The sequence below is a fragment of the Agelaius phoeniceus genome, chromosome 25 (assembly GCF_051311805.1).
Source record: "Agelaius phoeniceus isolate bAgePho1 chromosome 25, bAgePho1.hap1, whole genome shotgun sequence".
Lineage (NCBI taxonomy): Eukaryota > Metazoa > Chordata > Aves > Passeriformes > Icteridae > Agelaius > Agelaius phoeniceus.
The window spans coordinates 1,840,069-1,896,641 of record NC_135289.1 but is presented as its reverse complement, the minus strand read 5'-3'; the positions used below and the strand labels follow the sequence as shown (position 1 = coordinate 1,896,641).

Sequence of the window (56,573 nt, the reverse complement as noted above, 5' to 3'; positions counted from 1 at the left end):
GCTCCCGCAAGCAGCGGCGAGGGAGGATGCTGTCACCCCAAGCCGTTGCCCTTCTCTTCTCCCTCCCATAAAACGCTGCCAACCCCGCGCCCCGCGGAGCTCGGCTCCTGCCTCGCCTGCTTTCCCCGTCTGTGCCCCCCCGCCGGGCCCCGCGGCTCCGAGGAGCCCGTCGTGCGGTGTCGATTCATTAATCCAGCGAAAACACAACCCCCTGGTAATGGCCATTGACACATTAACTGCTGCGATCCATCACGGTAATGACACGGCGGTGATTGCTCGGTCACCGGAGCGATTTGGGCACACCCTGGCGCTCACCTGCGGGCACGCGGGGCTGCCGCAGCTCCCAGCTCCTCCTGGGGGACCCATCCGCGGGGTCTGGCTCTGGGGCACCAAAGAACCGAGCACGGACCACAAACACGCAATCCCAGCCTCATTTTCCCTGAGGGGTGACTTGTGTTGCTCGTTTGTAACAGCGAAATCGCAGCCCTGGTGAGGGTCAGCCAGCGCCCAGACGGGCTGGTTGCCCTCGGAAAAGGCTCCTTTCCACCCAAATCCTGGTTAGGAGGGTGGAGAGGAGCCCGTTTTGCCGAAGCACTTGGGATTGCCCAGCTCCAGTGGTGGGATTTGAAAGAGCCCTGGCCTCCCCAGAGGTGCAGCCCCTGAAAAGCTGCCCTGCCACCTTCCTGCCACTGGAATATTCCCTTGGATCCAGGTGCTCACGGGATGCTGCCCAGAGCTGCAGAGCCACCAGGCTGTTACAGTGGTTTTGTTTACAGCAAGAACAAGAGAGGTGTTTGCTGTTACTCTGCTTTAGTGGGACAGAGGAGGGGGCACAGCCCCACAACCCCCCATGTGAGCATCCCCAGCCACGGCAGTGCTGATGCCAGGAGTTGAACACACAAAGGAAATCTGCACTGTGCTCAGTGGGGAGAGAACACAAAGACCAAGTCCCTGGAGGACAGGAGCCCCTGCCTGCCCCAAATCAGGGCTGAGGGGACTCCAGACACCACAGGATAAGCCAGGCACAAATCCCTTGCCAAAAGTAGCTTTTAGAGGCACCCTAAGGTCAAGGTCCCTGCTCTAAATCGGGTGAAGCCCTCAGCTCCTGGGGATTTCTAAGAAACAAGGAGAAACAAGGGCGCTCTGCTCACAGTCTGGGGTCATGAGGACTCCAGGCCACCCTGCTCTGACCTTCCCAGTCCCAAAGAATCCCTGGGGGAATGTGTGTGGGATAAATAAAGGTGTTTGGGATAAATTGTGGAGAATTTTGGCTGAAGCATCACCTGAGCTGCTCTGGCAGCTGCCTCATTCAGGAGTGCCTCACTGCTGCCCTGGCTCCAGCGGAAAATCATAACCCAACCCTCCCAAAGATTCAACCCCCTGAATCCCAGGGACTGCAGGATGCTCTTCCCACCACGGCTGAGCTGGCAGTGCCTCTCTTCTCCTCACGGCCTGCACGTCTCCCCTGCTCACAGCCCCTGCCAGCCAGGACCCAAAATACCAGCACAGCGCTCGTGTCACCACCGGGAACGTCAGGGCCCAATTAACATTTGGAAACCCAGCTGAGGCTGATGATTCCCCCGGCACAACAACGGGAAAGGCCACGGCGTGGGGCTGAGAGGGTGGCAGACACCCCGGTGATGGCAGGGGTGCAGTTTGCCCGTGGGGTTACCCCAAGAGCAGCTCTGCAAACCCCACAAAGGTCACTGCGAGGGCTCCTGCTCAGTGCCGGGGTCAGAGCCGATCAAACCCTCCAGGAGAGTTCGATGCCATCAGCAAATGGACACGGGGAAGTCCGCCAGGATCGATATCAGCTCTGCAGGCACAGAGCCAGAGGAGCTGAGCGAGTTCCTCGTCCCGAGGGCAGGGCTGGGGCCTGAGCCTGTCCCCAGCTCCATGCTCCTGTCCATCCAGGCTGCCCCAGCACCTCCAGGGCCCCAGGCAGCCTCTCCCTGAACTCCCAGGCTCACAGGAGGCTCTGGGAGCCCTGAGCCCACTCACCCATAGCTGTCCCCAGGCAGGCTCAGCTCTGGGCTCACAGCTCCAGCCTCCTGCTGCCCTGGCCCCTGGCCAGCCAGGAAGGTCACTGTGTCCACTGCTGAGGCCACCAAGCGCCATCCAGGAGACACAACTGCTTGCAATTTGATTTTTTTTTTTTTTTTTTTTCAATATAGGAAAACCTGAAACCGCATCTTATGGACTGGACATTCCGGCTCAGCTCTGCAAAAGGGCTTTGAATAATTTATGGCCAAGCCACCACCTCCTCCTTCCTCCTCATGGGTCACTCCTGTCAAAGAGATGGAGGCTCAGGAATCACACCCAGCCCTTTTCATCTGGGGGCTGCATTGCCAGTGCCTGCAATCGCCTGGGGTGTGAATTCCCTCCTGGATAGAAGGGTGCGGAAAATAAATCTTTAATTCAAAGTGAAATATTAATAGAACTGTAATTAGCTGTAATATCTACACAATTAAAAAGCAGAAGGCCCGGCAAGAGCTATTTTCGTGTGTATTTAAAGAAAAATAAGTTTGCAGGGTAAGGGGTGGGGGTGGCTGGGGATGCTTTTCCAGTGTCCCAATTGTCTGAGGGAGAAACGTGGCTGGGAGGAGCAGCAGCACAGGGACACAGGTCCTGCAGTGCTGGTGGAACAGGAAGAAATAAAAGGACGGGTCAGAGGAAAAGAAAAGAGCAGAGGAAGGATTTGAGGAGGAAAAGAAAGAAAGAAGAGCAGTGATGACACTTTCCTCAGGGATTTTGTAGCAAAGGGAAGATTTTCACTGACATCAGGCAGAGCCGAGCCATAGCAAGAGGACAGGGATGGGAAAAGTGTCTGTGGAAGTTCGCAGGGAATGAGGGGGGTGACCCTGGCTCAGCCCCCACATTTTCCAGCAGGAATTACATGAGCTGCTTGCAAAAAGCCATCAGCTCACCCTGAGCTGGGCGGTCACCGAAGGGACAAACAAAACTGCAAAACAAAACCAACAGAACAACTCAGCTCGGCCCCTCCAAAAACAACCAAATAATAGGCCAAGGAGGGAAAAAAATAAAAAAAAAGCAGCCTTGGATTTCTTTCCTGAAGAAAGAGACTCCCACACAGCCTCAGCACATGAAGGTGGGTAATAGATCTGGATCTTTCGGGAGCAGGAGCAGCAGCACTGCCTGTGCTCGCATGGGCTTGACATTCACACATCGGGTCCGTGCCTCTCTCAAGGAGTGGGGATAATGGAATGCCGAATGTCAGACCACTTAAATATATATAAAACTCATTATACGCCTCATGACTAACAGATCTTGATGGGAAAAGTTGCATTTTAAAGAAATGCGGGGAAAAAAAAAAAAAAGAAAAAAAAAAGAAAAAGAAAAAACCCATCCGGGCTTGCGGGGAGGAATCAGCAATGAACGAGGGATGATTCGGCTGCAGGCTGGCAGTGATGACAACTCCTCCTCCTCCTCCTCCTCGTGAGGAAGGCTCCTGTACCTGTGCCAGCTCCCTGGCAGCCTTTCACCTACTTTGGGGCTGTCAAGCTCCCACCAGAGGCTTTCCTGCAGCCCAGGGTCCTGCCAGGCACCCACAGCCCCCAGCTGATGTGGGACCCCCAGAGAAACCCCAGGTGGCACCAAGGAACCAGCCCTGCCTCTCAGAGGCCACCAAGGGGACGTTTCTGGGCTTCTGGGCTTTTCCCCCATGGCAGCAAGGAGGGGATGGAGTGCACTGGGGAGCTGCCATGGAGGCAATGCCTCTCTCCCCAAACCTCCTCTTGCTGCAGCCTCAGAGCCTCTTCTCGGGGGGTTATTCCTCTTTCTTGGGTGTATCCAGCCACAAAATCCCCCTCTGCACCTCCCTGCTGCCGTGACACGAGGACAAAGAGCCGGTGCCTGGCTATGAGAGCCCGAAGTCGGGCAGCAGCATCGCTCTTCTCCTCTGCAACAGTTCCACCTAATGGCGAGAGAGCGGCTGAGGAGAGCCAGCCCAGGGCAGACCCACACGGGGACACCCCCAGGAGCAGAGCAGAGGCCAGCACAGCTCAGCACAGCTCAGCACAGCTCAGCACAGCAATGGACCCTGCCGGCCTCAGCCCCCAGGAAAGAGAAGCTGCTGCTTTGCCCCTGCTCACTGACCCCGTGAGATGGTTCCAGCATCTCCAAAAACGGGGAGTTCTGTCAGCTCCGTGCCCTGGGCCATGTCCTGCCTCCCTCCTGCAGCTGCTGCTCCAGCTTGGGGAAGGAGCAGGGGATTTGGGAGCCTTGGAGCCCAGCCCTGCACCCCACTCAAAACACGAGGGCTCCTGCTGGATGTGCCCTCCAGTGTGACCCACTCAGTGCAACTGGTGAACTGCTCCCATCCCAGTTAGGAGCTGTTGCTTTATAGAAAAGGAGGGAAGGGCTCAGGCCCAGGGACGTGCTGAGTGGCCAGAGGTTATTTTGGGCAGTGATTACTCCAAATTTGGGGTTTAAACAACACAGAAACATGAAAAGCTGAGGCACAATGTTCTCCTGGAAATCCCTTGTCCTGCACCATCAGCAGCTTTTTGTGCTGATGCTTCAGAGAGAGCAGGACTTGCCCCCAAACCAGCATCAGGGTCCCAGTGGTGCCACCCTGCTCCTGTGAACCAACCTTCCTGTTGTGCCACCAGTTTTGTTTTTAAAGCCAGAGGTGTCCCCCTGTCCCCAGTGCAACATGCCAAAGGCACAACCCTGTCCCTCAAACCCAGCATTGGGAAAGGAAACAAGGACAGACAGCTCTGTCTGCATTTCCATGTCGGTGCAGGAGGGGTTTTTTAATCCACCCACAGGGATCATGAGCAGCTGGAAATGTTTTCTTTAAATCTCAAAAAAAAAAAAAAAATAGAGAATAGGGAAGGAGAGAGAACATTTGCTGGTAAAATTAACTGTGACGGCCAGGCAGCACACACTCCCTCTGCACCCACAGGACAATTAGAGGAAAATCTTTACACATTAACTAACACAGAAGGCAGGGATGGCATGGAAGACAATCCCCTTGTTTTTCCCAACCAGCTGTGCTGGAGCAAGGTTGCAGCAGCACCTGGGATGCAGGACATGGGCAGGGGACAGGGCAGAAGGGAGAGGAGAGCAGCAGCACCAGCTCTGGTGAGGGACTGGGACTGGAAATGGAAAGCCACGGGATGCTGGGTGGGCCCAGCACCAAACCCCAGCATCTCCAGCACACATCCAGGCCTAAGGAGATGGGCAAAGCAGGGATGGGCTCCACTCCTTGCTTGTCCCCTCCAGGTGTCCAGGGAAGCTGCTGTACCCCCCTCACACACCTCCAGACTGGCAGCTGAGCACCCATCCCACACCCAACCCGTGCCAAAACTGCCCCGTTCACTCTGCGCACACCAACCTGCTCTGCCGGAGGACAAACTGCCCCAAACGGGGATGGATTTGCACCAGAGGCTCCTCCAGCATGCCCTGATTGCTGCTGTGGTGGGGAGTGAGGGGCACACCTTGCCCAGGGAAAGGAACCTGAGGTAAAGCCCCACAGCCTCCAGCCCAGAGCCGACCCCGGCGAGCAGCACCCGAATTCTCCTCCCAACTTCTCCATAATTCATGCAACAACCTCCTGAAAGAAATATCCTCCTCGGACATAAAATATTCATGGCCTCATCCTTGCAGGGAAACTCTGTCTTCCTTGGAGTGCTACCAAGCAGCCGAGGCCAGCACGGATTTGCCTTTGCAGGAGTGATTATGTTGGCCATCGATCAGTGCCGCAGTGAGGGGCTGTGCTGGGAGGGGCCCCCAGCCAGTGCTGGGGTGACCCCCACGCCTCTTCCCGTGCCAGAAAGTGGCTTTTGGGAAAGTCACAAAAGGGTTTAGGATCCCACACTGTGCAGCAGCATCCCAAGAGGTTCCCCATCCTCGTGGCCGCATCTCTGCGCCAGCAAAGTCATCCCAGGAGGGAGCAGCTCCCCCAGCACCACCTGGATCCCATCCAGACCCATCCCAGTCACATCCACCACCCCTCACACACCACAGGCTCAGGCACCTGCCAGCAGCCACCCCCCCAAACCCCTCCAGTCCCCCCAGCTCCTTTCTGCTCCCAGTTTGGGTGCTGTCAGTCCATTCCGAGCTCCTTCCTATTCCCCTGCTTTTGCAGAGCTCAGCAGAGGCTCCAGCCCCACTTCACTGCACAATATTCAAACCCTTTATTATTATAATTGGGGTTTTTTTTTGCTTTTTCTCTCTCCCACAGCTCCCCAAGCCCCAGGCAAATGGCTGGGTTTACTGCCTAGGGTTAGGGTTCCACCTAGGGTTAGGGTTTTTTAAACCACAATGCCCAGAGCTCCAGGCACACTGCAGCTGCAAAAGGCATCCCAAGGGGAACACAAAACTGCCACAGCCTGCCTTCCTCCACAGCTTTTTCTTTGGAACCAGCCTTAGCCCTAGGCTGCTTTTTTTTGCCTAGGGTTAGGCTTAGGATTATGCTTAGGGTTAGGGTCAGAGTCAGGGTCCAGCTCAGGCTCATGGTCAAGGTTAAGGGTAAGGTTTAGGATTTTTAAAGGCTTGAATTGAGTGGAAAATCCTCCTTTTTCCGTCTTATCAGAAATCTTAAGTAAGGAAACCCCTCTTTTTCCAATATTTTTTGGGAATGAAGTATGTTTTTATTAGGGTTATCGTTAGGGTTTCGGGTTAGGGTCCCTTGGTCCCCCTAACCTCCACTGTGCACTCTCCACAGGGTAGGGGTGGATTTAGGGTGAGGTTAGGGGCAGCAGTGCCTTCCCGTGGAAGCCACACTCATTGCAGCCGTGCAGCAGAACGGACCCGGCACGGGCATCCCTGCGGCCCAGGGGATGGGGAGAAGGTGTCTGGAGCAATCATTGTCCTAAATACACACACACACACACACACACACACACACACACACACACGGCTGCGGTGGGGACTGGCCCCTCCAGCCCCCAGGTGTGGCACAGCCTGAGCAAGCAGCTCCTGTGCATCGGCCTCCCATCATCTCGTGCAGCAGGTGAAACACAGGTTCCACCTCCACAGCCCCCTCAGGACCCTCCCCTAAATCTCCAGGGCAGATCCCTGCTCCAGCCTCTTCCACGGGTGCTGGGGAGCAGGGACCCTCCAAGAAGCCACATCCTTCTCTTTAAGGGCGGCGTGGGTGCCAGGTGGGCTCGTTTGGGGGTGCTCTCTCCCGCCCCGCAGGGACTCTGGGACCGCTCGTCAGGGATGGGAACAGCGCTGTCCTCCCCCGGCTCCGAGTCACGGGAGCCGCCCCCCAGCCCGCAGCCGCCGTGTCGTGACGCTCCCCTCGGGGGGAGCCACGCGTGCGGCTCCGCTCCCACACACCCAGGAGCAGTTGCCAAGGGAGCCGTTCCCCGGGCCCGGAGCTGGCTGGGAAGGTGGGTGACAGCCTGGCAAAGTCCCACCTGGCTGCTCTCATGATGCATGGGGGCATCCATCCCATCAGGAACACCCTGCCCCTCAGTGAAGCCTTGAAGGTGGGGAAGGTGATTTTCCTGGGCAGGGGCCATGGGGATAAGCACAGCCTGCTCCCACCTCCGTGGGTTTGGGGGCACAGAGGGCTGGGGTGCTCAGCCCCATGGTGCCTTCCAGCCTCGCAGATCCCCCCTCCCAGCCCCTGAGCCCCTTGGTGTCCCCACAGCCCCCCTGCCAGCCTGTCCCTGCCATTTGAAAGATGAGCCCCTGGCAGAGCCGGGCCAGGCACCGAGTAACCGGAGCCGGGAGGGAAGCGGTGACCCCCGGCCCATCCCGTTATAGCCGGCCCTAATCCCGGCCCGGCTGGGTGTCACATTCCCCCGGGAACGGGAGAGCTGCAGGGACATGCCATGTGCCTGGGGGTCCCCTGACAGGGACAAACCCGCTGTCCCTGAGCTCTGGGGACAAAGAGAGCAGCACGTGGAGGGCTCAGCCCTGCAGCCGGGTCCCGAATGTCCTTCCCCAGGGGACCAAGCACCTCCCCGCGGGCACTGCAGGAGGAGGGACGGGAACGTGCCTCAGCCCTGCCCGGCCCCACTTTGCCCCCAGCCCATCCCGCATCGCCGGTGAGGGACGCTGGGGCTCCTCCGGGGCGGCGGGGGGAGGACGCGGAGCCCTCCCTCCATCCCGCTCCACAGCCGGAGCCTCTCCCCGTTAGGTGGCAGCAGGAAACCGCAGCGTTGGCTTTTCCGACCTAAATTATTCCATAATTCTGTGATTCTGGCGACGTGGGAGCGCGTCCCCCGCAGGAAAACCTGCCGGTTCCATCCGAGGACGCTCCATCCCGCCCTGCCGCCTCGGGTCATTCACTGGCCATTAGGGGTGACCCTCTGCCCGCCCTGACCCATGTCCTCCCAAAGCCCTTTGGTCAAACCCCCAGGCCATGGAGGGGACACGAGCAGGGCTGCTCTGGCTCCCGCTCCCTCCCTTTCACCAGCAGCCAGCTTGGCCCCATTCCCCGTCCCGTCAGCTCCGGCATCGCCTCCCGTTCCCATTCCCCTGCCTCTGTGTCAGCCCAGGGCTCCTGTGCCTCCGGAGCCGGGACTCTGCCAGCGGCTGAGTCACCCCGGTGACCAGCACCTGAGTCACCGGGATGAGGGAAGTCCCCCGGTCCTCGATGCTTTTCCAACCGGAGCTGAGTAAACGGGAAAGTGTCAAGGAATTTGGCCGGGGAAAGTGTTTTCTTGGAGCCCCTGGTGCGTCCCCTTTGCCACAGTGGACTCAGAGCTGGCCAGGGAGTGAGGGGCTCCTTCCCTATCATACAGAGAGATTCCAGGGCATGGAGGAGCTAAGGATGGCTGGGAAAATCAGGAAAAACGTCCCCTATCCTTATACTGCGTGTCCTCCAGCCCCCTGCAAGCGCTTTGCAGTGCATCCCCCACCCCTCTTTGGATGCTGCCAGCAGCCATGACCTCCCTTCGCCGCCCTGATCAGATTTGATGTGCAATAAAATACCTTTATTAAAAAAATACCAGGCGGCCAGACCCCACTGCGAGCCCGCCAGAGAGCCCTCGATTAATGACCCCGCGCATTCCCCTCCACCGCGTCCCCGTTAATGATTTACAGCGGCTCCTCTCCGGCCTCTCCCCTCCCTCCTCCCTGCCATCCGCATCCCCCAGGCCAGAGCAGAGGGGAAGGGGCTCCAGGGAGCGCCCGCAGGGATTTTCTCACCCCTGGCACATTCCCTGCATGGGGACACCAGAGGTGAGGGAGTTGCCGCCACCCCCGGCACGGCTCAGCCGCATCCTCCCCGCACAGGGGAGCGGCGCACGGCTCCATTCCTGTGCTGCCCTGATTCCTGCCACCTCCTTCGTGCCACGCGGGGCCCCGGCTGGGCTGGCAGCCTCCCCCCACCCACCTGAGCCCCACACGCTCGGTGCACAAGCGCTGGAGTGTGGGGGGAGCCGGGAGCGGGGCCAGCGCTGCCCCCCGCAGCAGCCCCAGGCTTTGTGCTCCCGGCACGCAGCCCCGAGGAGGTTTCATGTTACTGGGAAACTGGGATGGTGGGATGTTCCCGGGGCAGCCCCGCAGACAAAAGGCCATTGTGCAGCCGCGCAGCGATGGCTGCAGCCCCGGAGCATCCCGCGCTCCCTGCCAGAGCCAGCAGCCACCGCAGGCCCAGGAGGTGGCACAGCCGGTGGTGGAGGAGCACAGGGCACCCACCAGGGGCCTGAGCAGCTCCCCAAAACTCATGGGATGCTCCGGAATAGAGTGCCCAAGCCAGAGCACCCCACACATGGCCCCTTGCCCATCCCCATCCCACCAGCAGCAGCACCCAAAATGCATCCTCGCCACCCCAGGGGACAGGGGTGGCACTAAACCAGACCCTGCTGGCACCGAGTAGGGGTGACGGGCAGGGACATGTCCCCACAGGTCAGGACGTGCAGGTGAGGGGTGGCTGAGCCTGAGCCGCTTTCCAGCCCCACCGGCTGATCCTGCTCGCCCTGCGGCCGCCATGGATCAGCCTGTGCTGTCTCAGGATCATCAGGGTACAGGGAGTTATTTATGAGCATTTCCCTGTGCGGGGGCTGTGCTTTTTGCAGCCCCAAGCGCTCCGGATCTCAGGGCAGGGAGCACCTCCAGCTCCTTCTCCTGCTTCCACCAAAGCAACCAAATTCTCCTCTGAACCCCCAGCTCCCGCCGCGCCCCATTAACCGCTGTTCCAGAGGCTCTGCAGGTGACAAGGACACCCGCTCGTAATTAGCCAGGTGGCCTTTCTAATCACCCAACAACCTGAGCTGACTCAGAGGATCGGGTTTCCCCTTTCCCAGGGAAATTAGCAGGAATTAGGCGCCCAAATCCCAAAGGCAGCTTTGCGGGGCTCGGTGGCAGTGCCAGGACGCAGGGCAGGGCAGGATAAGATGTGTGCCACTCGGGGCCACCCTCTGGTCCCCCATGTCCCCCCTGGGTGCTTTTAGGGACACCTGATCAGCCCCTGCGGCTCTGAGGAGCCCAGGGCGCTGGGGGTGATTTCAGGCACCTTTTTTTACAGGGCACTTTCCAGAGGCGCAGCTTTTCGCAAGCCCTGGGCTCCCGTTTCACCATCAGCGCTCCTCCCGGGCCTGAAATACTGGCTAAAAAAACCGAGACAGGAACTAATTCACGTGTGCACGCCCCATTTGCAGCTCCTCGTGCACCCCACGGCGCTGGCCCGGGGCTGTGCCCTGCAAACCCCGGGCTCAAATCGGCGGTTTAAGCCTGTAAGTTATCAGGTGATTTAGGAATTTGTCCCCAGAATGGAGCTGCAGCAAAACGCTGCCCTGGTGAGAGCTTAATCTGCTCCAGGGGTGAGAAGGAGGAAGGAGCCATTTAATCAAATTAACAGGCCTGGTTTGGGGTGGGTCCTGGGCTGTTTGGCCGCATGGGGCTTCATCAATGGGGCCATCGGGGAAACAAAGCGGGGAGGGGAAACAAAGGCCACGTCCCTGTCCCTGTCCCTGTCCTCCCGCGCCATGGCCGGCGGGCCCTGCGAGCACCCGGACCGGGACATCCCCGTTCTCATCCCGGGGGGGCTCCCAGCGTGTTCGGGCCTCCGGGACACCCCCGTTCTCATCCCGGGGGGATTCTCAGCGTGTTCGTCCCGCCGGGGCTGCACGGCTCCGTGCGCTGCCACCCGACACGGCGCAGGCCGCTCTGCCGTGCCCCACGTTGGGCTCAGCTGCGGTGGGGGGATAATAAATCATTTGTTTCCCTGTTTCAAGCCATTTTCAGCTTCCTCTCCGGCTGCAGAACTCAACGGCGGGATGGGGGAGCTTGCCCAGCCCTGCTCCCAAACCCACTCGGCCGCGAGCTGTAAATCAGGAACCCAAGTGCAGAAACAAAAGTGAAAATGTTCGTCCCGGAGTGCAGCCCTGGGCCCGGCCCTGGGCTCTGCTCCAGCCCGGTTTTTTCGCTGTTTTGCCCTCCTTGCACGTGGCTGTGTGCCTGTACCTGCCTGCTAGGCCGTCTCCTCGCCTCTCTTAGCTCTGGGCCGCCCCTGCAGCTCTGTTTTTCTTTAAGGACCAAGTGGTCACCCCACGGGTGAAGCCAGTGTGGGGAGACTCCAGCGTGGGCTCAGGGAGTGGGGAGCTGCAAAACTTTGAGGGATTAAAGCAGAGCAGCCCCGGTCGTTTTCAGAACTCGGGCTGCTGCCATTCACGGGCAGTGCACAGTAAATAACGAGGGATATTAATAACAGTGAGCCTCTGCCAGCACACAAACCAAGTTCCTCATTGGGCTCACGGCAAAGGGGAAGCCCGAGCAGCAGCGTTGGGGTAAAAAGCACCCTGGCACATCCAAAGCAGGCAGGGGGTGCCTGCGGGTGGAGAAACGTTAATTTTAACCACAAAAAATGGGTACAAACAACCCCTGGCTGGAAACAAGGCCCTGGGACGGGGAGACCCGGCAGAGCTTGGATCAGGAGCTGCACAGGGTGCAGGCAGGGTGTGCTTGCTCTTCCTGCGGGTGTTTGGGAACAGGAACCCTCTTGCCAGGAGGGTTCTCTCCCATCTTTGTTTCATTTTTTAATTGTGAGAAAGGGACACTGCTCTGATTGTGTTTTAGGCAGGGGAATTTGTAGGGGATTTGAAAAATCCAAGTAACAGTTAGCAGAAACAAGTGCCCCAAGCTTGGCTGGGTTTGGTTTGTTTTTTCTTCACAAACATTCCCTGCCAGAGCAGTTTTGCACAGGCAGATATTGATTCTTTCACGTTTCATATTTTTAAGGGTCTCCTTTTTTTTAAAAATCTTTTAATAACTGAAACTTAATTTTCTGAAACTGAAACTTAAATGCAGCAGTCTGAAGTTCAGATCCTCACTTCAGAGTTCAACCCTTAGAGTCAGGATGGTCAAAAGCACCTAAATCAGTTTCCATGAGATTTGTGAGTGTTGTTTTCTTAGGAGTTTGCAGAAATTTCGCACAACGGGATGCTGAGTTCTGGATTTCCTGGTATCCCATCATGGAAAAGCACCACAAGACCCCAAATGCTCAACTTGTGTTACAAACTGCCCTGACACAGTGGGAACCTGGGTTTTGGGGTACCTCACTGGAGAGCTGATCTCAGCTGGCTCCAGACTCACCCAAACCCCTTCCAAAGAGACCAGAGGAATTCTGAATGAAGCTCTCCACTGCAAACAGAGCCCAGCAGCTGCCTAAAGCCCAGGAGAGCCTCAGGGGCACCACGAGCCCCCAAGCCCCACTGTGCACAGAGTAGAACCTGCTCCCACAGCAGCCTCCCCTTCCGGCAGTGCTGCTGCAGTAACACATTCAATTAATATCACACATTAAATTAGTATCACACATTAAATTAATATCACAGCACCATCCAGGCAGCCCTGGGGGGCCTAGGGAGGGAGCCCCCACTGCTGGTGCCTCCACACGGGGACCAGAAGCTTTTGTGGGGGTTGACCTGGTGAGGAGGCAGCAAACAGAAGGAGCATCGTGCTCTGGCCATTGGCACATGGTGATTGCCCCCACAGGGACACCAAACCCCCCACGCCAGCCCAAAATACAGAGAGGGGGGAGCCACGGGTGCTCCCATGGGGGATCACCCATAGCGGGGTCACCACCACCATCCCCGCGGTACGGCCCCAGCCGGGAGCACGAGGGTGTCTCGATGCTCTCCGGCCTCGCAGGGGCCGCTCCATCCGCCCGCGGGGACCCTGGGGCGGGCAGGGCCAGGGGCGCAGCCGCCGCCGCCGCAGCCCTTTGAACGGCCCTATCGCTCCCGGCCGCGCCGCCCCGCGCCGCCCCCGCCGTGATGCGGCCCCGGCTCCGCCTCCCCCGCTCCGCCGGCGCTGGGAGCTCCCTTCGCCTGTTTGCCCTTATTTAATTTCGAGTGTGATTTTGCTATTTTTAGCAGCTGGATCCCCTCCAGTAAGGCTAGGAGCTCGCTCCGGTTTTTTTTTTTCCCCCCTCTCCCCCCTTTCCCCCCCCCTCCTATTTTTTTTTCCCCCTCGTTCCCTGCAAATGATTTTGACCCAGCTTCCTTCCTCCTGGAGCAATTTTTTTTCCTCTCTCTCTCTCTTTATTATTTATATAAATACGCGGGGCCTGGCGGGGCCGGGGATGCGGGGCTGAGCCGCAGCCTCTCTCTTCTCCTTGCAGATCCGCAGTCGCCGCGGGCGGGGGGTCCCTTCGCTCCGCAACACAGACCCGCCGGGAAAAACAAAACCATCAAACCGGCCCCAAAACCCACGGCGAACGCCCGGCTCCGGGATCAAGCTGACTGTGAGTGCCACCTTCCTCTTCCTTTGCTGCGGGGGGCCGGGGCTCTGCTTCCCCTCGCCGCATGCGGGGCACGATCGGCCCCGGCGTGTCGGGCTTTGCAGGGACGCGGCTGCGTGTGCGGCTCGCCGTGCTTCGCTTTATTATCGCTATTAATTATTGTTAATAGCGGCGGGATGCACCTGGCGGGCCGCGGCCGAGCCGGGGGTGGTGGTGGGGGGGGGGGGGGGAACGGGCGGGGGTCGCACCGCCGAGCGACTTTGCTGCACTAACTCGGCTGCGGGGGATGCAAGCGGCCCGCACCGGGCCCGCACGGCCCCGGGACGGCCCCGGGACGGCCGGCACCGTGCAAGGTGCGCGGGGCCGCGGGCGCTGCGAGCGGGGCCCGGCGGCGAGGCCGGGGCGGCGGGAGGCGCGCGGGGCCGCGGCGAGGCCGAGGCCGGCGCTCGGGGAACGAGCACACGCGGGCGGCTCGGGGCGAAGTTGCGGTGCTGGGGCTCAGCCGCCCCCCCCCGGATGGTGCCCCCGCAGCCCGGCAGCCCCGCAGCCCGCCCGCAGCGCCGGCTCCACGAGGGGTTTTATTGCACCACCCCCCCCACCAGGACAGGGGCTTCACAAAGCCCTGATGGTGCCCTTCCTGCCTCTTTTCTTTCTCCTCCACCTCCCTCCTTCCTTTCCTTTATCACTTCCTTTTATTATGCATCCCAGGAAGGAAGGGGGGGACTTTGCTCAATGGCAGCCCCGGGGTGGGGTTCAGAGCAGCCCCACGGCGGGTCTGTGCTGAGGAGGAGCCCGCACATCCCTCCCGGCCCGCACCCCTGCCCAACAGGCTCTTCAACTTCTGCTCCACGATTCCTTCCCCTCCTCCTTCTCCATCCCTCTGCCAGGAGGTGCGGCTGGGATCCTTCTCCAGCTGCCATCAGGCTGGATTTTCTGGGCGTGAAGAGCTTTTATATATGTATATTTATATATATATATTTTTTTTTATTATTTTTTTTTTTTTAAAGATCTAAGGCCCCCGCCTATCTCCTCGCTTCTCCTGGGCCAGTTTGTTTAATCTAAGAGTAGGTGGCAGGAGCGGGGGATTTATGGGGTTATCAGCACAGAGCAGCATAAGCCAGCGCAGGCGGCTGGGAAGGCGAGAGCAGGCCCAAGAGCAGGCGGGAGCATCGCTCCGAGGGGACAGGTTGGCCCTTGTGCAACCCAGAGGTGGCTGCTGAGGACAGCCCGGCTCACGCCGTGGAGCAGAGGGAGCGATGAGGCTGGGGGAGGAGGGCCCGGCGGCTCAGTATCCATAGGGGTGGAGAGGGGAGGAGGTTTTTCCTCCCCCCAGCTCCCTCCATCGAGAGGCAGATGTGGCCCCTCCACCTCCGAACCGTGCAGAGATGTTCCCCCCGCCCCCGGCCGCGGGGAGCCCGGCAGCCCCTGCCCGCGTCCCCCCACTGATTCCTCCCTGCCTGGAAAGGTTTCTCCCTCAGCTGCTTCCTCTCCTCCATGGCAACCCAGCTGCTCCCTCCCTCCCTCCATGGCTCTGATGCGTGTGAGCAGGGCCGGAGCTGCTCCCGCCATGTGCCCGGCACAGTCCCACAAGGCTGGGAGCACGCCCGGGGCAGGTGCTGCCGAGCTGGGGGCATCACGGGGAGCTGGGGCTGCTCTCGGCAACAGGGCTTGGTTGGGAAGGTGCTGGCATGGCAGAGGAGCACCCCCCATTTCCAGCATCCTCCTTCCCAACCCCCTCTGCCAGAGCCCCCCGAGCCCCCTGAGCTCTGGAGCCCCTGCAGAGAGCTGGGAGGTGCTGGAGGGAAGGGGTGGGATGAGGAGGGATGGGGGGGTGGGATGAGGAAGGATGGGTGGGTGGGATGCACAGGGGTGGGTGGGAGGTGCACGTGCTTTCCCCAGCACCAACAACTTTGCAGCTGCTGCTTTTGGGGGGCGTGGGGGAAGACCCAGCGGCACCCCCGTGCCATGGAGGGTCCCCTTGGCATTCCCAGCTGGAGCTGCTGTGGGCTCTGGTTCCTCCTCCAGGGGAGGAGAGCCCAGCAGGGTGGGGGCCATGCTGGGCCCATCTGTTTCCAGCTGCGGGAGGGGGCACAGAGCAGCTCGAGGCTGCTCTGCCTCTGACAGAAATTGACTTAAAAAGAGACAAAATCGACAAAATCCCCGTCCCAGCCCGACCAGCAGCCGGCCCTTTGCTGGCCTAAATCTAAACCATACTTCTTTATTTTCCTAAGAGACTCCTTGAAGGGCTCTGGGATGCTGTGAGTAATATTTTCGGGGTGTTTACACTACAGCATGGTTTCTGTCTCCCAAAAAAAAAAAAAAAGACTCCGAGGGTGGTTTTTGTTGTTGTTGTTTTGCACTCATGAGTCACTTCCAGAGGGGAGCAGGAGCTGACGCCTGTTTTTTGAAAAGGCTCAGAGGTCTGAGAGTGGCTCCTCAGGCTGCATGTCCTGCCCACACCCTCCCCAGTGAGGCTCAGTGTCCCAGGGGGCTCACTCAGCACCCTCTGCCCCCACAGCCCCGCCATCCCAGCTGTTCCAACACCATCAAATCGGGACCAGTTCCTCAAAACTGAGCATTGTTGTCCCAGAGGTAGGAGGGTGCCTCCATCAGCACACACAGGCTGGGCACACAGCCTCGGAGCTGCCTCTGGGAAGCCTCACATGTCCCACCCTGGGCAGGTGTCCCCAGCATGGCCGTGGTCACCTCACCCGTGTGGGGTCACCACAAGCACCAGGGCTGTGGCAGCAATCCTGCTCCTTCCCACCCCGAGTCCATCCTGCCGCCTCCTGGGCTGGCAGCCGGGCACGGAGCCACCCCCACAGCTCTGGAAAAGCAGGTTTTCCCTGTGCCCCTGGGAAGCAGCGAGGTGGAGAGGGGAAGATGGAGCCTTTTCCTTGGTGGAATTGCTCCAAGAGCAAAGGGAGAGCTGCCCAGCCCTTGGGGACGTGCACAGGGGAGGTGACAACCCGGTGTCCTCAGGTCGAGTGCCTGTCCCTAACCCCAGCCAGGCAGCAGGAGCAGGGGTGCAGCAGTGCTGAGGCTGGGGAGCAGGGCTGTGGGACCTGACGCCCTCTCCAGGGCCCTGGCACCCCCTGGGGACACCCAAAGTCCCCAATGCCACCACTCACCCTGCCTCAACTCGCCAGTGCCAGCAGCACATCTGGGATTCCAGATTAAACCTGGAGCCACTCTCCTCTCCTCGAGGACAGGGCCCAGGCTCTGCAGGATGGGCAGGCCAAGCTGCTGCTCCCCAAACGCCTGAGGGGACCCCAGGAGATGGGTACTGGCCATGGGTGGCTGTGCCATGGGCTCGGGGCACAGCCAGGGCATTTTGCTGGCCAGCCCGTGCCAGGGGCACACAGGGGGCATCTCTGCTGCCCCAGGGTGAGGGCTGGGGGATGTCACAGCTGCCATGGGGGGCCAGAGCCGTGCCTGACTGACCTTCCTCCCTCCCACTCCTCCTCACCGTGCTGGGACAGACGATGAGTGAATCCAGCGCCAAATCCAGCCAGCCCCTGGCCTCCAAGGGGGAGAAAGACGTGGCGGAGAAGAGGGGCCGAGGACGGCCCAGGAAGAAGCCGCAGGTACGTGGGGTCCCCTATGAGAAAAGGGGGGACTGGGCACCCCCAGGGTATGGGGGCAGCAGGAACCCCCCCCCACACACCTTCACCGCAGGCTGGGGACACCCCCAGTGCAGCCCTTTGGGCAGCCCCTCCCTCCCCAGGGCTCACCAGCAGCTCTGGAGCCCTTCTTGGGGGTCTCCAGAGCCCCCCAGAGCTCCTGGCCCTGGCTGGGGGCTGTCCTGCCCCTCCCCAGGCCCTGCTGAACCTGCCTTTGCAGACAGGCTAATTAAAGCCCCATTAGCAAAAGCTGCTCAGAGAGATAAGATGCTGCTGGAGCCTTTATAGTACCAAACCCAGCTCAGCCCCCCCCACCCCACCCGAGGCAGGTGGGGTTTGTGCACATCGTTTTCCTGCAGAAAAGGTGATTTGTGCCTTCCCTGACACTTCTTCCTCTGCTGCAGCACCAGCAGCGAGCGGGGCCTGGGCTGAGGGGCCATGGGGATTGTCCAGCTGGGCTGAGTGGGTGATGCTGGGGGTAGAAAAGGTCACCTGTGCCCAGCTGAAGGACGCACAGGAGCCTGTGCCTGGTGTCTGATCGCCAATCCCAGTGCGACCAGTGCTCCCAGTACCACATGGGAGCATCCCTGCCCTGGCAGGGTCTGCAGGGACTCCCAGGCTGCACTGGAAGCCACTCTGGGCATGCAAACCCCCTGTGCTCTCCCTCCAGCAGGAGCCCAGCGAGGCCCCGACCCCCAAGAGACCCCGTGGACGGCCGAAGGGCAGTAAAAACAAGGCCACCCCAAAGGGCAGGGTAGGTACCTGGGATGAGCTGCTGCAGCTGGGTGCTGCTACCACAGCAGGTCCTCTTTGAGCTCAGTTATGGACAATTCAGGGCAGATCTGCCTCAGAGGTGGGGATGGGGGAAGGAATGTGGCCCTAGGAGGGTGGGGGAGCTGGGGGCCGTGTGTCAGCAGCAGGACACCCGAGATAAACCTGTTTGCAAAACGTGCGACTCACATCCTGCACCCACCTCGTGACTCAGGGGCATCCCAGGGCTGGGGGGGCTCGGGGGGCTGGCAGCAGCACCCCAGGAGATGCCACTGGGGTGATGAATCGCAGTGGGAGGACAGGGAACTCTGCCCACCCCCGCCAGCATCCTGGGGACAGCCTGACCAAAATGCCTTTTTTGTTGTCCTGGCTCAGAAAGCTGCAGTCACACCAGGGAGGAAACCTCGAGGGCGACCCAAAAAATCGGTGAGCAGGCTTTTCCCTTCCCCATCCACCCTGGCAGGGCACTGGGCACTTTGGGGGCACAGCAGCTCCCAGAGAGCCCCACAAGTGTGGGGTGGAGGCTGCCGGGTTGGAGGAGCTCCGAGCAGTTGAGCCAGCAGGACACTGCACTGGGTGGGCTCTGAAGCCTCCAGAGGTGTGGGTTTGAGGAATCCTGCCCACCCCACCTCCCCATGGGCCCAAGAGCAGCGCTGGCTGGCTGGTCCTGCCCTGGGGACGTGCTGGCACACGCCTGCCCAGGGCCCTGCACAGCATTCCTGCAGCCCACGGGTGCAGCCATCCCCTTCCTTCCCTGAGCTTCCCTCCTCCATCCCATTTTTCCTCCTTTCCCCCTTGGTTTGCAGCTCAGGCGGGTGCCAGGTACCCAGACACTTTCATCTCCTTTCCCGGCCTGTCCCAGATTTTGCTCCTTTTCGCACTGAAATTCCTGGCAGAGCTGAGGGCTTGATGCCAGCCAGGGCTGCAAACCCGAGGTGCCATCCTGGGCCCTCCCGTGCCGGTGTCACAGTGCCGGGGGCTGTCTGGGGACCCCAGGCTGTGCAGCCATGCAGGGAGGTGTGGGAGGAGCCTGTCCCGTGCCAGCAGCGGGGCCGTGCCGGGACGCGATGTCCCGCTCTGGCAGGCGCGGTGGCGTTTTTGTGAATGGAGCGGGAGGAAGCGGGGGCTGCTGTGACTCAGGCTCACTCAGCCCTGAGTCACCGCCGCCTGCGGGGTCACGGCCGCCCACCCCGGCCTGGGGGCTGGACAGGGACACCCGGGGCTGGACAGGGACACCCAGGGCTGGACAGGGTCACCCAGGGCTGCCACCACCCGCCCTGGTGCCCACTGGGGACCGCGGTCCCTCTCAGAGGTGAATTGGGGGAGTGGTCTCCCCTCCTCACTGTGAGCCCACCCGGGGGTTTCTCACCTGGGATTTACCCCCGAGCTGGGGTCAGGCACGGTCCTTGGAGCAGCCCAGTTTCCCCTGTTGCACAAGGGGTGAGATGTGCCTGGCCAGCCCTTGGCGCAGGGGCACCGGAGTGGGGCTGCGCTCCCTGACACCCCCCGGCCACGCTCCCTTGCCTTGCAGCAGCAGGACGAGGAGGAGGTGAACATTTCCCAGGAGTCATCCGAGGAGGAGCAGTGACACCTCCCGAACCGGCGCTACCTCATCGCCCGACAGCCCCGCAGCGGCCGGGGGAGGGGGGTGGGGAGAGACCCGCTGTGCCGCCCTGGCTTCCTCCTCCTCCTCCTCCCTCCTCCGCTCCCTCCTCACCCTCAGACAACGGCAGCACTGGAAAATGGCCCAACCCGGGCGGCCCCCGCAGCCCCCGCCCGGGGGGGGCACCTGCCCCAGCTCCCCCTCCCCAGCCCTGGGGTTCAGGGCAGCCCCACTGGAAAGGGGGATCATGGCAGAGAGCAGGGGCTGGCACCCCCCACCTTCGCTGCCCCCCATGCAGTGATCTCACCCCGCCTGAGTGGGTGCTGGCTGCCCCCCCCAGCACTGGGCTCTGCCCTGGGGCCTCTGCAGGGAAGAGATGGGGGGGCAGTGAAGATGAGACCCCCCCTCCCCCCCAAAATGCATTAGACCTTTGCTCTGGCCTGCTGCTACCCCGGGCAACCCCCTTGGTCCCCCCAGTCCTGGGTGACTGCACTGTGTGTGGGAGCAGCTCCCACAGCAAGGGAGCCCATCCCTGGGGTGCCCACCCCAAGGGGTGGCAGTCCCCGGGGGTGCCCGGGCACGGCTGGCTCTGGGCAGCCCTCTCCTCATAGGTTCTGGTATATATATATTTTTTTGTTGAGTACTTTTTTTCCTTTCATTCACAACTACCTCTGGATATTTAAGTTCCACTCTCTGAACTCACAGGCGTGCTGCTGCGCTGCCAGGGCACTGTGGGCTCGGTGGTTCCTGTTTTCGGGGTGTTGCTGGGGGCTGTGGGGTATTTTTTTTTTTTTCCCCTTTTTTTTGGGCTTCATTTTTCTTTTTTTTTTTTTTAATTGTTATTTTGAGGTCTAGTTTGCTCTGCTGCTTCAAGGGATCGAGGCTGGCAGGGCAGAGGTGTGGGAGGACCATGGGATGTTCCCCCTGCCCCTCTGCCCCGGCACGACGGCTGCAGCGGGACCGGAGGTCGGTGCCGGGCGGCCCCGGCGGGAGAGAATCGGGGTTTGGTTTGGGTTTTATTTTGGTTCACTGTTAACGACCTTTTGGGTTCCTATTTGCAGTTACTTGAATAAAACATTTTATGGATGTTTGTGACGCTTCTGTCCCAGGGCCCCCCGGGCTGGGTGGGGCAGGGCTGGCTCCTTCCTGGGGTATCTCCTCCACAGGGACATCCAGCCATCCACCCACAGGGACATCCAGCCATCCACGGGGATGAGCTGCGGATGGAGACACAAACAGGCAGAGCCTTGCTGCCCCTCAAACTCCCACCCAAGGCCAGGAACCCCCAGCCCCACTCGGAGCCCCGGAACCAAGGCTGAGACACGTTTATTTACCCCATCTTCCCCCAGGCATCCCGTGCCAGCAGAACCTGCTGCTCCCTGCCAGTGTGCCAGCCCCAGTGTGCTCTCCTGGGCTTTCCAAGAGGCTGCTGGAGCAGTTCAAGCAAAAAAAAAAAAAACCCAGAAATGGCAAAAAGAGGCACTGAGGTAGGAGATGTCCCATCCTGGTCAGTGCTCAGAGGTGGGGGCAGTGGCTGTGGCATCATGGCACCAGTGTGGGCACGTCCTGCCCGTTCTGGGTGATGGAACCAGTGCTGCTCCTGTGCTCCCTTCCCTCCCGCGGGCAGGATCCAGTCCCGGTGCTCCAGGCAGGGTCAGGCCCTCCAGTCCCTGCGCGGGGGCCAAGGGGGCGAGCGTCCCCCCCAGCCGGGCACCACCTGCAACACAGAGGGACACACCTGCAGCCCAGGGCATTGCGGCAGGTGGGGAAGGCACTGCCCACGCGGCCCAACCTTCCCAAAAACCTCAGCTTTACACCCAAAGCCCCGCTCCCTCGAGGTCGGACTCAGCGTTCTGGGCGGCCTTTCCCAACCTCAATGATTCCCGGAGTTCCCTCGGGACAGGCACCTCACTTGCTGCTGCTGCTTCGATTTTCCGTGGAAAAACTGGATAAACGCCAATTCCCAGAACAGCGACTCACCTGAGCCTCCTCAGCCTCCACCAGCAGCTCCTGCTCCGACTCAGGCGGCTCCTCAGCCGGGTCGTAGCTGTACATGGGCAGCAGCCGGTGCCGCAGCCGGTCGGACCTGCCGGGGGTCTCTGGTGAGCGCTGAGCCCGCATCCCCCGCTGCCCCCGGCCCCGCGGCCCCGCTCACCTGCGCTTCTTCTTCACGTACATCACCTGCATCAGGGAAAGGCATCAGCGGCGCGGGGCTCCGCGCTGGGCTCGGCACCCCCCGAGCCCCCCCCCAGCACTCACCGCGGCCAGGAGGGCGCCGAGGAGGGTGAGGAGGAGGAAGGGCCCCAGCACGGAGCCCACCAGCGAGTCCCCCGCCGCGCCCGGGGCCGTGGGGGCCGTGGCGTTGCTCATGGCCCAGCGCCGGCTCCTGCCCGCATCGGGGGGGACGCGCCTGCCCGGCCCCACGGACGGGAGCTCTGCAAGCCACAGGCGGCCTTGGGAGTGACTCCCAGGCCGGGAATGACCCGCACCCCGGGAATTCACCGGCCGGGAATGACCCGCACCCCGGGAACCCACTGCCCGGGAATAACTCACTGCCTGGGAATGACCCGCACCCCGGGAATGACCCGCACCCCGGGAACCCAACGCCCGGGAATAACCTACAGCCCGGTAATGACCCGTACCCCGGGAATTCACCGCCCCGGAATGACCCACCGCCCGGGAATGACCAGCGCACAGGTAATAACCCACCTCCCGCCCGGTAATAACCAACTACCCGGTAATGATCCCCCTCCCGGTATCACCCCGTGGCGGATGGGGGGGCGGGGGGGGTCACCCCGCACCCCCCTCCCTGCAGAGCTGGGGCTGGGGGGGGGGGGGGGGTGATCCGCCTCCACCAGCGGAAGGACCGGAGGGACCCCCGCACTGGGCTGTGCCCGGGATACCCTCGGACCCCGGATCCCCACCCCAATTCCCCCCTTTCCTCCTGGTCCGGTTCGGGATGTCCCGGGGTCCCCCCCCCCCCCCACTCCGGGGATCCCCGCGCGCGCGCCACGCCCCGCCCCGCCCACCTGCGCGCGCCGCCCGCACCCGGAACCCGCGCGGCGCGTGACGGGCGCGGGGCGGGGCCGAGCGCGCGCGCGGCAAGGGGCGGGGCGATGTGATAATGGGCGGGGCTTAGGGCGGGGCGGTGGCGGCGCGCGGCCGGCAGGAGGCAGCAAAGACCGGGCGGGGGGGGGGGGGGCGGGAAAACGCGTGAGGGGAGAAAGGAAAACAGGGCCGAGAACGGAAAAATGGGGAACCAGGAGAGCCAGGAAGGGAAAAACGGGGGGAAAAACCGGGAGAAAGGAAGAAAAGGCCCCTGAGGAGGGGCACAAGGAAAGGCGAGGGAAGGGGTGGGCGGATAGATGGAGGGAGGGATGGGGGAATTGCACACCTGGCCCAGCTGGGGGTGTGGGTGAGAGAAGATGGATGGATGGATGGATGGATGGATGGATGGATGGATGGATGGATGGATGGATGGATGGATGGATGGATGGATGGATGGATGGATATGTGGGTGTGGTGGGAGACAAACATCCCACAGGGCTGGGCATGGCCGGGTTTCAGGGGTGCCAGCAGCACGGGCAGGGTCACCCACACTGGGGACTGCTCTGGGGCTCCTGCTGTGGCCGCTCTCCCCCAGGCTGGACCCGTGGGGACTCTGGCAGGGGCTGTGACGGTGCCGGCAGTGTCACCCACAGCGGTGGCAGCGCCCCAGCCCTGATCCCGGCCGCAGGGCTAATCCGCTTTGCCCGCGGGGACCAGATGGTCCCGCTAAGTGGGTCAGGCAGGAGCAGGGGACACCGGGGAGCACCAGGCCCCACTGCGCTTCCCAACAGCTACAAAAAATAATCATCAGGGGGAATGAGGTGAAAAAGAGGGGAATGGGGTGAAAGAGGGGCCTGGACATGGCGGGGTTGGGGGGACACAGCCCCTGGGCTGGCAGCAGGGCAGGGCTCAGCCCTGTGGAGCATCCAGAGCAGCAACTGGTCTGCAGCCTCTGGGATGAACTTGCCCGTGGCACAGACAGTCGTACCCTGCCTGCACCTCTGCCTATAGCAGTCCCTGCATTGCTGCCTCACCTCCTGCCCAGCCCATTCCAGGTTATTTTCCCCTCTCCAAACCAGAAAAGGGCACCAGTTGTCCCGAGAGTGGCCAGCTGCTGTTGTTCCTGGTGTCCCATTGTCCCCAGAGGTCCCACTGGCCCCAGCAGCCCACGCTGACCCCACTCTTCCCAGCAGTGGCACTGGTCTCCTTCTGTGTTGACTCTCCCTGCCCCAGAGACCCCTCCCAAACCATCCCCAGCCCCTGTTCACCACTGCAATGGGGGAACCACAGAGTGCGACAGGACCCCCAGTCCCCCCCAGCCCAGCACTGACACCTCGGGAGCCTTCCATGCTGCCACCATCCACCGCTGCCCATCCTCTCCCAGCTGAACCCTGCTGTGCCAGGGCTAAAAATAAATCCATCAATTTCTAGGAAAGCTCCTTGGAGAGCATGAGCGAGTGGGAGCACATGGCCAGGAGGAGCATGCGTGCTCCAGGGGAAGCAGCATCCTTGGGAGGAGACCGGGGGCCACCAAGCCCCTCTATATGGCCAGAGCCAGCCCAGGACACCTGCAGCATCCCCAGATATGTTTTTTACTGATCCACTGCTTCCCAGAGCACCCAGATGAGGGAAAAAGGGGAGTCAAAGCTGGGCCAGCACAGGACCTGCTCATCCCTGGAGAAATCTCCCCCTTGCTAACCTTGGGGTGGGGAAGGATGTCGGAGGGGCTGAGGGCAGCATCGCCACCCATCCTGGGGACAAGGCACCTTCTGCCCGGGGTGTACGGGGTGTCAAAGCTGGAATAACAGCACAGGGTATTTATTTCTGCCCCAAACCCCGCTGTGAGCCATCACCCCCCTCCCCTGCGCTCCTCGGCCCCCAGCACATAATTGGGGACAGCTTTGCTGAGCCGCTAAGCTCCCGTTTAAGCAGCTGAGCGCAAGTGGCCGGATTTCCAGCCAGCGCATCCCTGCGGCTGCTCATCCGCCCAGAAAGGCCGGGGTGGGGGTGCCGCGGTCCCCGCGGGGGCACAGCCGCCCCGGCTCTGCCCGCTCAGGCATTAACGCCGCCGTCAGCCCGGATTAATTCTGCCCTGGGCTCCCGCCGCAGCTGCAGCGCGGGGCTGGGGCGCACCAGCCCCGTGTGTGCTGCGGGAGGAGCCCGGACACATCGGATCCCAAAGGGAATTTGCAAAGGCTCGCTTGGGGATGGGTCTCCGCACCAGGACAGGTTTGTTCTGCAGGGACATGAGGGAGATGGCCTTGCTGGGGCCAGGCAGGCAGCCCCAGTGGCGCTACATAGTGCTGATGCTCTCGGTGCAGGCTCCAGCCAGCCTCTCCCGCATTTATTTTGTGGGAAAGATTTTGTGAAAGAGATGGGAGCACATTCAGAGGCTCCTTGAGGCTCTCTCCTTAAAATGCCCTTTTATTGCAGGGTGCATGCCCCATCAGTGAGCCCATTGCAACATCAGGCTGTTAGTGACACCCCTCCAGTTCCTCTTCCAGGCTGTGGCTGTCCCAAGGCACTGCAGGCAGAGCTTTCTCCTTGGGTGACACTTGCCCAATCTCCGAGTTCACCCACGATGGAGAGACCAGGCAGGAGGCAGAGCCGTGTGAAATACTGGTGTGTTTATTGGTTGGCACTAGATTACAGCCCACACTCTTGGCAAACTGGCACCCACCGATTTTATTTTTTCAATTTTTCACTCTTTTTAAAGACAGTGACGGCCTCCCTCTCACACATAACAGAGGAAGCCCCTCGTTGCTGCTCCTGCAGGTGGGGGTGAGGTCGAAGGTACCAGCTCAGACACAAACCAGACAAACCCTCACAGCTCTGACCAACCATGGAGAGTCCTTGTTTTGGGGAGGAATGGAGAAGCCTCAGGCAAACACGCCTATGGACAGGAGGCTGGACAATGGACCCTGGTCATTCATCCCTCAGCTGGGTCTGGGGTCCCTTCTCCTGATTTGGGGGGGACTGCCAAGAGCCCCCCACGTACACAAAGCTCATGGAAGGACTGAGCAGCAAATGCAAAGTGATCATTCCAGATTTTCTGATTTAATAAATATAAAATAGGACACACAGAAAATTCAACAAACACTCTCAGACCTCCCCAGGTTTCTGAGGCAATTCTAGAGCAAATGCATCAAGTATAACATCAAAATTCCCATCTTCCCACCAAAAAAATAAACCAAACCAAAAACAAAACAACAAAAAATAAACCTCTATGGACTAGCACCAAAGAGAGATTTATAAATCTCCTAAATACCACTTCAGTCCAGTTCAGTTTCTTTTTCACCAGCTCCACTTCAGTTCTGTACAGACCCCTACCACTACCCCAGCACAGCACTGCAGGATCTCCACAGCCCAGAGCAGCTGGATTAGTTCATTCCAAGGTTAGGAAAATGAGGATCCCACCCTGTGCGTGTCAGGGGCTCAGGGAGCAGCTGAGGGACACCCCAGCCATGAGGTCACCACGTCCCTGAAGGGCTGCAGCCACCAGATGATGCCATTACTGAGGAGAATGGAGCCAGGAGGGAAAACCCAGCCTGGGAGCAAGAGCAGAGCAGGCAGAGGGAAAAGCTCCTCACAGTGCCACAGTCACTGCTTGGGGCAGGTCTGCCTGAAGATGCAGCTCCATCCCCCCAGCACAGGCTCCACTTGGGAGGGTAAAACTCCAAACCAAGCCCTCACCGAGCCCCGGTGCTTCCTGTACGCTCTGCACAGGGATGGATGCATCCGGCTGCGTGAAAACACCAACAGGTTGATTTGGGATGAAACAGAGAGAACAGGCAGGAAAACCTACAGCTCTGGTACAAGGGGCGCTCGCTGGACCTGTGCAGCCTCCAGGATTTTGATCCCTGCTCGCTGTGGAATGCTGAACGCAGCTTCTGCATGGAAAAGCTGAGGCAAAGGCCCAAAGCCTCTGCTAGATCCGGGAAGGGAACTGAGGATTCCTGACATTCCCTACCCACATTTTTAGCCACTGAATACTTTGTGGCCACACAAGGGAAAAAGCAACACTTGCAGATTCCAACCCCTTTTCAATTTTTCCCTTTACAGAGTTTGCTTTAAGGCACATTCCAGCTCAGGCTGAACGAGCTGCCTCAGTGCTGCACAGGAGAGTAGGGAAGAGCTCACAGCATCCACCTACACAGGAACAGAGCTGGTGGGAATGCTGATACTGCTGCTCCTTCCAGCCTCAAACCCAGCTCCCACCTTCCCCCCAGCACCAGGGCAGACAGCAGCAGGTTTGGGTGGGGACCCTGATGTGCAGCCCCCCTTCCCTCAGCTGGGTGATGAAGAGCAGCCCCTCCTCACCTCACACCCCAAACCAACGTTCAAGACCTGCCAGGAGGGGGGACCAGAGGGCTGCTGCACCTCTCTGGCTGTCTGGGGACACCCTCTGCTGTACCCAGCTCCAGCAGTGCCCAGAGAGCACAGCCAGGCTGAGAGCCAGCTGAGAACTGCTCCCGGGGGATGCTGACACACAGAGTGACACCCCACATAAGGGTCAGGCCAGCTGAGGTAAGAATCCCACTATCCCACACTACCAGCTCGGAGCAGCACCAGTTTTAGCACAGCTGGGACTCAGTGGCTGAGCAGAGAGAGCGAGCAGCACTGTCCAGGCTGCAGAACCAGAGCCACCCTCCCACAGCTCCCCTGGGCCTCTCACAGACAGGACAACGCTCAGTCCCAAACCAATTAACACCAGTTTAGATAAAACCACTCCAACTGCTGGGGGTGCAGCTGTACGAGCTCTAGAGAGAACCTCAGATGCTGAGGAAGATGGGAATTGTGTGGTGCAGGGAGCAGTTCAGGGAGCACAGGGCTCAGGCCTGCTCTGAAATCTGCATCTCTTCCATCAAGGCTATTCCTGCCCCAGGAGCCATTTCCAGTTACAAGGCATAACATCAGCCACTCCGTGGTAACAGCATCAATCCATGCCACATTAAAACACTTTCTTGGCACAATTTATTTTTTCTGACCCAAACAAATAAGCCATTAGCAAGTCATTAACAATATTCTACCCTAAATTGTCAGTTTAACAGCCCTGTAAAAACATTTTTAGTTTAAAAACAAAAGTGTGCATGCTGCTGATATTAAAACTGCAGTTACTCTTTCAGGAGTACCAGCTGTTTTGTTGCAAAGCATTTCCAACATACTAATCTGTACAGTAGAGACCAAGACTCGTTGAAGGCAGTAGATGGCTGTGTCAGGTGCCTCGCAGGGCACGGGGACAGCAACTCTGGGAATTTCTTGGACACTTCCAGATAGAATATTCAAGCCCTTTTGAGAGTTTGGTTCAGGCTGACCAGCACATAGTGAGAAAGGATTGTACATTCGTCTCTAAGTTGAAGTGAGCTGAACTGGTGTAATTTGGGCTCAATTCCAGACGCTTGGGTTTGAGCTACTCCTTGAATAATGGGCTGTTCCTTACGCGTGGTTTTCCATGTCAGCGATCACTGGCACTGCTTTTGGCCTTGCTACTCCACACCGATGAAAGCAGGGAGAACAAGGAAAGGAACAGAAAAGGATCTTAAAATGAACAGCTTCTTGCCAAACCAGCAAGGATACCATTCCCCCTTGTCCCAGGCTCCATGGATATTTCTATCAGATTTTCATATTGTAAGCGCTTCTCAGGAAGAGAGAAAACTCCAGAACAGTGAGTGTTTATTAGAATATTTTTTTGTTAAATAAAGAGCAGGAAAAAAAAAGGAAAAAAAAAAAGTACTGCAGATTTAATTTCACATCTTGGCTCTGCTCTGACAAAGGAGAAGTTACTGAACTCAGCAACCACTTCTTGTCCCAAGCCAGGGATTAATTAATGCCCCTCCCAAAACTTGTACCTGTCCCAACCCACCCCCCCAACCCCAACCCTTCCCCCATTTTATTTCCCAACTAGACAACACTGTTGGCAAATCAAGACAGCATGAAACTTACAGCAATAAAACAACAAACCCCCAAGTGAAGTGTGCCGGCGGCGCATCGGGGAGCTCTCCTGTGCTGCTCCCCCGGGAATGCTGCCTGCAGGAGGCAGCTGTACCTTTCACGGAGGGCACACTTCAAGCACGCTCCACGGTGCGACCGTAAGTGCTGCAGAACCACAGGACAAGAGACTCAACACCTGAATTTTCCCCCCGGGACTTCTCTTCGGGGATGCGCGCGCGGTTCGGCGAGCGCGGTCCCACGCTCAGCACAAACCCCAAGTGTCCAGTTCAGCACGGCGTAAGGCATGTGGACAAGAGAGACACGAGCAGGACGCAGCGGGAGCAGGGACAGCGTTGCTGAGCCTCACTGCAGTTTGTCCGTCCGACCCCCCCTGCAGCCCCGATCCCAGCGCAGCCGGCGCGAGCCGGGCGCTATTGCAGCGTTGCTGAGGCTGTTTGGTTTTGGCCAGCGGCTCCAGACCAGCTCCGTGTGGTTTCCCTCGGATGGAAATGCAGAAATGTCGGTGGAAGCTGCCGGAAAAGCCGCAGGGATGTCTGCAGGGATGTCTGCAGGTGATCCGAACTCTGCCCTCAACTTCAAGTGTCACTGCACTAAATCGGGAGATACCGGTTGGGGAGTAAACTGGCCTAGCCACTAGCACTGTCACAGAATGTGTGTTTTTAAAAAACAGAACAAAAGGCAAACAGATTAATTATGAACCCTTCTTTTCAGAAGCAGACCAGGATTAAAAAAAAAAAACAAAACTCCCGCAAAATTAAAATGTTAGATGCTCCATCTAAAAAAAAAGTTTATACAGATGTGCTGCAAGTAATCCCCACACGGGTCTGAGCAGCACCTTACAGTACAGACTAAGACTTGAAGAGCTGATCTCACATTGGAAGTATTTTAATTAACAAAAAAAAAAAAAAAAAGTGGCTCTGGCTGGGGTGACACGAAGGGGACACTTGGGACACTTCAGAGCACAAGGCAGATGCGGGGCTGGCAGCCTCCAGGCCGTGGAGCGGAGTACCGGGAAAGGGGCACTTCATGCACAAAATGTATCTTACAAAATACAGATCCAAAAAAAAAAAAAAAAAAAAAAAAAAAAAAAAAGCAAAAAAAGCCAACAACAACGAAAAAAAAAAAAATCATCCCACCTTGCACTAAATCGCAGCACTCTGAACACTTGCTCTGCCCCATGCCTGGTGTGAGGGAGGAGGCATGGAAACGGGGAGGGGAGGGAAATCCAGGTCTCAGTCTGCTTTAGGGAATTGCTCTGGCAGGGACCTCGTCATCATCTGATGTCGGACACGGAGCTCTCGGAGTACGGCGTGCTCATCACCGGGGTGCCGTTGTTGGCCAGACAGCCTTGCCTCAAGGTCTCAAAATACGAGGCCTGCACTGGTTTATGATACTGCAGAACTTTTATGGCATCCTCTATCTTAAACCATTCCCTTTTCCTTCCTGGGGGCAAAGAGAGAAATCAGTAGATGCAACAGAATGATGTTTTCTGATCTCAAGGGCCTCCCCCTCCAACTCCACACTGACAGCTCCCCATCCCCAGGGACAGGTGTTTGTTTAGGGCAGGACATCCCCTGTCTCGCATTTCTTAATTAAAAAACCCTTATTTTGCTATTTCTGCAATTTCTAGTCAAGCCAGATGCTTATTTTAAGACAACTCACAACACACACACGAAGCACCACCCAATTTCCATCAGTTTGCAAGTGGACTTCAGTTTCCTGTGGACAGCTCTCAGTTCTTACTCTTTCCATAAAGAGCCTGAGGGAAGTCATGTTCCATTTGCTACAGTGCAGTCACACACCTTGTGGCAACAACAGGTTCATTTTCATTTGGGAATCCAATTGAAACACAAAGGTTTCAAAGGTAACAGGGAATTATTAACCCACACTGCTCACATGTATTTCCTCTAGAATCAGACAGACAGTTCTTCATCTTTGCTTGGTACCATCCAGTGCAAGAATTAAATACAAAATTGCTGCAGAGGCAGCTGGACACTCACTTGGCTTCTCCTGGGCCACAGAGGTGACAAATCCTCAATTTCACCACAGTTTTTTTTCCCCAAGCAACCAAAGGACACACCACTGCAACTTTTCCCAATGACACTCACACAGACTCCAGGTCCCAGAGGGATGCTGAGCTGACCTGTGGTTTGTTTCCATCAGTTAATGCAGCATGCACCAAGCTTACCAATATTGACAGAGTCCTCCCAGTCCTCCAACACTTCGGTGACGATGAGTACGTAAACATAAGTCCTGTGCTTCCTGTCCCGGTTCTGGAAGGCAAAGGGGACAGAGTAACCACCAACCAACAGCAACACCAAACCTTCCTAGGCAGGAGGGCACTGGGCTGCTGCAAGGTGCAAACTGCCCACCTTGGGTGCAGCTCCTCCCACAGCACAGCTCATTCTTAGCTGCTAAAAACCGCTTTAAATTTTAAATTTTTAAATCAGAGAGGTCTGAAAGTGTTGACAGGGACACCCAAAAGTGCAGTTCCTGATCTGTGGAGCAGTGGCTTGTGGACTGATGTGCTCACAATTTAGTTTTTCAGCTGGGAAGGTTTTGACCTGCTTTACATGAGTTTGAAGGTGCCAGTGCCAGAAGAGCAGCAAGAGGAGCCGTGTCTGGTCACACAGCTGTGCCAGGTGTGGCTGTGAGTGCCACAAATGAAGGGGGGACCCCACTCCCCGGCTTTTGGCAGCACCAAGAATATTCAGCCACACCAGTTATCACCAGTGATTTCACTGAAGTGCCCATTGCAAAGATCAGAATTGCTGAGCAGGTGTGTTTTTATTTACCAGCAAGGCTCACTCCACAACCCTGCAGAGCCATTGTTACTCCAAGATGATTTTTTGCAACAAAATTTCAGTGCCCATGTCTGAAACTTACCTCAAAAATTCCCACTAATCTTCCTAACGTCCCTTTCACTCCAGCCTAGGGAAGTTCAAAGAGAAAAGAAACATGCTTTAACAACAGCTCTGTACGTGTTTCCTACTTGTTGTGCAGGACCAGTTCCTTTAGGACAGGAAGCAAACGCTCTAAAATTCTGCTTGTCTTAAACCAACACATTCACAAGGCAAAAAACAGAAATGTATCCTGAGTGCTCAACATCCAAGCATTCCCAGGGTTTTTATTTCTCTTGTTTTCCTACATTCAAACAATTTTGAATTCAATCTGGAGGAAGAAGAAATATTTGAGGAGTTACTCCTTGCATACCAATACAGTCCTCGTGACCAGAATCTCCTCTGAAAGTTATTACAGCCTGAGCAAGGGGAATATTGGCTTTGGGGTTTGGCCATTTTACCCCCTCAAAATCAAAGTTTAAGGAAATAACATATGTGTAAGACATTAACTTACACCCCCAAGAGTGATGTGAAAGCTCCCAGGTATTTCAGGGGTGTCCTGCACACACCTGAAAGAAGCCAATATAAACACAAAATGCTGTGATGTGGCCCTGGCAGCAGGAACTAGAGAGGTTTGGATATAACACAAAGGGCAGATGCACACTGAAATAAAGCTCTTGAATCAAGCAGAGACACAAATTAAGAGATCTAAGCAACAGTTTTGTCTGTTTGAATACTACTGAGGATGTACCACCCCATTACATTTGGTGTCCCTTTGGCTCCTCTCTGCTGGCTCCCTCCCCACCCTCCTCAGCTCTCGGTGCAAAATCCCAGCCCGCTCTCCTGCCCTTGCTTATACTCCCTCTGTTTTATGACTGTAAATGGTTGGAACTCAAGTGCTACAGACAAGATGAGATCTTGCTCCATGATTTAACAGGTCTGAACCAACCCACACAGCCTGGCACATGACCCAGCCACAACTGGGAGGTAGAGTCGGCTCCGTCTCCAGCAGCTGGAACGCATCCCATGAACAGCCCAGGGAAATTGTGCCTCTTGCAGATGGGATACAGAGATATGATTATGCCAGGCTTCTTTTTTTAAAACAAAACAATGCTTGAGTCTCATTAATGCTAAGACAAATTCTCTGTCCCACTGACCAGCTGATGCACAGTCTCGTGCTGTCAGAAAGGAAGAACTTTCTTTAGCGAGACAATTTTCCTGGTTAAGTTCCAGCCTAGTGCATGAACAGGTACCAGAGAATCCAGCCAGAGAGCACCTCCCTCCTGCTGCCAGGCTGCTGATGTGGAACTGCCCCAGGAGCAAAGGGTTTGGAGCTCTCTCACTAAGCAGAAATCTGGAAATCCTTTTGGTAACGCACTCACTGAGCTCCGCTTCTAGGAAGTGAATCAACTGAATCTCCCGTTTCATTTTTGGACACAAGCTTTATTGTCTCACCAGTATTTGTGACATCCTGCTGGGCCCAGAGGTGCCTCAGTGCCTGTGGCTCTGGAGCTATTTCTGGAGCGAGCAGCAGCTCCATGGAGGAGCAGCAATTCCATGCAGGTCGGTGCCCGCTGACCTTTGAGGATTCCACCTCCTCTGCCAACCCTGCTGACCTGGCCTCAGCCCTCTCCCAAGGCATCTGGAATGTAAATGCTTCAAATGCATTTCCCTCAAGGAACTCCTTCAGCACTGGGATTTATTTTTAGCTCAGCCGTGTTCAACAGGCAGCAGAAACACAGGGAGGAACTGGAGGCTTCCACCTTCACAACATACGGACATGAATGCATTAAAAGGTGAAGCAGAATCAAATATTTCTGGAAAATAACTGTCTTTAACCAATGCTTCACTGGTTTCTGGAAAAGGTTGTTGAATTTCTGCTCTCCCTACCTGTAGGCACTGAATCAGATGCCAGGGATTTTGTTGTGATGGTTTAGTGAACTCTCAAGTCTGACTAGAAATAAATTTATCACCAGGCAACTGGCCAACCTGGAGACGAAGGATGAATTCTGCTCAAGCAGCCTCCCAGGCAGTTTATCCCAGCTCTAGAACTGTGCTGGAAGTAGCAGGGGGAGGTGAGGAGCCCTTCCTTCTGTGCTGGTAAAGAGAGATGATGGAAATAATGCTGTCTTCAAACCAGGATCCTCCTGCTCTGTCCTGCCTGGTCTTATTTGCCCAAAAAGGCACAAAAAACGATGCCAAGACAAACATGTCTTGTAGGGAAATCACGTTGAATTATCATCACACAACTGGAGAAAGCTCTAAGCTTTGCTTCACACACAAACTTCTCATGTGCAGTTGTAAATGGCAACATGAAAGAACGGTTTGGTTAAAAAAAAAACATTGGGTTGATTTTATAAAGCAAGTTCTTACCAGAGCCTGCAAAACACATCAGCCACTGCTCCTGGGGGCCAATGCCTCTCTCAGCCTGTTGTCCAGGTACAGTGGATTTTAAAGACAACATACAGGACACCCAACACCCACAGGATTGTCATGCACTTGTTTTTGATGGAGCACTGAATTCCCACACCAGCAGGAGAGCTGGTCTCTGTACAATGGCACAAACAAGCATGGAAGTGGAATTCACAGTCTCACACAGATTTCTAACATAGAAGATGCCCAAGACACCTGAGAAAATAACCTACAGCTGTTATCACTAACAAGTCAAGCTTGGTAACCAGCAAGGGAACTGCCAGGCTCCTCTCTGGGCAAGCTCCCATCTCCTCCTTTCATATGGGCAAGAAAATTTTCTTGAAGAGTTAAAGCACAGTCCCAGGCTCACCCAGGACTGCAGCAGGGTCTGAATCTTAATTTGCAGCAGATGACTCAGGAATTTTCTCCTCGATGGTAAATTAATGGGTGAGACCAGTGAGTGAGGAAGAGGCAGCACAATTGATTTTGTGCCCCTCTAAGCACTGGAAGTGCTGCAATCCTCCAAGTACATGGAGAATCCCAGGAGGATCCCAGGAGGATGATCCTGAACCCATCAGCAGGGGTGGGAGAGCACCAGCACCAACTGCAGGTGTGGAAACACAGGAAAGGATTCCCTGGGAAAGGCACACTCAGGTACAAGAGGACACACAGAGCTGGCAAAATGAGCTTTTCCCCTGCTCTGCTGATCTACATCAGTGTCCAGGTTTCAGAGGAGGAGGAAAAGGCAGCTCTGGCAAGAGCACATCAGCCACAGGCACTGCCAGAGCCAGCTGCCTGCCCAGCACACACTTCGAACCCCCAGTGCACCCAGAGGGGTGGGCTGGGAGCTCAGGACAAGGAACAAAAACCTGGAGGAAATGAAGCTTTACTAGTTCTGCTGCTCATGGAACAACTTGTTTTAATAAAGAAAAATTACTGAAGCCATCCAAGAACAGCAGGTTCAGGTTTCAAAGCTGAAAATAAGTTGGGGTCAGATGCAAAAAGCAGCCTGCAGCAACACCATCTGTTCCTCGGGACAGCTTTTATTTCCTTCCATCTGAGCTAAGGAAAATGTGGGTTGGAATTTCAGCTATTTTACTTTGCTCTATTAGGCTCAAAGCCTGCATCTACTACAGATTACTGCTGGGCAAGAGAACTGTGGTGGAACACCCAAATCTTTGCTCTAAGACCTGCACTACTGAAGGTGCAAATCCCACCCAGGAGGGCTGTGGACATGTTTGGAGGATGCTGATTCCAGGCCAGCTGGGCAAACTCTGCCATCTCAGAGAGGGTCAGACTCATTCATCTCATTTAGTACTGCATGACACCTTTATTTGCTTCTACAGTTGTGAAATAGAAATGAAATTCCGTATCAGAATGAAGAATTTTCAGATACTGCAATAATTTTGGTGAAGTCTGAGTACACAGGGTAAGGGGCAGTGACTTTGAGCCACCTCTTGCACTGGGTATGACCAACTAGGAGGGGTTCAAAGGCCATCACCTCATCATTCAGCTGTGGGGCCTGCAGTACTTTAAAAAAAAAATCTTCCTATTTTAGCACTGAAAGATATTGATATCTGTGTCCTAAATCACTAACAAAATACACAAAACAGGAAAGATTATCTATAAAGCATGTTTAGAAGAGGGGGAAAAAAAAGTTCCAGCAACCAGATCAAAGTACTGCCGTGATGGACTATTCTTGATATTGGCACCAATTGCCTGTTTGATCACAGATCAAGCACAGATTATCTGGCTTTTGACTCCCATGAAAAAAGAACAACCAATGCTCCTGCAGTGTTATAAAATTTGACATTTACTAAGTATTTAAAGGTCAGGATGTGAAGAATGCTCTAAGTGAAAAAGGAACTGGTGCTGAGTGTCACAGATGAGTGTGGAGGCTTTTTTCAAAGTCACTCTATAATAAGTTTAAGGCATCTATTTCTAAACCATGATGTTCACCAGTTGCTCAGACCCATAAAAACCCCTTATTCCTAAGCAAAGAACACACTCCATGAGCACCACGACCTGTTTGAAAAGGGCACACACCTTCCACAAGGTGAGCTTTAGAGCACACGTGGAGTCCCCAGCTCTGTAGGACTGACTACAGCACTTCTCAGCAACCTGCCAAAAATAAGAGGTTTCTTCTGAAGAGGCAGCTCTGCCCCAGAGATGCTGGGTGTCTGCTGTCACTCTGCACAAACAATGCCCAACAACTCCAGTCACTTCCAATTCCATGCAGACAGCAGGGAGCATGACAAGTGTGGGTACCTGTCTACTTTAATACTTGTGCTGGTACAGACTAATAGAGATAAGGACTACCTCAAACTAGGACAAGGACTTGAACTCAAACTGGGACAGAGGGATCACAGCCTTCACTCAGAATCAACATTTCATTTTTGGAACAGAAAGAGGGAAAAGTTAGGTAACTTTAGATGACAATTATTTCTGCAATAACTTGGATAAACTCAAATACATAGACAGTAAAATTAAAACAGTGAATGCAGAAGTTAAAATGTTCATTTAGGGAAGCATGTTTTGGAAAAAAAATGCACACCATGCAAAAGAGAATGAATTGGGAAGAGATAGTCTATTGTCATCCTCAAAAGCCACAAGCAACAGGAAGGGTCACAAGTTCTTACAGCTCTTCCAACCAGCTCTTATTAAAAATTGGAAAAGGCATACCAAAGTCGAGGAAAGAAACCCCACACATTTCTCCCACAGATTTGAGCAGCATTGCTCATTGCCATGGGGGAAACTGGATTTTCCCTCTCCCACCTCAAGCAACAAACTGGAACTTTCTCAGTTAACCTGTGTCCCCATGACTGGCTGTCCCAGGAGAGAAGCAAAGACCTCAAACCTACTCAGAAATCAGCCTCAGCTCCAAATGATCCCAGAACACCTGGATTCACATGGGAGAGAGGGCAAGGACTCCCAGCAGCCTCCTGAAACCCTTCCTGCCAAACTGACAGCAATGAACTGGGAAGATGGGTGCTCCTGTCTTTCCCAACACTCCTGCTGTGCTCCAACAACATCCCCCCTGCACCCAGCAAACAGCCCCAAGCAGCCAGAGGCCGGGGATGTGGGGATAATTCTGTGTGCAGAGCCTCAGCAGCAGCACATGAGCACAGCCCAAAGGGGGAAGGCTCGCCCCCCTAAAGCTCTGCCAGCACCACTGGCAGCTGCAGGGTGCTCATGTCAGCCAGCTCTGTGTCAGCTCCTCCACCTGCAGCACCCACCCAAGGCTGGGGGTGCCCAGGTGATCCCCAGGTGCTCCCAGTGCCCCGAGCTGCTGCGGTTCCGCGCCGGGAGCAGCCGGGCAGAGGTGCCTCGCTGGGCAGAGCTCACCCCTGCCAGGCTGCCAGGGCTTGAGTTGCACTGGCAGCGGGCAGGGCTCCACGTGAGCAGGGAACACCAGCCGGGGAGCGGGATTATCTCAGCCAGCCCAAACCAGTTCCTGCGCGGCCGCAGCCGTGCCAGGGCTCCCTTCCAGGCAGCGCTGTCATGGAAAGAGCGCGGCTCTCCCGGGGCGCCGCTGCCCGCGCAGGGAGTGCCCCTGCACGTTTATTTTAAGGGTTGAGAGGCAAAGCTCCGCACCTCCTGAATGAACCCTGGACTTCTGTATCAAATCGCCTCATTATTAATAATGCTTGGGCTGAAAAGCAGGAGTCTGCAGCTAAAAATATTTCTATTGTTCTGGTTACACTCACTTTGGCTTGTAAAGCTGTTGAAAGGTTGCCGAGTTACTGGAAAAGCAGGAGCTGGGTTACAAGCTGGAAATAAAATTTGCAAGCAGCAATTCCCAGTATTAGAGGGACCTAAAGAGACTTAAAAAAATAAACTTTGACTGTGTAATCTCTTTCTGATAAACTGCTAGATTATTAAAACATCCAAAGAGAAACATGCAACTCGAGATCTGCCACATTTGGTTAGTCCAACAGTCTGAATATTCAGAGTTGTGTTAGACAGCAGCATGTACTTCCAAATAATTCAGGAAAAAAACCTGCATAGACCAGATAATTCAAAAAAGCAGCCACAGGAGAAGCTTCTTCCCAAGTCCCATCAATTAGCTCTTGCTTTCTGTTCTGCACAGAGCCCAAAGATTTATAACCCTCTCAAAAGCATTTTTAATCCTGCCTTATGTAACTGTGAACCTACTTGGCCCTTCCATCTATAATCACGCAGTCATTTCTGAACCTAAGCATCTCCCCAGTTGGTTAATATTCAGAAGCAAATTCTAAAGACATGTTTTACATACACTGCAGTCAACTGCTATTTACTGCCTTTACACTTCTTATGAAAAAAAAAATTGTTCTTCCAGCAGCTTTAAGAGAAAAATGTGCCTTCTCCCTACAGCCCATTGATCTGTGTTTGATCTGCTCTTTGATCTCTTTCCTGAAAGAGCTTCAAGCAAAAAAGAGAAAAGAAACCAACCAACCCATGCACACTATAGGAACTGCTGCTGGTAACTTATGGCCAATTTCACTTATTCACATAAACCTCACTATGTATTCTAAACCAAAAACATACTTAGGTTCTGATATTTTGATTGCTTTTAGTGGCTCCTAGGGGTTTATTTCTACCTTGTACCCAAGTACTAGACAGGTCCACAAAGGCACAGCTGAATTTTGAACCTCTCTTACAGAGAAAACGAAGCAGAGACTATATATACACTGAAGTGACTAGAGCTGAACTTTATTTTCAGTTAAAGGTATCAGGCAAGGACAAGCTCATTCCAACTGAGAGGTTTAATTACATTCCCATGTTCTCTTATTTAGGACTCCGTTTTCCTCCCACGTGGGATGGGGATATCACCAGTGACCCTGCCTGCCTCTCCACCTCAAGGAGAAGAAGGAAGAGTGATGAAAACAAGCCCAGAGAAGCCGGGCTGCCGGGGCAGGGTGAAGGCACTCACCTCCTCACACACCTCGCGCACGGCGGCCACGCCGGGCTCCTCCTCGGGCTCCATGCCACCCCCGGGGACAATCCATCGGTCTGGATGGCGACTACTGCTCACCAGCAGCACCTGTGGGGAGCAGAGACAAATGATGGGCACCCCAAGAGATTGTGCCTCACACACCCCCAGACACCACCCACCCAAGGCAGGGCCTTGCCACTGCTCACTTCTCCCTCAGCCCCATCCACGCAGCCGTGGAAATTCCAGCAGCAGTGACACTGAGGCGCTCCCACACTCTGTGTTCCCTCAGCCACTGCCTCTCCCTGCTCTGATGCATTGCAGGAAAAACTGTCCTTGCACACCAAAACACTCATTAGCACTGGGCACAGCATCACCCACAGCGTGAGTTCACTGCAGAGTCCTCCCAGCTCGGGATACACCTCAGGTAACAACACAAATGCACAGATGCTGCTCAGCACCTCCACCCCTTGCAGAAGTACCTCCATTTAATTCTCCTGGTGCCTTTGGCCCTGCCTGTCCCTGCACTTCTGTCACTAACAACACATCCACGTCCAGGAACTCCTACTGCATTATTTATGTGCAATTGTCCGAGCACAGATTCCCAGCCCCACTGTTTGTCACTTCTTTTGCAGTAGGCACTGAGGATTCAGCTCTGGAGCCAGCACTTGGCTACTTTTGGTTTAGAGGAGGTTGTTTAATGAGGTAAAAGCAAAATAAAAGCCTATATTAAACCTATTAAACTTAAAACCCCCTAAGAAAAGGCTGCACGGAAGGACAGACTTTTGTGAATGAGAAAAATGGTTCATCCCCCTTCCCAGGGAAGATTCCCTGGGATGATTCCCTCTTCCCATATACATGTTTTGTGGCAGGTTTTCTTGAAACAGTATTTTTCATTCCAGGGTAATTCTGCTCTGTAGAAGTTCAGGTTCTGATTTGCCACCTCCCAGCAAGACAAACTCTAACTAACACTCTCAACTGACTACAGACTGTCCCAAAGAACAGCGAGACGCTGAGCTTATTAAATCTACTTGCAATATACCCATGAGCAGAGATGGAAACTTAAAACAACACTAATACTGTTGTCCAGCTCTCTAAACAAAGCTGGTTCATTAGAGTCATCCTGCTGTACTTCATCATTTCACAGGCACAAAGCTCAGAGCCAAAGCGACTTGCTCCAGAAACTTTCCAACATACCAGTCCAATTAGGTTCCAGGCCAGCTGTAACAGTGTCAGACATTTGGGAGTTACACTGTGGAGACACTGAAATCCCAGGCTTTACTGGGGAAACAGTGATTTGCCAGTAGGATATGAAAAGATTTGCACTAATTACCCAAAGGAATCTACCTACAGAACTCAAACTGCCAAAACAAAAACAAGCACAAGATTTCCAGGATTTTTCAGCTGGTTTATCTTGAAAATTCTCTGACCAAACTGATAATGGAAACAAATGAAGGTGCATGAGCCACCTCAGGTCCACAATTCCAAGTGGGATGGTGCCTGCCCCATCCTCTGGGCAGGCTGTGACAGAACAGTGTTTGCTTTGCAGTGACATCCCAAGTGTTTGGCCCTCTCCAAGAGGAAGGCAGAATTCCTTTCCTCCAGGCATCCAGTCCATGTAAAACTCCACCAGAAAGCCATGCCTAAATAGGGAATGTAAACTTCATTCATCCTCAGAGCCCTTGGGACAGCAGCCAGTCCCTGCCAGGCTCCCCAGCCACCTCAGTTTGCCACTGTGCCTCTTCCTAGCACAGTACTTGACTTCTACTCCATCCCCACTCATCCTCCAAAAGAGTTTGGACTCAAATTCCTGGCTCTGGGTCAGTTGGTGATTCTGAGGACAAAGCTAAAGAGCAGGAACAGCCATTTCAAGAGCACCTCTGCTGCCAGGTAAGGAAGCACCAGCTCTGCCACTTCCCATTGCAATTCAGAGCTCCAGCTTGAGGGGAAAAAAAGCAGAAAAATATAAAAAAAACCCTCCAAAGAACCAGATCTTTGAAACTCAGCACAGCACATCTCACAGCCCTGAACTCCTGCCACCTTCCAGGCGTGAGAACAAGGATCTGCTGCAGAATCCTGGACACAGACTGCTCCAGGAAACCTGCTCAGGCTGAGACAATGCCTCAGCAACACACCAGGAGGAACTTCTGGGTGCAAACAATGGTTTGAGGCCAAGAAAATGAACTTCAGCTGCTCTGGCAGTTGAGCATTTTCTGAATAGAATTAACATGAACAACCCTTGCTGGGAAGGAAAAACCTGTCATTCTCACACTTTTATGTAATCAGACTATTTCCTGTTTAATAAAAAGGAAATCCCATTAAGAGAGTGCAGGAAACAAGCCCTACAAGGTCATTCTTTTAAAACAACTTCAAACAGGATATTGCTACCAATGAGCTCTCCCAAGACAAAGGGGTTGAGTTCCAAAGGAGGGGGAGACATTGCTGTGTTGGAAAAAACCCACACTTCCAACACCAGTCCTGGATCCAGAAACATGCAATGCATTCAGAGGGATCAAGGAAAAAGTTGTCATCATCCAAATCCCAAAAAGGTTTGGGTTGGAAGGGACCTCGAAGCCCATCTCATTCCATTCCCTATCACTTTCCAGTAGACCAGCCCAGGGTACAGCTGGCTTTTTAGCTCATTAACTTCTATATTACATAAATAACTTTTATTTTAATACATTCTAAAGTACTTAATTTAATCTAAACAGCCATCAAAAAATAAACCAAAATTTAGTTATGTTTTTAAATCAGGCTAGAACATGTAGGAAGGTCAGACATTTCTATTTTATCCTTGCCAGGCAACTGTGTTTAAAATGGCTACTGAGACTCTTGGCCTGCCAGGAATTTTGGAGTTAGATTTTGGAGCCACGTCCTGCAGACTTTTTGGAAAAGCATTTGCAGGTAATACACATGTCCCATGGCCAAGTTGTGTTTTCCAGGATTTCAAAGACAATGATGTCATTTCAAAGCAGGGAAATGAGCAACACAAGCCTCTCTGGCAAGGCAGGAGGTGGCCCTGCTGAAACTCTCCCACACAATCCCCCACAAAAGAGAAAGTTTAGAAAAATAAGCCAAGTTTGAAGTGTGCAGCAGGGGCTCGAAGCAGAGCCTCGAGGCAAGAACGTTCAAAGCTGCACACAACAAACAAACCCAAACAAACCTGAGCAGTACTAACCCTGCCTGGAGGAGACAGGAAACACACCAGGACATCTAAGGCTGCCCAGACAGCCACATGGAATAAGGAGCTCCATGGGAAAAGGGGGAAAGAGTTTGTCCCTGGGATGAATATGGGCATCCCCCATACACAACACTTTAAAATAACTGACACAAACCACTGTATCCACATGGAGGGGTTTTTCTGTCTTCTTTTCACAGGAATAATGGGGCTCTGCAAAGCAAGAAGTGGGCAACCAGGATCAGGCAGAGAATTAACTCCCCATTTGTGGAACAGAGGAGCAGAGATTCCCAGGTTCTTCCATGCTATAGTGGATTTAAACAACATCCACCACCCATAAATAAAACAAGAGAGGCTACACCATAAGGAACACAATTCCTCAAAAGAGGCTCCACAGCAGCACTCGAGCAGACAGAAAGGGCCACAGCCCCGTGAGGAGATGGGCCACAGCAAGAGTAGAAAATGAGCTGAGAACCTTCCAGACTTCCAGGGAAAGCCAGTGCTACCCACCTGTGCCAGACAGGGCCTGGAGAGCTGGCAGCCAGCACAGGGAACAGCAGGCAAGATGTTAAACCCAGGGCCTGGCCCAGCAGCCTCCTGCTGCCAGGAGCTGATCCATAGCTGCTGGCTCCTGACACTGCCTTACAAGCTTCCCCTCAATATTTTCAGGCTTTCCCTCAATATTGACATGCTTTCTATCAATACTGTCGTGCTTTGTATCAACATTAAGCTATAAATCACACTGCTTGCACAGCAGCTGAAGCACAAACCTCCCAGCACTGCACCTCATTTCCCACTCCAGCATCATTTATCAGAGCACAGCCTGCAAGGAAACTCTGCTGCCGCAGAGGCTGCAGGAGCTGGGAGGAGAAGATGGCTGACTGCAAGGCTTTTGCTGTTCAAGCTGCCTTTGTCTCAAAGTTTCAGTTTAAAACGAGTGTGGCTCTCTCTCAGGAGCTGAGCTGTGCTGCCATGTGCCCCATGGCCAGGCAGATCCCAGAGCTGGTGCTGTGTCCAGCATAACAAACACCTTGGGTGCTTCACTGAAAATTAACAAAATTCTCCCAGTCCCCAAATATCAGTCCTGTAATGCTTTTCTACCTGACAAAAGCGGGATGTTCATCTCACCACACCAAATCACCTCTAAGCCCTACAACCACCAGCAAGGGGTGAGAACTGGGGGAGTAGGGGGAGAAGAGGGACACTGCTGTCACTAAAGCTGCACAAAATTCATCTCATTTCCCTGGCAGCAGCACAGCCTCCATGACTCCCCAACAAATCACGTGTTTTGCCAAACTGCAAAGGCAGCTTGCCCCAGGGTGCACGCCAGGGCTCACGGGAGGGCTTCTCCCACCCTCTTGCTATTCCAGGCACGTTGTGGAGCTCGCACATGGTGGGAGTGAATCCAGCCGTGGGTCAGCAGGGCTGCAGCCCGCCCTGCACCTGCCAGGGCCAGCAGCTGGGACCACAGCGCACACTCTCACCAGAAATCCCTCCCTGCCCATAACAGCCTGTCCTGCCAGGAGCATTCCAGCTCCTCAACAGGATACGTTTCCTTAGACAAGTGTTATTTTTGCACATGCACCTGCACCAGGCTCCGTGGGATAATGGGATTTAACTGATAACGAGGGATCCAGGAGCTGGAGGTGGGAAATTCACGGCAGCACGGTGCAAAAGGGAAGGGATTCGCACTAGAGAACTTGACAAAAGTAAAGCACAAGTTTTGGAACGGGAGCAAGAGGTGAACTGGAAAGAGTTCAAGTCAGTTCAAGTGCTTGGATCGCACCTACAGTCCTATAACCAGAGAGGAAAAAATACAGCAGATTCTGTTGGTTTTTAGGCTGCTGGTTAGAATAACAATAATAAATCACCGTGCTGCTGCTCTGGCTCCAGAGCTCCACAGGTCCTGTTACTGCTACTGCAGCACTCCTGCTGCTTCAGAGCCACTGCCTGCTCCTAGCAGGGAGGAACACAATCCCAAGTCCTCCCCCTCCAGCGAAATTATGGTTTAGATAACCACAGAAATTATCTGCAACATGCCTTCCCATGCTTCAGGAGCAGCTGAACCGCCTGCAGCAGCAGCCGCTGCTTTCAGAAGCCGAGGGCTGATAAGGGGCACTCCCAGAGAGAGACCCCAAACCCCAGAACCTATTTCTGCCTGTCAGAACCAGTTTGGTGACCACTCAGTGCTTACACAACTTGTCCAGGCGCACCTTTTCCAGGAGAAAGGCTGGCTTGTAAAGGGCCTTTTTGAGTAAGGGAGGAGAAAAAGCAATGAGGAGGTATTTGGGGTTTTTACAGAGCCCAAATGACTCTGGCTGTCAGCAGCTGCACACTGCTCTGATGAACCACCCTACTCAGCACGTACAGCATGCACAAACTCTTGGGAAGCTGCTCAAATATAAGTAGTTAATTCTACACACAGCATCAATATATGTCACCTGCAGGAGGAGAAATAACCCCTGAAACATCTGACAAAAATCTACCCAGCAGGTAATTGTACCCCTCCGGATTTCACAGGTGAACGTGGAATTGCTGAGAACAAAGAGTCAGTGTGCCATATCCAGTGGCAGGGACAGGAATTCTGAAACAAATACACACAAAATTTGAGAGATCTTTGACTGGTCTGTGCAGTCAATCCTTCAGCAGGGTTGAAAAAGAACAAGTGTTTAAACTAACAGAGGCCCCGTTTCCCAACCACTGGATGTCACCTACAGCACTCCCACATGGATGTTTGCTATTTGTAAGGTAGAACTGAGTTTGCTAATTTTGCTCTGTCCAAGCAAACCAGGAGAACACTCCTTATTTTAAAAGAACATAAAAGTCCACACACATGGTTGTTTTTTGGGTTTTTTTTTTTAATAAGAAGGGAAAGAGTTGTTTTTCCAGATTGTGAGAGACCAACCGTGGAAAGATAAGGTCCCCTGGCAGCAGCACCCCCAAATGCTGGTACCTGTCTCCACACTGCAGGAGTTTATCTGAAGGGTGCTGAGATGAACAGAGTCAGGCAACTGGGCGTGGGTTTTTTTAAAAAAGACGGGGTACAGAACACACAGGGTGAGGAGAAAAAGGTAGGAAAAGCAGCTCCTAGTCAAGCACTAAATGGATCTGAGGTGGAAGAGATTCCAAAGCAGTCTGTTCTGCAGAGAACAGACACAGCCACCACTGTTGGGTCCTTCTCCACAGACCCAGGGCGGAGCACACCCTCTTTCCATGGTCATCACTTTTCCCTGAGTTGCAGCAGAACAAAACTGACTCAGTTCTTCAGTTTCACAACAGCTCGCTGAGCTTCCAGTAAATGAAGTGAAAATTTAACAATTTTCATTCTTTTGTTGTCTGGAAATGTACAAGAGACCGTGGAATTGCTTGTAAAACTGTTTAGTGACAGCTGCTTTTGTGGGAAGGCAAAACAGTTTTTAAGATGAAAGCCAGGTTTTGCAGAGGTTTATCCATGCTCCTGCTCTCGGAGAACACAACCTACAGATTGTGCACAATCTACAGGGCTGAGAGGGACAGGAGAAGCACAGGCAAGAGATTCACTTCCAAGCTGGCCCTTATCCCACTGGAGATGTGGGAACGGGTTAGCAACAGAGCAGGAGAACTTCACTTGGGTTCAACCACCACCTTTTTATGCAGCAGATGGGAGCACCCAGCCAAGCCCAGCCACCAGAACAGGGATTCTGAGACTATTCCACGGAAAGCAGGATGATCATATGATGCTGGGCTCGCTTACACCGGAGTGGTTTTAGCTGTTATTGGTTTACACTGGAGCCGAGGCACAGGGGACAGCCCAGGAGCACCTCGTGATCCCCACCACACTCGGCGGGTTCCAATCCCGGCTCTGCTGTGTTACATCACAGCTGGAGAGGAAAACCGGGAGAGGAGAGGCCAGAAGGAAAAGAAAAAAGGTTCGTTTGCATTCCAATGGCTTTCCCAGGGGCCACCCGGCCCAGCTCTCCCCCGTGACCACCGTGACCAGCGAGGCTCAGCCCGTGCCAGGGCACCGGCCCCTGGGTGAAGCCTCTCTTCTCCCAGCTCCATTCAGGCCTCAGTCACCGCTCAGAAAAGATTCTTCCCGAGGCATTTTCTCAAAAAAAAAAAAAAAGGCTTTAAAACCGCCCGTGGTTAACGAGCAGCTTGTCCTTTCACAGACACAATGTGGGCATGTTGGAACCTGCTGCTGCCCCAGCAGCAGACCCGGGGCCCAACGGTGCCTCTTTATCCTGTCAAACAGCACCGGAGCAGGGCTCCAGCTGCTGGGGCATGAGGGGCATTTTCTGAGATGTTTCCTCGTGGAACAGCTGGTCCACACAGAAAATATGTGTGTTATGTAAAAACAACACCCTGGTGGCAATGCTGAGGGGCAGGGACACCCCAAGCAATGAAGTGACTCCAGAGGTACCACAGGATTTGGGAGCTCTCCCTCCACTCTCCTTCCATAGTTCTGCAAATATCCCAAGAGTTCAGTCCATGTGAAAAGATGGGAATAGCAAAGTCCTGGTGCCTGGCTGCTGGAAGGTCCTTTGAAGTCTGTTCCCACTCTCTGAATTAATCCTGTTGCTGCCCCAGCTCTCCCTGTTGCCCAAGGATGTGGATCGTGGTTTGGGAAACCACACACAATTTGGGGGGTTTCCACAATGCCCAAAAAAATGTAAATTTTTTTCTCCATTTGAGATTCACGTTGAAATGAATTCTCCCTGCGCTGCTTTTTAAAGGAATATGTAACAAAGGCATCTTTTCAGCCAATGCTTGGGTCTTCCAAAACCGTTCCAGAGCTTTTTTCATGCCCAAAAGCAGCGGCCTCCAAATGCAATGCAGAGACAATGTGCAACCTCCAGCAGCATAAGGAAAAAATAAATCATTTAAAAACTAAAAAAAAAAAGAACAAAGTATTTTTCTGTTAAGCCTCTTTATTTGCAAATGTAACACCAAACCAAGGACATGGTGTTTTATCAATCTCCAAGGATTGCAAAGATTTCAATGAAAAATATATCAGTGAACTGAAGAGTCAGAGGAAAACACCTAAACAGAAGAAAGCAGCCTCCTCTGTAAGAGTAAACAAAATTCTCTTATTCCTTATTGTCCCTTTACAAACTTTTTTTTCATTCAAGAACTAATGAGGGGTTAAAAACAGGAAAAAAAATGGGATTTTGAATTCATAGCAGGAAATGAAGAAAAAAGGCAAGACCAAAGTTCTACTATTTCTTAAGCACTTAAAAGGAACAGTAATGAGAAACAGCCAGTCCCAGGAAAAATCCAACTTTAATATAGAAAGTTTAATTTATTTATCAAAACATGCTTCTTTTCTTCTCTCTTTTTTTTCAAACACTAAGCTTTTAATAGCTCTTTAATGTACATACTTTGGCTCTGGCTCTTTCTCCCCTCCCTGGAGAGACTTTTTAAAGAGATCTCAATTTCCACTTAAATAGAAGCAATCAATAATAAAATACGTCAGTAACATTAAAAAGTATTATTGTCCAAGAGCAAACCAAGAAATATTTCACAGCCATTTTATATTCTGTACTTAAATGTGTACAGGTAACACCTTCCTTGCTGTAAAAAAAGTGCAAGTAGCAGTGAGTGGACATCAGTCAGCTTCTCTCAAAGTTTATTTAAAACAAATGAGAATGAACCCAAGAAATAATTAGAAAGGGAAATTAATAAGGTGCCCTGCTTGCTGATTTCACTCATTGAAGTTTAACTTCAATGCCTTTTGGCCAGGGCCAAGTGCAGGATCTGGGCACAGAGTCCATCCCAGTGGGGTTAATTCCATGGCATTGGCTAAGAACTTTCCCAGATGTATTTGTGCCAAGCCCCCTTCCTGGGCAGCTCCTGCAGCAGGGCTGTAACAGGTGGGAACAGAGGAGGCAGTTTCAGCTCAGGGTTCAGCTCCCAGGTACCACACACAGCCCTTCAAAGGCTCTGAGATCAGACCCGTCCTTCCCTGCCTCATTCCTCACCTGCAGCGCACGGAGCACATCCCGAGGAAACCACCCCAGCTCGGAGTGCAGCCCTTCCACAGCGACCACTGCTCCCTCCCCGAGCTGTCCCAGGGCAGCAGAGCCACTGCCAGCTGTCACTGCAAGCTCAGGGATGAGGCCACCAACAGCGACCACAGGGACAACGAGAGCTCAGCCAGAGGCTCCACTGCCCTGCACACAGAAACCTCCCCAGAGCTCACAGACCCTCGGGAATGACCCAGCACAGGGAGCCAGCTCCCTCAAACCCTGCCTGAAACCAGAAACAGATCGTTCTCCTCCAGCTCTTACCTGGAAACCAGAGCCTGAAGGAGTTTAAATTCAATCCACTGTAGGTGGAGACCACAGCAGAGACACAAGTGACACAAAAGTGGTTTTAAATCTCAGCCTTACACCAACCTGACAGCTGAGCCCGCTGGAAGCATCCATCCCACGCCAGCGTGCCTCGGGAACGAGTTCACTTTCCTCCTTGGACCTCCTGGGTCAGCACTGTGACACTGCCACACAGCCTGGTGTCCCAGCACAGGGAGGGCTCTGACCCCTGTCATTAACACACCTCGGTGTCCCCAGCACCACGAGGGCTCTGTCACCAGCTCCCACGGGCTGGAAGGATCAGCTGGAGCCTGTGCAACACTGCAGCCTGAGGTGTGTTAAAATAAAACTCACAACCAGTCACATGCTGATTGCCTCAGGCACCTGTTAAAAGTACTTTTCGATCCTAAACCACCCTGCAGTCACACATGGCCAAGCCTCCACTGCTGGAGAAGAGCCTGCAAAGTGCCCCACTAATTGTGTACGATTCATCAGGGCGCTCCAACGCCTCCACCCACCCGTGCTGAGCATCCCCAGCATCACCACACAAAACAATGATGGTCCTCTTCACGGTCAGTCCATAAATTTCCTGGAAGTCCGTGGGAAGGATCAGTTACACTGAACGCTGCACCAGCCACACTGCTGTCATTTCAGACCATTTCTGCTGAAATGCTGACACTCCTCATCACGCCAGCACAGCTACAAAGGGCTTGTGCAGTCTCCTTCACGTTAAATAATAACTGGATGTATGCTAATTGCCTTTCCTCCAGTGAACTGTCTGCATTCCCTTCCGATTTCCTGTAGCTACAAATATGATAATCAGGAGAACAAAGACTTTAGCACAGCCACCCGGGCACAGCAAATGCAGTGGAGTGTGTACGCCTGACTCCAGCAGCAGCACAGAAGGCTGACCTGCAGCCTTGCTGCTCTGAGCACCCCGAGCCCACCTTCAGGAGGTGTCAACAAAGACCGGTGTAAAATCGCACGTCGGAGCGAAGTTTCTCACTGTAACTTCCCGGACAATGCAGCCCCTTAGCAACGCGGCCGCTCTCAAACCAACCAATCCACCTTTAATTCCCACTTCCTCCCAAACTCTCTGGACAGCAACTTCTGGCACTCCATCAGTCCCCTTTTATCCCAGTTTCTTTTTATAAATCCAAGGTCAGGTTTCCTCTCCCATCTCATGTGATGTGCTGGACTGAAGTTCTGCCAGCGTGGTGGGTCCCCAACACTGCCAAACCCCCTCCCGCGCTCCCCTCAGCCCGTCCCGCCGCCCACCGGGCATCTCCCCGGCTCCGGCGGAGAGCAGGAGCCCAGTGGGAAGCACCAACTCTCCCAGCGACGCTGAACGACGCCTGTTAAAAATAAAACCCCGCTGGGACAGAGTCCCCCCACCCCGGGCGGCTCGGGGGTCCCGGGCCCGGCCTCGCCCCTCACCTCCTCCTCGCTCTCGCTGCGGAAGCACAGGCAGGCCGCCCGCTTCTTGTAGCCGTCCCCGTCGTAGGTGCGCGTCTGGTTGGACTTGAGCTTCATCATCCTCCGCTCCGGGGGCGGCGGGGCCGGAGGACGCGCGGCCCGGAGGGCGGGGGCGGGCGGGACCCACCGGGCGGCGAAGGACGGGGGGGCGCGGAGGGACCGCCTGCCCGCGACAGTCTCTTTCTGGGTCTCGCTTCGTGGGTCTCGCTACGCGCTGCCTCCCTTCGCCCGCCTCACCCCTGCCCTCGCTCCCGGCCGCGCCGCCGCCACCGCCCGCGCTCCGGCCACCGCCGACGACGACCGCGCCGCCATCTTGGGGCTCGCTACGCAAACGGCGTAGCGCCGCGGGGCGGGGAGGCGGCGTTGCCCCTGCGGCCTCACGGCGCGCCCGCTACGCCAAGTGCGCAGCGCGACTTCCAGAATCGCTCCCCCCTCGCCGGCGCCGCCGCCACGCCCCCGCCCCGGCTCGCGCGCTCTGCGCCAGTGGCGCACGCCGCGTTCGGGAATAGGACGGGAGGCGCAGAGCGGCGGCGGCGGCCGCTCGGCCTTACGCAAACGGCGCAGGGGCCGGGCCGGCCGCGCGCACGTGGCCCCGCTGTGACAGCGGCTCCGCGGGGACCGCAGCGCCCGCCCTGCGCCGCGCGGGGGCGCTGCAGGCACCGCGCCAGTCCCACCCCTCCGGTGCCACCGCAGGGCCGCGTCCGTTCCCGGTGACTTCCCGTGTGTGTGTTCAATCCCCTGCCCTGACACCACGGGGCCGCGTCCGTTCCCGGTGACAGCCCGTGTGTGTGTGCGTGTGTGCTCATCCACCCGCCCTGACACCGCGGGGCCGTGTCCGTTCCCCCCCTCCGGTGACACGCGGCTGGGTGTCCATTCCCCTGCCGGTGACACCGCGGGTCGGTGTCCGTGTGTCCGCTCACACCGCGCGTCGCTTCCCAAGTGTCGCTCCTCCCCCGCCGGTGACACCGCGGCCATCCCGGGGCCGTTACCGATTAGTCACCGGCTGCCGAGCGACATCTGGCGGCGGGCGGCGGCCACTGCGCCACTCGCCCCCCCACCCGGTGCTGCCGCCAACCCCGCCCTCGGTCCCCGCCAAGTGACAGCCCAGGTGACAGCGCAGCGGTGCAGGACACGCGGGCCCGCCCACGCGGGCTGTGTCCCCATCAGAGGGACACGGGCTGGCACAGCTGAGTTTTCCATCTGCAGCACAGCTCAGCCCCAGCCCAGCCCTGCTGCACGGCCGGAAATCAGCATGGCCCTGGGCAGATGGGAAATGCTCCTGCATTCCTCCAGGACTCACCTCCACACCCCCTAAACTTGGAGAGTTCCTGCACTAGAACCTGCATTTAATCACTCCCAAAGTGCTGCTCCAGATGCCAAAGATGTGAGTCAGCTGTGCTTCGTGAGCTCTGTTTGTGCACTTCAGACAGACACAGGCAGGAACCCAGTGGCATTTTCACCTCTTTTATTATACACAAAACATGAGCACAAAGTTCTACTGCGGGGGCTGACCACGTCCACGACCGAATCCACCTCTCTGCAACAGCAAAAGGAGAGTGTTAGAAATCACAGTGTCAAATAAAGACAGCAAAAACAAACATCAAAGCTCTCTGATGGCACAGGTCAGCCAGGTGAGCGGCACCAACATCAACCCATTCCAGGTGGATCACACCTAAAATACTGCTATTTTTGAAGTATAAAACCACGGATCTCCAAAGAGCTCAGCTTGCTCTCAAACTTGACAGTGGCCTCTGTCCCACCACATCCTTTCCCCACAGCAAGCAAGCTGCCTGTGAAGGGTGAGAGTTTCCAGCCCCTCTAACACCCTCAGAATCTCACAGGCAGGACCTTCCAGCTTCTCCCACCAAAGCCTTCAAAAAAAGAAGCAAAGTTCAAATGCAAACACTCACAAACTGGAATTCCGTGGCTGCTCCAGCACCAGCCTCAGCCTTCTTGTCAGCACCAGCTGCAGAAAGAGAAGCAGTCAGTGCCCACAGAACCCCCTGGCTGGGAGCAAAGCTTTAACCATCCCACAGAACTAAAACTGGGGCTAAACACAGCAAAGCAACAGCTGTAAATGAGCACGTTTGAGTTACTGAACCAACCCCAGGGAAAACAGCTCAGCTGGACAAATCTCCAGCACACCTCCCACCCACCCTCACATACAGACTCTAAGCTGTGCCAAGAGTCTCATCTTCCCCTTTTCTCCTTGAGAGGAGCCCTAGAGCTGGGGCAATTGTCCCTGAGAGGGGCACACTCACGTGGCACGGCGCTGCGGCGGTACGTGTCCCGGTCAGCCTCGCCCCGCGTCAGCCGCGCCGGGCGCTCGCCCTCCAGACCTGCAACACAGAGCACAGCCTCAAACTCTGCTCTGCCAGGGCACAAACACAAACCTCCTGCAGCCCAAGGTGCACAACAGCACCGGGTGTGACAGCAGTGCTGCACCTGGGGCAGCTCGGGGAGAGTAAACCTAAGGAGAACGGTAATTTATGAAAGGGAGCTTCACTTGAAGGGTGAAATCTGCTCAAGTGTCCCAGCTTGTGGCAGGGTGGAAGTTAAATAATGTGAGAAGTGGGTTTACAGCATCATCTCAACAGTCTTCTGGTCATCAAGCTAGTGCTGAATGTTATTGTTGGTAAAAATCCCAGAAATAGTGGGAATCTGCCATGGCCGACAAGCCTGAGCACAGCTCAGTCCCAAACTGCAGGACAGAATTCTCACCCCAACCTGAAACAGAGCCACTGTCAGTACCCCAAATCCCCCCACAGAACACATTCAGGACAGTAAAAGCAGATTATTTGTGGGATCTCAGATTAAAACCAGACAAAACTGCTGCAGGAACACCCAGCTGTGGTGGGAACACCTCATCTCAGGGCCTGGGATGTGTCCCTGGAGCCCAGGCTGGGGTCTGCCCACCCAGGCAGGACCCACTGAGGGGCAGCTGTGCCCTCCTGCACATCCACATGCATTGGTTTGGCCATAAAAACCCCAGTTCTTGTAATAATTCTTTTACTCCACCACCTCTGTGTCTCCCAGACTGCTGCTGCCTCAAGCAAGTCATCCATAGCAAGAAAGAACACCAAGTGCAATCCTTCCAAAAATCCCTGCCCAGATGGGGCTGAGGAGGGTTCCAGCACCAGGACAATCCTGTGACACCACACACAGCTCCTCCTGCACAAACCCCAGCCAGAAGCTGCCACCCCTCCCTCCCTCCCAGCAGGGATGCAGCTCCCTTAAGCTCACTGGATAAACACAGCATCTGAAGAACAAATCTTGGAACATCCAAGCAACTCAGAGATCAAAGAAGGCAGCATATTCCCAGTTTCTCTGCAATTCCTTCCTTTGAAGCAGGTGATGCTCCCGTTTTGTTTGGCTCAGGCACAAATTGCAGCAGCTGGGGGGACAGCACCCCCTGGCCCCAGCAAAAAAGCACAACCCCTGTGATCCTCCAGAACCAGAGCACATCTGGCTGCACCCCCTGCACCTGGGGGTGTGAAAACCCACCAAGGGAATAACAGAGCTGCAAGTCCAACACAGAGAATCACAGAGCAGCTGGGGTTCATCTGGAGATCACCCCCTCAAGGCAGGGTCACTCAGAGCAGGTGACACAAACAAGAATGTGTCCAGGTGGGTCTGGAATGTGCCCAGAGAGGGAGACCCCACACCCTCCCTGGGCAGCTGTTCCAGTGCTCTGCCACCCACATGGAAAGTTCTCCCTCATGTTGAGGTGGAACTTGCTGTATTTTAGTTTCTGGCCACTGCTCCTTGTCCTGTCATTGGGCGCCACTGAACAGAATCTGGCAGCATCCCCTGGGCATATCTGTGGGTATTTGTCTCCTCTCCTCCATCCTAACCAGGCCCAGCTCCCTCAGTCTCTCCTCACAGAGATGCTCCAAACCCCTCAGCATTTTTGTGGGCTCTGCTGCTCCTCCAGCACGAGTCTGCTGTTAACCACAAACCCCAACCACATTTCCATGCTCTGCTCACAATTTCACACCCAATCCCCGCAGATCTGGCAGTGCCCTGACTGCCCAGCCCCCTGTGCCCACCCCAGCTGACCTTTGGGTCGGGGCCTGCCGGTCTCGGGGCGGCTGCGGCGCAGCGTGGCCGGGACGATCTCGGGGGGCAGGTGCAGGTAATCCCGCAGGTACTGGATGCCCTCGTTGGTCAGGTACCAGTAGAAGTGTCTCCAGGCAAACTGCTCCTTCACGTACCCTCGGGACTTGAGGGACTGCGGGGACAGCTCCCAGTTACTCCCAGTTCCTCCCAATCACTCCCAGCTCCTCACAGACATCGGGGTTCAGCAGGGAAGAGGGGAACAGGGACAGGGGACCAGGAACGATTCACAGGCAGGGGACACCAGGCAGCACCACCCCAGGGACCCCCACTCCCATGCCCCTGTCTCCCCTCCTTATCTCTGTCCTTCACTGAAGCAGCTTCTCTGAGCAGAGGCTTTTTACCAGAACAGGCAGTCAAGACTAAACAGCTGTTTTCAAACTACAGACTTAACTCAAAGATGTACATTTCCCCCAAACCAAAATGTATTTCTTCTCTGGAAAATTTCTACTCTGCCTCACCCCCAAGCCCTCCCACCTGCATGGCTTTCATGACGTGCAGGTTGGGCACGTTCTTGTCCACCAGCTCGGGGTGCTTGGGCATGTGCACGTCCTTCTTGGCCACCATCACGCCCTCCTTGAACAGCAGCTCATAGATGGCGATTCGGTTCTTCTTGGGCATCAACATCTGCACAGGGCACAGCAAACAGGGCTCGGTGACATTCGGGCACCAACATCTGCACCGGGGACAGCGATCCCGGTGCCCCCCGAGCTGCCCCGGGAGGGAAAACCGAGCACTCCCAGCTTATGCTCCTTAAATCATCCCGCGCACACCGGGCACAGCGGGGGCAGCCCCGCCAAGGATGCTGTTGGTGCTGCCGTTAAGTCAAACTGAACTCGGGAACCGGGAGCCATGGGAGATTCTCCCCCGTCCGGGAGCCGGAACCAACCCCGGCAGCGCCCCCAGCACGGGAAATCGGCTACGGGCGGCGCTCCCGGACCCGCCGGGCCCGGGGCTCTCCGTGCTCGGGCACGACTGACCCGCGGCGGATCACGGAGCACCCCCGCGGCAGCGCCCGGGCCGGGAGGCCCCGGTGCCAGCGCGGGCCATCCCGCACCACCCCGGGCCCGGCGTCCCCATCCCTCCCTCCCCGCACGGCCGGGCTGGAGCCCCGATGGCGGAGATGCCCCGCGAGGGGGTCCAGGCCCCGGGATGGCGGCGATGCGCGGCCGATGGCCCGAGCGCGGCCTCACCGTGGCGGTGGCGGCAGGGCCCGACCGGAAAGGGCTGGGTGTGCGCCGGACCGCCGCTTCCGCCGCGCCAAGGCCCCCGGCGGCGGGGGTGGCCGCGGCACTGCCTGAGAACGGGCGGCCCGCTGCGGTGCCTGATGGGGACAGCGGGAGATCCCCACCCCCCCCGCCCCGTGTCACCCCCAGCCGTGACATCCCCACATGTCCCCAGCCGTGACATCCCCGTGTCACCCCTGTCACCCCCGTGTCACCCCCAGCCGTGCCATCCCCGCACATCCCCGGCCGTGCTATCCCCGTGTCACCCCAAGCCGTGCCATGCCCATATGTCCCCAGTCGTGACATCCCCGCACGTCCCCCGTGTCACCCCCAGCCGTGCCATCTCCGCACATCCCCGGCCGTGCCATCCCCGTGTCACCCCCAGCCGTGCCACCCGCAGCTCCCGCCGTGCCCGGTGTCCCTCGGAGCGGGGCTGTGACGCCCTGCCCGGGATCCCGGAGAGCCGCGGGTCTCAGCCCAGGCCGAGGGCTCGGGGCTCCCGGAGCACCGGAGCGCTCCGCTCCCCTCACCGGCCCGGGAGCCGCGGTTCTCTCGAGCGGGGCTCTCGTTTCCGAGGGGTTTCACTGCAGCCGTGTCCCCTCGGGCACACCCCGTGTCCCCCCGGCCCGTTCTGTCCCGCCCGGTTGGGGGGTTCGAACCCCCGGGAGCGAACGGAGCGGGTCCGGGGGAGGGGGACACGTCCCGAACACGGCGGGCACCGGGCACCCCGGAGCAGGGCCGGGGGGCAGCAGGAGGGGCGGGGGGACCCCCGGTGCCCCGGGGCTCATCGCCGTCCCCTCGGCGGGCGCGCTGTCACCTTGCGCGGCCGAGGAGCCGCCGCGCCGGGCCGGGGATTGGTCGGCTAAAAATGCCGCCCTAATCTCCGAGCTGATCTTTACCCCCTCCCTCCGCCCCATCTGCCGCGACCTGCCCGCGATGCGCAGCGCCGGCCCCGGGAGAGGCTCCGCCGCTGTCCCCGCGGCCCCGAGGTACGGCCAGCGGGGCGGGCGGGGGGCGCGGGGCTGTCCCGGGGGTCACGGGGCTGTCCCGGGGGGCACAGGGATGCCGGGCACCGGGGCGCTGTCACATCGCTGTCCCCGCCGGTGTTTGAACCGGGTCCGCGCCCGACCCGCTTTAAGTGATTCCCAACTCGTGCCGGACCGTGCCGGGCGGGGAACGGGAGGGATCGAGGGATGCACCGCGTTCCGGGAGCTGCCCGGTGCCATCCTGGGGCTTTGCTGCCGTGTCTTCCCCGCCTTTTCTTCCCTTCGGGGGCACCGTAGCCGGAGCTGGGGCGAAGCTCCCTCGGGGTGACCCCAAGGATGCTGCGACAATTGCGGCATCACCCCGGCCCGTCCCGCGGGGCAGGAGCTGTCCCTGCTGGCCCGGACACGCTGCAGGCACTGTCGCTGTCGCTGTCCGTGCCTCTGCTGCAGCAGATCACAGCTCCCGCACCTCCC

The 56,573-nt window shown here is 56.0% G+C and overlaps 4 protein-coding genes across 10 annotated transcripts; 1 reads left to right on the top strand and 3 right to left on the bottom strand.

Annotated features, from left to right (window-relative positions):
- Nucleotides 1-13,156: 13,156 nt before the first annotated feature.
- HMGA1 (high mobility group AT-hook 1) lies at nt 13,157-20,773 on the top strand. Of its 3 annotated transcripts, none has more exons than XM_054648601.2 (6): nt 13,157-13,315; nt 13,547-13,669; nt 17,149-17,253; nt 17,963-18,043; nt 18,436-18,486; nt 19,592-20,749. In XM_054648601.2, the coding sequence occupies exons 3-6, from the start codon at nt 17,152-17,154 to the stop codon at nt 19,646-19,648; spliced, it is 291 nt and encodes a 96-aa protein (XP_054504576.1). In that variant the 5' UTR covers nt 13,157-13,315; nt 13,547-13,669; nt 17,149-17,151; the 3' UTR covers nt 19,649-20,749. The 3 variants fall into 3 exon arrangements, with proteins under 3 accessions (XP_054504576.1, XP_054504575.1, XP_054504578.1); XM_054648600.2 differs by having other exon boundaries at nt 17,960-18,043; nt 19,595-20,749; XM_054648603.2 differs by having other exon boundaries at nt 13,174-13,320; nt 17,960-18,043; nt 20,519-20,773.
- A 198-nt stretch (nt 20,774-20,971) lies between these two features.
- Nucleotides 20,972-22,769, bottom strand: SMIM29 (small integral membrane protein 29). Its single transcript, XM_054648606.2, has 5 exons — nt 22,693-22,769; nt 21,923-22,098; nt 21,819-21,844; nt 21,644-21,749; nt 20,972-21,380 (listed from the first exon to the last, which is right to left on the bottom strand). The coding sequence occupies exons 2-5, from the start codon at nt 22,031-22,033 to the stop codon at nt 21,318-21,320; spliced, it is 306 nt and encodes a 101-aa protein (XP_054504581.2). The 5' UTR covers nt 22,034-22,098; nt 22,693-22,769; the 3' UTR covers nt 20,972-21,317.
- A 2,977-nt stretch (nt 22,770-25,746) lies between these two features.
- NUDT3 (nudix hydrolase 3) lies at nt 25,747-50,285 on the bottom strand. Of its 5 annotated transcripts, none has more exons than XM_077190647.1 (5): nt 49,733-50,141; nt 38,828-38,938; nt 31,550-31,594; nt 30,852-30,936; nt 25,747-30,106 (listed from the first exon to the last, which is right to left on the bottom strand). In XM_077190647.1, exons 1-5 carry the CDS (start codon nt 49,829-49,831, stop codon nt 29,937-29,939), a joined length of 510 nt encoding a protein of 169 aa, XP_077046762.1. In that variant the 5' UTR covers nt 49,832-50,141; the 3' UTR covers nt 25,747-29,936. The 5 variants fall into 5 exon arrangements, with proteins under 5 accessions (XP_077046762.1, XP_077046764.1, XP_077046765.1 ...); XM_077190649.1 differs by lacking the exon at nt 49,733-50,141 and adding an exon at nt 48,383-48,637; XM_077190650.1 differs by lacking the exon at nt 49,733-50,141 and adding an exon at nt 39,310-39,331.
- Nucleotides 50,286-51,219: 934 nt separating this feature from the next.
- RPS10 (ribosomal protein S10) lies at nt 51,220-55,224 on the bottom strand. The gene is made up of 6 exons (XM_054648593.2): nt 55,081-55,224; nt 54,365-54,514; nt 53,831-54,002; nt 52,033-52,110; nt 51,682-51,737; nt 51,220-51,308 (listed from the first exon to the last, which is right to left on the bottom strand). The coding sequence occupies exons 2-6, from the start codon at nt 54,512-54,514 to the stop codon at nt 51,267-51,269; spliced, it is 498 nt and encodes a 165-aa protein (XP_054504568.1). The 5' UTR covers nt 55,081-55,224; the 3' UTR covers nt 51,220-51,266.
- Nucleotides 55,225-56,573: the final 1,349 nt, after the last annotated feature.

Coding starts and splice junctions, on each gene's coding strand:
- HMGA1 (XM_054648603.2), top strand. CDS start 17,152: ATGAGTGAATCCAGCGCCAAATCCAGCCAGCCCCTGGCCTCCAAGGGG. Junction 18,044..18,435: donor AGGCCACCCCAAAGGGCAGG/GTAGGTACCTGG, acceptor GTCCTGGCTCAG/AAAGCTGCAGTCACACCAGG. Junction 18,487..20,518: donor GAGGGCGACCCAAAAAATCG/GTGAGCAGGCTT, acceptor TTTGAGGTCTAG/TTTGCTCTGCTGCTTCAAGG.
- SMIM29 (XM_054648606.2), bottom strand. CDS start 22,033: ATGAGCAACGCCACGGCCCCCACGGCCCCGGGCGCGGCGGGGGACTCG. Junction 21,750..21,818: donor TACGTGAAGAAGAAGCGCAG/GTGAGCGGGGCC, acceptor GACCCCCGGCAG/GTCCGACCGGCTGCGGCACC. Junction 21,381..21,643: donor TGGAGGCTGAGGAGGCTCAG/GTGAGTCGCTGT, acceptor TCTGTGTTGCAG/GTGGTGCCCGGCTGGGGGGG.
- NUDT3 (XM_077190646.1), bottom strand. CDS start 39,183: ATGAGTGTTTTGGTGTGCAAGGACAGTTTTTCCTGCAATGCATCAGAG. Junction 30,937..31,549: donor GATTAGTGGGAATTTTTGAG/GTAAGTTTCAGA, acceptor TTTGCCTTCCAG/AACCGGGACAGGAAGCACAG. Junction 30,107..30,851: donor GGAGGACTCTGTCAATATTG/GTAAGCTTGGTG, acceptor CTTTGCCCCCAG/GAAGGAAAAGGGAATGGTTT.
- RPS10 (XM_054648593.2), bottom strand. CDS start 54,514: ATGTTGATGCCCAAGAAGAACCGAATCGCCATCTATGAGCTGCTGTTC. Junction 54,003..54,364: donor ACGTCATGAAAGCCATGCAG/GTGGGAGGGCTT, acceptor CTGTCCCCGCAG/TCCCTCAAGTCCCGAGGGTA. Junction 51,738..52,032: donor CCGCCGCAGCGCCGTGCCAC/GTGAGTGTGCCC, acceptor CTCTTTCTGCAG/CTGGTGCTGACAAGAAGGCT.